Source organism: Pelophylax lessonae (assembly GCF_965119305.1).
Source record: "Pelophylax lessonae genome assembly, chromosome: 1".
In the NCBI taxonomy this organism is placed as follows: Eukaryota; Metazoa; Chordata; class Amphibia; order Anura; family Ranidae; genus Pelophylax; species Pelophylax lessonae.
In genome coordinates this window covers 446,908,746-446,980,834 of record NC_138768.1, presented here as the reverse complement: position 1 = coordinate 446,980,834, position 72,089 = coordinate 446,908,746, and the positions used below count along the sequence as shown (strand labels likewise).

Below are 72,089 nucleotides of genomic sequence, written 5' to 3'. Positions count from 1 at the left end.
ATGTAAAAAGCATCAAGGACAATCACTCCGGTATTTGGATCAGGATGGCTTGAGCGGTTGCGGTATACAGGCAGTAAGCGTCGCCGGCGCCATGACGTAATCACGTATCCCGGAAGTGACGACGGATCGGCATCAAAGTGTCCCCGCGACCAGGAAGTACGGACTGCCACCACTTACTGCCTGTATACCGCAACCGCTCAAGCCATCCTGATCCAAATACCGGAGTGATTGTCCTTGATGCTTTTTACATTACTACCTTTGTGAGTACCTTTCCTTTGGTTCTTTTAAATAAATCTCAAGATTCTGCACTTAGAGTGGCGCCTGTGTTTTCCTTCCAGTTGGCTCCAAGCATCTTCTACTTGTCACCAGAGCTGCCTACGGAGTGCTTTTTTGGTATTTTTTATGGACCTCTTATACGGATTTATGATTATGAACTGTCCCCTTGTTTGACATTGTTCATTTGTTTGATCCCCTGTTTTTGCTAGTGACACTCGTGAAGTCCCTAGTATTACTTCTTCTTTCCCGTTGTATGCCAGTTGTTATTAAACCTCACAGATCAGGGTAAAGAGCCAATCAAAGTGGCTCTTTACCATGTGATCAGTTGTGTCCAATCACAGCTGATCACAGTGTAAACAGGGTTTGCCATTTATTGGCAGTCCTCTCCTCACACAGACAGTGCATAAGGAGAGGAGAGCCAGTAAGTGGCAATCCACACAGGTGACATCTATACTGATAATCAGGGCACTGATCGTTAGTGTCCTGATGAGTGCAGCCCCATCAGTGCTGCATATCAGTGCCCATCAGGGCAGCCTATCAATGCCCATCAGTGCAGCCTCATCAGCGCACATCAGTGAAGGAGAAAAATTACTTATGTACAACATTTGTTTAAAAAGATACTAAGAAAGCCTTTTCTGCCTATTTCATTTGTTTAGAAAAAATATAGAAACCCAGTGGTGATTAAATAGTACCAAAAGTATGTTCTATCTGTCTCAAAAAAAAAATGCTAAAAATTTTGTATGGGTACAGTGTTGCAGGACCACACAATTGTCATCCAAAGTGTGACAGCGCTGAAATATGAAAAATGGCCTGGGCAAGAAGGGGGTAAAAATGCCCAGTAGGCAAGTGGTTAAAAAAAAAAGTCAATCATATGGTACATATAAAGAGCTACAGTATGTTTCTAGGTGAAATGAAATGAAAACAGAATATAGAGATACAGTAGAAAATTTGATTCATATGGCAAGTTAAAGACTTTCATTCCCACTTTGAAACTGAAGGTTTCTTTTGCTTAGTAAGTAAGGAAAAAGCTCTTCTGACTTTCATCATCTAATTATGTGCAAAAATGCCGTTGTTAATTTTCTTGTACATGATTGGGTATTCTTTGCAAAGTGAATTTTCACAACATTCAGTAATTTCAGTGTTAACTTACTAAAAGCAAATGGGCTGTTCACTTTGCAAGTCAATTTCTTAGACAGCACAGGCATGTTAAAACTGTTCAAATCAGTATAAAGGTTCTGAAAATAGCATTTTGTGGAGGTCAGCAGTTGGAGCCCCATATTTCGTACATGCCAGGTTTACCAAAAAGCCCAACTCTAGCCAAAACTTTTAGTTTGGTTTTGAATAGAGTGAGAAGGGTTTAGAGCCTCTGTCAGGTTTTTTATTGCCATCTATGTACCTATTGGAATGATTTACTAATATAGGAATCTGTTAAATGCAGATAAAATCAAAATTACATTTCTAGTAGAGTGGTGAGGGGTTAAAACTGACAATGTTTTCATTACTGACTTTTTTCTTACCTTTATGATGATGACTACACCAGCTTTACAGGTGTCACAGAGACAAGAAATTGGAGAATATCTCCCCAAAAGCATCACAGAAATAAACAACATGTATACATTTTAACGCCTCTCCACTCTATACAAAACTGAAAGAAAGTTTGACTGGAGTTTGTCTTTAACACTTTTACTTCTGGGGGGAAACAGCAGTACATACAGAAGGAAATTCAGCTAGTTTCTGCTAAACCTGCTAATTCTTGGTCCGTGTTTACCCTGCTTAAGAGATCTTTCATCTGTCAGATGAGAGAGAGGCAGGAATGGTGTCTGACATCATTGACCAAATATGGATGTGGCTAAATTGCTGGATGATGTTATTATTGATTGACTGAGTGAGGAAATCTGTACTGGTTGGGAGGTGTACTAGTAAGGAAATCTGTACTGGTAAGGAGTTGTACTGGTGAGGAAATCTGAACTGATTGAGAGGTGTACTGGGGAGGAAATCTGTACTGGTTGGGTGTTGTACTGGGGGGGGGGATATGTACTGGTTGGGAGGTGTACTGGTGAGAAAATCTGTACTGGTAAGGAGTTGTACTGGTGAGGAAATCTGTACTAGTTGGGAGGTGTACTGGTAAGAAAATCTGTACTGGTTGGGAGCTGTACTGGGGGGAAAATCTGTACTGGTTGGGAGTTTTACTGGGGAGGAAATCTGTACCGGTTGGGAGTTGTACTGGGGAGGAAATCTGTACTGGTTGGGAGTTGTACTGGTGAGGAAATCTGTACTGGTTGGGAGATGTACTAGTAAGGAAATCTGTACTGGTAAGGAGTTGTACTTGTGAGAAAATCTGAACTGATTGGAAGGTGTACTGGGGAGGAAATCTGTACTGGTTGGCAGTTGTACTGGGGAGGAAATCTGTACTGGTTGGGAGTTGTACTGGGGAGGAAATCTGTACTGGTTGGGTGTTGTACTGGGGGGGGGATATTTACTGGTTGGGAGTTATACTGGGGAGGAAATCTGTACTGGTTGGGAGTTGTACTGTTGAGGAAATCTGTACTGGTTGGGAGTTTTACTGGGGAGGAAATCTGTACTGGTTGGGAGTTGTACTGGGGAGGAAATCTGTACTGGTTGGGAGTTGTACTGGTGAGGAAATCTGTACTGGTTGGGAGGTGTACTAGTAAGGAAATCTGTACTGGTAAGGAGTTGTACTTGTGAGGAAATCTGAACTGATTGGAAGGTGTACTGGGGAGGAAATCTGTACTGGTTGGCAGTTGTACTGGGGAGGAAATCTGTACTGGTTGGGAGTTGTACTGGGGAGGAAATCTGTACTGGTTGGGTGTTGTACTGGGGGGGGGGATATTTACTGGTTGGGAGTTATACTGGGGAGGAAATCTGTACTGGTTGGGAGTTGTACTGTTGAGGAAATCTGTACTGGTTGGGAGTTTTACTGGGGAGGAAATCTGTACTGGTTGGGAGTTGTACTGGGGAGGAAATCTGTACTGGTTGGGAGTTGTACTGGTGAGGAAATCTGTACTGGTTGGGAGGTGTACTAGTAAGGAAATCTGTACTGGTAAGGAGTTGTACTTGTGAGGAAATCTGAACTGATTGGAAGGTGTACTGGGGAGGAAATCTGTACTGGTTGGCAGTTGTACTGGGGAGGAAATCTGTACTGGTTGGGAGTTGTACTGGGGAGGAAATCTGTACTGGTTGGGTGTTGTACTGGGGGGGGGGGGGATATTTACTGGTTGGGAGTTATACTGGGGAGGAAATCTGTACTGGTTGGGAGTTGTACTGTTGAGGAAATCTGTACTGGTTGGGAGTTTTACTGGGGAGGAAATCTGTACTGGTTGGAAGTTGTTCCGGGGGATGAAATCTGTACTGGTGGGAGTTATACTGGGGAAGGGGGGATACAGTATCTCACAAAAGTGAGTACACCCCTCACATTTTTGTAAATATTTAATTACAAATTTTCATGTGACAACACTGAAGGAATGACACTTTGCTACAATGTAAAGTAGTAAGTGTACAGCTTGTATAACAGTGTACATTTTCTGTCCCCTCAAAATAACTCAACACACAGGCAATAATGTCTAAACCATTGGCAAAAAAAAGTGAGTACACCCCTATGTGAAAATGTCCATATTGAGCCCAAAGTGTCAATATTTTGTGTGGCCACCATTATTTTCCAGCACTGCCTTAACCCTGTTGGGCATGGAGTTCACCAGAGCTTCACAGGTTGACACTGGAGTCCTCTTCCACTCCTCCATGATGACATCACGGAGCTGGTGGATGTTAGAGACCTTGCGCTCCTCCACCTTCCGTTTGAGGATTCCCTACAGATGCTCAATAGGGTTTAGGTCTGGAGACATGCTTGGCCAGTCCATCACCTTTACCCTCAACTTCTTTAGCAAGGAAGTGGTCGTCTTGGAGGTGTGTTTGAGGTCCTTATCATGTTGGAATCTTGCCCTACAGCCCAGACTCTGAAGAAAGGGGATCATGCTCTCCTTCAGTATGCCACAGTACATGTTGGCATTCATGGTTCCCATAATGAACTGTAGCTCCCCAGTGCTGGTAGCACAGATGCAGCCCCAGTCCATGGCACTCCCACCACCATGCTTGACTGTAGGCAAGACACACTTGTCTTTATACTCCTCACCTGGTTGCCGCCACACACGCTTGACACCATCTGAACCAAATACATTTATCTTGCTCTCTTCAGACCACAGGACATGGTTCCAGCAATCCATGTCCTTAGTCTGCTTGTCTTTAGCAAACTGTGGGCTTTCTTGTGCATCAGCTTTAGAAGAGGCTTCCTTCTGGGATGACAGCCATGCAGACCAATTTGATGCAGTGTGCGGTGTATGGTCTGAGCACTGACAGGCTGACCCACCATCCCTTCAACCTCTGCAGCAATGCTGGCAGCACTCATACGACTATTTCCCAAACATAACTTCTGGATATGACTCTGAGCATGTGCACTCAACTTCTTTGGGCGACAATGGAGTGGCCTGTTCTGAGTGAAACCTGTCCTGTTAAACTGCTGTATAGTCTTGGCCACCATGCTGCAGCTCAGTTTTAGGGTCTTGGCAATCTTCTAATAGCCTAGGCCATCTTTATGTAGAGCAACAATTCTTTTTTTTTCAGATCCCCAGAGAGTTCTTTGCCATGAAGTGCCATGTTGAACTTCCGGTGACCAGTATGAGAGTGAGAGCGATAACACCAAATTTAACACACCTAAGACCTTATAACACTAACGAGTCACATGACACCAGGGAGGGAAAATGGTTAATTGGGCCCAATATGGACATTTTTACTTAGGGGTGTACTCACTTTTGTTGCCAGTGGTTTAGACATTAATGGCTGTGTGTTAAGTTATTTTGAGGGGACAATCAATTTACATTGTTATACAAGCTGTACACTCACTACTTTACATTGTAGCAAAGTGTCATTTATTCAGTGTTGTCACATGAAAAAATATAATAAAATATTTACAAAAATGTGAAGGGTGTACTCACTTTTGTGAGATACTGTATGTACTGATTGGGAGTTGTACTGGGGAGGAAATCTGTACTGGTTGGGAGTTGTACTGGGGGGGGGAAATCTGTACTGGTTGGGAGTTGTACTGGGGGGGAAATCTGTACTGAGTGGGAGTTGTACTGGGGGGGAAATCTGTACTGGTTGGGAGTTGTACTGGGGGGGAAATCTGTACTGAGTGGGAGTTGTACTGGGGGGGAAATCTGTACTGAGTGGGAGCTGTACTAAGGGGAGGAAATCTGTATTGTGTGAGATTTGTACAAAGGGACAGAATCTTCAGACAGCATAAGTTCAGGGCCACTCACCCACCCCTGCATGCCTGTCAAATTAGGATGAGCGGGCTGTGAGTGTACATCCACTGCATCCCCACAGTCTAATAAAGGCAGGCTGCACACAGTTTCAGGTGTCTCTAGCTTCATAAACAAGGCTATCATTCAAACATTAGGGCCACAGCACCCATGTAAATGAGGAAAGAAAACTATTATGTTTTAAAGTGTTACTAAACCCAGGACCCTGCATTCACCATATCTGGTATCCCACAGTACACAGAACATGGAAATGCAATCATTGTATTAAATATAAACTGCTAAACACCTTTTCTTATCAGAAGTGTATGGGAGTCTTGTAACTTCTATCGGTGTCTTGCCAAGCACCTGTTAAAGCTTGTAGGAGGAGTTTTCATTCTCCTCTGACTGTCCTATGAGGCTGCATGACCCCTGACCCTCTGGCTAGACAGTGATGATTGGCCCTATGCTGATCACATGCACCTCCCAAAAGAAAAAGAAAACTCTCTAGCAATACACACCAAACTGAGCATGTGCAGAGTGACACCAAAGGTCTGTTCTGTCAGCAGGTGGATTGGGGACAGTAAAAGAAGGGGAGGATCAGAAAAGACAGGATCAAAAAGCCTTTTTACACAATCGGAGAATTAACCCCATAGGTTCCACAGTGAGTATAACAAACAGACTTTACTGCCTATATAGATTGATTTTACGGTTGTGAATTTAGTAACACTTTCAAAGCATTTTATATAACATTTGAATTCGTCAATAAACTCACATAAACTCCAAAGATGCTGGATCCAAATAAACTCACATAAACTCCAAAGATGCTGGATCCAAATAAATTAGATTAAGTGATGAGATTTGTTACACAAAATATCACATATTCTTTAATATATTGAAGCAGTGGTCACTTGGCAGGCTATAGTTTCTGTAATAAAGCATTGCTCATTATACACAGCTAGAAACACAAAGAGAAATATTTATAAAATAAGTAATGGCTGAGAGCAGAAATGTCTATATTTTGCACATTTTTTCCAAAGTGTGTGTATTTGTTTCTGGATGAGTATTATTTATAATTTTAGGCCTTACGCACACTGGATATTTGACCATCTCTCCTAGATGCCTTTCCTCCTAACAGCAGCGTTTTGGTAAAAAAAAAAAAAAAAAATGCTTGAAACTTGTAAACGAGTGTAACATGTTTAGGCCCATCAGGCACTTGGGCATTAATTAATTTCATTAGCCATTATAATAATTTATTCTGGCCATTGAAATGAATTAGCACTCAAACACTAAAGGCACCTAGAGCTAACATGCTTTAAGACCTAGTTAGGCGTGTCAGTTTTTTCTGCCAAAAACGCTGCTGCTCTTGGATGCTCTGGCAGTGGGGTTTTTTTTTTTCTGCCTCTAAACATCTGTGTGTGCATGGACACATGGGCTAAAACACAGGGGCGTTGAGAGGAAGAAATACAAAAAATGCCAGACACCCCTAAAAGCAGCATTAAAAACATCCAGTGTGCATTAGTCTACAAGACTCTGGTCCGACCGAATCTTGAGTATGGCACCAGTCCTCAGGAAGGATGTGCTGGAACTTGAGAGAGTCCAGAGAATGGCAACAAAGCTAATGAAGGGACTGGAGGATCTCAGCTATGGGGAAACACTACAAGTATTGAACTTATTCTCTCTGGAGGGGAGACGCTTGAGAGGGGATATGACAGCGATGTAAAAATACCGTACTGGTGACCCTAGCATATGGTAAAAAAAAATTCAGTGAAAGGGAATTTAAAAAGACACTGAGATTGGAAGAGAAACAATTAAACCTTAAACTGGGTAGAGGGTTCTTTATTGTCAGAGCGCTAAGGATGTGGAATTCTCTTCTACAAGCAGTGGTATCATCAGGGAGCATTGATAGTTTAAAAACAACTATTAGATGGGCAACTTAATGAGCACAACATGCAGGGATATACAATGTACTCTTGACATTGACATAAATACATACACCCACACACACACCACAGGTGTCTTTCTTCAACCTTTTTAACTATGTAACTATGAGGCATTCACTGTAAATAGTTAGTTCCCATAAATGTCTCTCTCAGATTCAACACATTGCAGTTGCATTTCATTTTTACATAAGCACTGGAGGTGAACAGATCTAAGCCTTCCCAAATATTTTGCTGATCATTTGAGAACATTAAAACAGAATACTGTTTGACTAATGGTTGAAAACCTGTGGTATACTGTATCTTGCTTTCTTGGAAAATCATTACTGCATTGATTTCCTATAAAGAAAAAAATGTTCAGGTTGCGAAAACACTGCAGTTTCACTATTCCTAATTATTACAACTGGGAACAATGTATTGTGCTCCACTAAGTATGTTAGAATAGTTGTGCAATGATGTCATGTGTGTCATGTGTGCTTTGCTAATAATATTTAACAGTACAGTAAGAAAATGATTAATATAATGATCTTTACTAAAACATGTCTAATAAATACAAGCCGGGTAGTAATGTAATAATTAACTGACAATTTACCATTGACAGGTTTGCTATTGAGGGCAGAGAAAGGAGACATCTATCAATAGAGTCTCATGCCATCCAGATGAGTGCGGTGCTAAAATTCTGCAACATATCTGACAGCCAAGAAGGGGTGTTTTTCTCATCCAGCCAGCATCAGAGGGATGGCATGGAAACAGGTGAGCTGGTTAGCACAGTGGTGTAGTGGTTAGCACTTTCACCTAGCAGCAAGAGGGTCGCTGGTTCAAATCCCAACCACAACACTACCTGCCTGGAGTTTGCATGTTCTCCCTGTGTCTGCGTGGGCTTCCTCTGGGTACTCCGGTTTCCTCCCACACTCCAAAGACATGCTGGTAGGTTAATTGGATCCTGTATAAAATTGGCCCTACTATGTATAAATGTGAGTTAGGGACCTTAGATTGTAAGCTCCTTGAGGGCAGGGACTGACATGAATGTGCAATGTATATGTAAAGCACAATTGTAAATTGACAGCGCTATATAAGAACCTGAAATAAAATAAATAAAATAGTACCTTGTCAGCCCTTTCTAGAGTACCTTATGCTGGCAAGTTTTCACCGGCAGGGTTGCAAGTGTGTCCTGGCTCTAATCCTGTCACAGGCATGGACAGTTCAAATCATGCATATACTGTAGATCCAGAGATCATCCTAAATTAAACTTGCACTTCAAATTAATTAGTAGAACCAGGATCTACATTTACAAACAAATCTTTACTTTAAAGGTAAGGTCTGGTTCGACACCAACCTACCCCCTAACCCTTCCTGGTAGTCAGCGAGGCTATACATAAGTTACAATGACCAGTATGGAAGCTGAGAAAGAGGTGAGGCCCATCCTTACCTTTACAGTCATCATCTGCCTATACCTCTGCTTCAGGGATCTCCAAACTGCGGCATGGGGGCTGGATGTGCCCCTTTGCTTGCCTTTATCTGGCCCTTGGAGCACTACCCCTCCTACTAACACCAATGATAGCAAACCATTCCTCTCACTGACAGTATCAATGGGACACTGTTCCTTCCACTGACACCAATGATGGGACACTATTCAAAAAAGGCACTATTCCTCCAATTAAAACCAATGATGAGGTATTTCTTGCTTCCACTGACCACAGTCTGGCCCACTAAAAAACCTGAAGGACAGTAAACTGGCCCTTAACTTAGAAAGTTTGGAGACCCCTGCTCTGCTTTTACTAATCATTTTGACGTTTTTATACCTAAGATAACCTCTGCTCATGTAGTATTCATCATAAACTCAGTTTGAATAACCCAGGTTTGCTATAAAACATGTTTCGCTTGTCCTGAATTCCTGATTTCATTCTAATATTTGGCCCTCTTTGGCCAAATCATAGCTTGAGAAGATGCAGTACAAATATGTGTTAGAAACATCTATTTGATTTAAAAACACTAGTGGCAGCTACTCAGTGCACCTCAAGAAAGAAAATTAAAGACACTCACCAAACTTTTCTAAAAACCGGCCTGAAAGGTCTATTGAGCCAACTGGCCCAACAAGTGCTTTTCAGAAAAAAAAAAAAAAACACATGCAGTACATCCCTAAAATACATGCACATTGACCTGTTTTTTTTTTTTTTTCTTTTTAAAATGGTAAAAGTGCAGAATAATACCTGTGGGTCCTATCAGAAATCCATGGCTGCTAACTTCCTGTACTAGGCTGTCAACCATGCTCATGCAGCACTGAAAGTCAAAGCAACGTTGTCAGCCCAACCTACACTACAAAACATATATCCCCCATGTGTTATGAAGAGGAGCCCACAGAGGTTTTATCAATAACAGCCTGAAATCGCAGTCTTGTGACAGCCTGAGATCACAGGAGATGGGTTCATTGACACTAGGAGCCATTCAACCCAGAAGTGGACTGGCAGCAAAACGTTGGAGTGGTATGTCTATGGGAGACAGCTCAGAAGACAAAGTGAGTATTGCAGATTAAGCTGCCTTTTAATACTGCTAGGCAGTTTTATTTTAGAATATTTTTTGAAGCTGGAGTTCTGCTTTACCTTATTTTATTATTGATTTTAAAGAAAATTCTTTACAAAAAGAAATGTTAACAAACAAATAAGTTAGACATTAAAAAGAGAGAGTACAATATCTATAATACAAAAAAGAAACACATACAGTACTTGTTGATAATTTCCATTATCCTGATCTTTTCCTAACTCCATCTCTTTATAACCCATTACCAAACACATTCAATCCACAAAACTCCAATATACTTCACTACTAATTTCATCTCAGCATCTAAGCTCTCTCTTGATGTTTAAACGTTTTTCATAAATAGACAGCAATTCAGAATCTATGATGTAAAGATGTAAAGAAAAAGGAAAAAAACATTTTTTAAAGAATTTAACCATTGGTCTATCTCAGTGATGGCAAACCTTGGCACCCCAGATGTTTTAGAACGACATTTCCAATGATGCCCAACTACAATGCAGAGAGCATGAGCATCACGGGAAATGTCATTCTAAAACATCTGGGGTGCCAAGGTTTGCCATCACTGGTCTGTCTAATCAAGGTTCATGGCCCATTGGTCTACAGTACATAATCATTATATGAAAACATGTTATAGTCAGCATAAAAAAAATCACACCCTTAAATATAACGATCTGTTCTATTGTCTGCCTAGGAGACATGCAGTAAAAGCATCGCTGGTTGGAGATGAACACATTTAACCGTAAAAAAAAAAAAAGAAGTTAAGAGTCAGCAGCTACAAATCCTCAGTAATCCAGGGCTGTTCTCGCCCAGGCTAGTTCTCCACTAGCCTTTGGGTTCCCGGAGCTGGCATCTTAACTATGGGCAGCTGGCTGTGTTGCTTGTGGCTTCATAGCTGGCTGCCCACTGCGCATGCGTAATCCACGCTGTGCTTTGTGATTGGTCCCACAGTCTGAAGAGAAGAACTTCTGCTTGGATTGTGTAGAAGTGGGAGCGCATACCTGTCAAAACTAGATACCCGCTCCCGCCCCCCCCCCCCCCCCCAGAAAAAGATTATCTGCAAGAGGGAGAGAAGGAATTAAAACGGAACTTCCCCTTTTTGGTGAAGCTCTGCTTTAACCAGTTCTGGACCAGAAGGATTTTCCCCCTTAATGACCAGGCCATTTTATGCGATTCAGCACTGCTTTACTTTAACAGAAAATTGCACTGTCATGCGATACTGTACCAAAACAAAACTGATGCCCTTTTTTCCCACAAATAAAGCCTTCTTTTGGTGGTATTTGATCACCTCTGCGATTTTTATATTTTGCACCTAAAACAAAAATAGCGACAATTTCGGAAAAAAAAAAAAAAAAATTCACATTCTGCTATATAACATCCCCCCCCCCCCCAAAAAAAAATTTTTTAAAAAAAATCTAAATTTTTCATCCTTTTAGGCCAATTTTGTATTCCGCTACATATTTTTGGTTAAAAAAAATTGCAATAGCAGAATGGTTCAAGAGAATCAATAAGATTGCTGACATGGAAGAGCTGATACATTCGGCCAACGACACCCCGACCAAATTCTTTGAAACATGGGCAAACTGGTTACACTTTCGCTTGTCCACACATTACGCCGACCTAATGGATGAGGTCCCCCCTCATCAAGACTTAAAGCTTGATACGTCTACTCTTCCACTGGTACCTTCGGTCTTACCCTGAATTTTAAGATCCCAAAATTTCTGCCTAGTTGGGATTCTCCCTCCCTAAACAAGGGCTGCTATGGGAGTTTTCCAACAACCCTACTCAATAACTTTTTCACGATTACAGGCGTACCCCGTTTTAAGTACACTCACTTTACGTACACTCGCGAGTACGGACACAGTCTGGTCAGCTTGGCATGGCATTACTCCCAGTTTTTAACATTGGCGTCTATGGGAAATCTTGGTCAGCTTGACATGGCACTACTCCCAAACCATAAGTGACAGGGATACCAAACTTAGGGAGCAATGTGAGGGGACCCAGGACTACAACATATCCTATTTGTGGCCAGCCAGCTTGCCTAGGAAATTAAAAAAGGTATTGCTTCACTTTAAGTACATTTTCGTTTTATATACATGCTCTGGTCCCATTGGGTACTTAAAAGCGGGGTATGCCTGTACCTGACATTACGCACCTACTATCATTTCCTTGATTTTCTTCCTCCTCCCCGCCTCAACCCCCACCCCCTATCCCACATCATACCTTTCGCACGCTCCTACCTCCCGCTACCCCTAGACGATAAGCAACTGGAATCTACCTCTCTGTTACGCCAATTATTGAGAGACCAGATTTAGTTCTTACTCCAAATTTGCTTGACTCAAGTTTGAGACTATTGTTCTTCCTCATTTACAATATTTTCACTCCCTTCTGATAACTGTTATTCCTTGTTTATGTGATAAATTGTACTAACCCAGAAAAATATGTCATATATCTTGCTCATTGTCACTATTTGAAGTTCATTTGTATGTTTACCTCTTTTTTCTCAATAAAAATCTTTTATGGAAAAAAAAAAGAAAAAAAAAAAATTTGCAATAAGCGTATTTTGATTGGTTTGCGCAAAGGTTATCGCGTCCACAAACTAGGGGAAAGATTTATATCATTTTTATTTATTTATTTTTTTTACTAGTAATGGTGGCGATCTGCGATTTTGCGGCGGACAGATTGGACCCCTAACTGACATTTCAACACTTTTGGGGGGACCAGTGACATTACTACAGTAATCTGTGCTAAAAATTTGTACTGTTACTGTGATAATGACACTGGCAGGGAAGGGGTTAACCTAGGGATGATCAAAGGGTTAAATTTGAGCCTAGGGGAGTGTTTTCTAACTGTGGGGGGAGGGACTTGTGAAATGATCATAGAGACCTGATCATTTCAGAGAGAACAACAACTGACCGTCCTTCTCAGCGGGGAGCGATCGCGGGTGCCCGGCGGCAATATCGGTCACCATTCCCGTGGATTGGCATCCCCGCTGCTTAGTGGTGCTCGCCCCCAGCACCACTCCCGTGACCGACTTACCTCTACGCCGCTTCACGCAGCTGAGCCAGCCTGCTGCAGTAAATATGCGGCGGGTGGTCGGCAAGTGGTTAAAATACCTATTTTTTTAAATTCTATCCTTCCTTTATATATACAGTAGGGATCGAAAGTTTGGGCACCCCAGGTAAAAATTTCTATTAATGTGCATAAAGAAGGAAAGATGGAAAAATCTCCAAAAGGCATCAAATTACAAATTAGACATTCTTATTATATGTCAACAAAAGTTAGATTTTATTTCCATCACTGACACTTTCAAAATTACAGAAAACAAAAAAATGGTGTTTGCAAAAGTTTGAGCACCCTGCAGAATTTATAGCATGCACTGCTTCCTTTGCAAGGCTGAGACCTGCCAGTATCATGGATTGTTCTCAACCATCGTCTGGGAAGACCAGGTGATGTCAATCTCAAAGGTTTTAAATGCCCAGACTCATCTGACCTTGCCACAACAATCAGCACCATGGGATCTTCTAAGCAGTTGTCTAGAAAACTGAAACTGAAAATAGTTGACGCTCACAAAGCTGGAGAAGGCTATAAGAAGATAGCAAAGCGTTTTCAGATGTCAATATCCTCTGTTTGGAATGTAATTAAGAAATGGCAGTCATAAGGAACAGTGGAAGTTAACGCAAGATCTGGAAGACCAAGAAAAATATCAGACAGAACAGCTCGCAGGATTGTGAGAAAAACAATTCAAAACCCACGTTTGACTGCACGATCCCTCCAGAAAGATCTGGCAGACACGGGAGTTGTGGTACACTATTCCACTATAAAGAAATACTTGTACAAATATGGTCTTCATGGAAGAGTCATCAGAAGAAAACCTCTTCTACGGCCTCACCACAAAAATCAGCCTGATGCATTTTGGAAACAAGGTCTGTGGACCGATGAAGTTAAAATTGAACTTTTTGGTCGGAATGAGCAAAGGTACGTTTGGAGAAGAAGGGGCACAGAATTTAATGAATAGAACCTCTGTCCAACTGTTAAGCATGGTGGTGGATCAATCATGCTTTGGGATTGTATTACAGCCAGTGGCACAGGGAACATCTCACCAGTAGATGGAAAAATTGATTCAATAAAATTTCAGCAAATTTTGGATGGTAACTTGATGCCATCTGTGAAAGGGCGGAAGTTAAAGAGAAGATGGCTTCTACAAATGGATAATGATCCTAAACACACCTCGAAATCCATGGGGGATTACATCAAGAGGCGTAAACTGAAGGTTTTGCCATGGCCTTCACAATCTCCTGACCTCAACATAATTGAAAATCTATGGATAGACCTTAACCACTTAAGCCCCGGAGGATTTGGCTGCTAAAAGACCAGGGGTTTTTTTGCGATTTTTTACTGCGTGACTTTAACGGACAATTGCGCGGTCGTGCGACGCTGTACCTAAACGAATTTGACGTCCTTTTTTTCCCACAAACAGAGCTTTCTTTTGGTGGTATTTGATCACCTGTGCGATTTTTTGATCATGCGCTATAAACAAAAAAAGAGCGTCGATTTTGCAAAAATAACAATATTTTTCACATTTTTTTATATGAAATTCCCCCAAAAAAATGTAAAAATCAAAATTTTTTAACATTTTCGGCCAATTTGTTTTATGCTACATATGTTTGGTAAAAAAAATCGCAAAAAGCGTATTTTGATTGGTTTGCGCAAAAGTTATCGCGTTTACTAACAAAGGGAAAGATTTTTGTCATTTTTGGTGTTTTTTTTTTTTAATGCGTAATGGCGGCGATCTGCGATTTTTTTTTGGTACTGCGACATTGCGGCGGACAGATCGGACCCTTGACTGACATTTTTGACACTTTTGGGGTACCAGTGACATTACTGCAGTAATCAGTGCTATACATATGCACTGTTACTGCAAAAATGACACTGGCAGGGAAGGGGTTAACTTTATTGGACAGGGAGGGCATGATTCTAACTGTGCAGGGACATTGCTATTGGTGTAAAAACAAAGATCAACGGTCCTACATAGTAGAAACGTCTGATCTTCATTTTTACACCAGGGAGAATGACGGGCGGCTTGTTTACATAAGCCGCTCCGCCTTTCTCCCTTCACCGGAGCAATCGTAGTGTGACCGGCGGACATCGAGTCCGCCGGTCACACGCACTGACTTGTCTGTGAACAAGCCGCGGCGGGCGCGCGCCTCGGCGGGCGCGCGCCCCCGCCCGCAATTGGCTCGCAAGTCAGTGACAGGCGAGTGACGTATCCATACGTCACTCTGCCTGGCCGGGGCTGACCGCCGCAGTATATAGTCGTGCGGCGGTCGGCAACCGGTTAAAAGAGCAGTGCGTGACAGACAGTCCAAATCTCAAAGAACTGGAAGACATAAATGTGTAAATGATAGAAATAAAATCTAACTTTTGTTGACATATTATAAGAATGTCTAATCTGTAATTTGATGCCTTTTGGAGATTTTTCCACCTTTCCTTGGCTTCTTTATGCACGTTAATACAAATTTTTACCTGGGGTGCCCAAACTTTTGATCCCCACTGTATATAATATACTGTACAGTAGGGATGGGCCAAACACCCCCCTGTTCGGTTCGCACCAGAACACCGCGAACAGGGGAAAAGTTTGTTTGAATATTCTAACTCCATTAAAGTCTATGGGACTTGAACCTGAAAAATCAAAAGTCCTTATTTTAAAGGCTTAAATGCAAGTTATTGCCCAAAAATAAGTGTATGGGGGTCCGGGTACTGCCCTGGGGGACATGTACCAATGAAAAATATTTTTTTAAAAGGATCATTTTTCAAGGAGCAGTGATTTTAATGATGTTTAAAGTGAAACAATAAAAATGAAAAATTACTTTAAATATCGTGCCTGGGGGACCCCTTAATGTGCCTGCAAAGTGGCGCATTTGTATGATGTATAGATCTTGTTACAGCAATACTGACATTTCTAAAGGAAAAAAATGTCATTTAAATTTGCTTGCCGCTGTAATGTATTGTCAGCTCCCCGCAATACAGTTAAAAAAAAGAAAAAAATGGCATAGGGTCTGGTATGGATTTGGATATGATATGTAAAAATTATAGAAAAAATATGCGCAGGGTGCAGGAACGAACCCTGCTGTTAAAAATTCGATACAAATTTGAAATTGCATGTGCTTGTCATATAGGTGCAGAAAAATTGGGCTTGGGTGTTGGTGGTGCCTGAACACCGCAACCCCTCGCAGTTACTCTTGCTGGGCGCAGGAACAGGCCCTGCTGTTAAAAATTTGATGCAAATTTGAAATCGCATGTACTTGTCATAAAGGTGTCGAAAAATTGGGCCTTGGGTGTTGGTGGTGCCTGAACACCGCAAACCCTCGCAGTTACTCTTGCTGGGTGCAGGAACGGGCCAATTTGAAATTGGCAAAGTGTTTTATGTGTTCTTATCAGTGATCTAGTTGTTGTTTTTTTCTATCAGTGATCTAGTGGGGGCGCTGTGCTGTCATCTGACCTGTCCAAAGTTGGGTGTCGGCTATGCAAACCTGCTGGAGTGATGGGGACTTGGAAGGTTAGTATCGGCAAGAACTGAAACTGAAATTGGGCCTTTGGTTGTGGTGGTGCCTGAACACCGTAACCCCTCACAGTTACCCTTGCTGGGCGCAGTAACGGGACCTGCTGGTAAGAATTCCATACAAATTTGAAATCGCATGTGCTTGTCATACAGGTGCCAAAAATTGGGCCTTTGGTGTTAGTGGTGCCTGAACACCGTAACCCCTCACAGTTACCCTTGCTGGGCGCAGTAATGGGACCTGCTGGTAAGAATTCCATACAAATTTGAAATCGCATGTACTTGTCATACAGGTGCCAAAAATTGGGCCTTTGCTGTTGGTGGTGCCTGAACACCGTAACCCCTCACAGTTACCTTTGCTGGGAGCAGGGATCAGGGACAGGGCCTGCTGTTAAAAATGACATACAAAATTTAAATTGTACGCACCTGTTATACAAGTGCAGAAAAATTAGGCCTTGGGGGTTGGTGGCGACCTAAACCAAAAACATTGTCCGAAGCAAGCAGAATCAAGTTTGAGGAATAAGATAGGCAGCATATGCAGTCTTCAAGGGATGGCAAACAAATTCATACAGTTACATCAGCATCAGGGGCTTGATAGCTGCTGTTGATCCAGGACAGATTCATTTTGATAAAAGTCAGCTGGTCAACAGAGTCTGTGGACAGACGCACTTTTATCCATCACAAAACCTCCAGAAGCACTGAACGTCCATTCGCAAAGCACACTAGAAGCAGGACAGGCCAGTAGCTCCATTGCATATTGAGCAAGTTCTGGCCAGTGGTCCATCCTCAAGATAAATAAAACAAAATAGTGTAGCGCTAAATCATGTAAACATATCACATGTGAATGCAATAAATAATACAAAAAATATAATATACAAAGTGTATAACATATACCAAAGTCTATAAAAAAGCAATGAGCAGATAATGGTATGTGATAAAGGTCCAAGAGAATCCAAAAGTGGAAAAAAGTCCCAATAAACAATATGTGCAAAATCATCCAAAAAAAGGGGCTGGTTTAAAAAACAACTCCTCTTGTGACAACCACGGGAAAGTGAGTGGGGGACACCACAGTGCAGAAATATGTGAGGCTGCTTACCAGAACGATATGGCCAATAAAATTAATGAAATGGCCTCACACACATATATGTTGGAATAACCTCCAGAATCACCCAAGGCACATCAGGAAGTCCGGTCCTCACAGTACATTCAAATGGCCAAACAGATGCGGGTATGTGTAGAAAATATCATAGAGATCATAGCGTAATCCCGTAAAACATCCAACAAAGTTTATTAAAATACTACTTACAAAGTATCCAGAAAAGACAAGCATAGAAAATAGGGCTGTAGATCAGATTGCGGTGTCCCGCGTCCTCACTGCAGATGAGATGCAAAGGCCTGCACGGAAGGGGGCGTGTTGACGTTTCGTCTGGTACCGCCGGCGCGTTCCGTCATCAGTTGACATTGTCTGGGCGTGGTAACCAGACGCAACAAGCACGCCTCTTATCCCCCCAAGCAGCAAAAGAGCGACATAATGATGAGAGGGCGGAGGTATGAATGTCGCGTAAGGTATGGGCGGAAGCGCAGGATTATCTGGCTCCCGGAAGTAGATATGCTAAAAAAATATACAAAATACTTATTAGACAAATGATTTACAATACGGACGAAAGTGAAAAAAAGAGGAGAATTACCGGCGCGGTCTAGGCACCGAGGATAATTGGAAAAAAATGGCTAAAAGAATATATAAAATTGTGTGTATACTAAATATAGTATATTAAATATATCAGGCCAAGCATATAATTGAAAAAGAGAAAAAATGCCATCTAGTGGTCAAACATAGAAATAGCATATTGTATGTTTTTTATATATTGAAGCCAGAAGTGCTGTGCTGATAACATTGAATCACAGACATATGATATATATATATATATATATATATATATATATATATATATATATATATATATATACATTACAAATAACAGTAGGAATTCTTAAAAAAGAGAGAAAATAGGTTTGAAAAATCAAATAAAAACATAAAATAAAGATCATATATTTTTACATATTTAAGTCTAAAAATGTGTAAAAAGAAGGGAACGGTTAATTAACTATTATTAATGAAACAATTAACGTCCCATTCAACGTTTAAACCATGCGGCACATACGTCTTAAGGGAATAGATCCACCGTGTTTCCATACGCGAGATTTCCCTTTTAACATTTGATCCTCTCCAATGCGGAGTAAATCTGTCTATGGCCACAAACAGTGTATTATTTGGATTTTTGTGGTGACAGAGATCGTAGTGCTTGGATACACTGTGTCCAGGGAATCCCTTTTTGATGTTCCCTATATGTTCTCCTAAATGGACCTGCATTTTTCTCATAGTTCGACCCACGTATTGTTTACCACATTTGAATTGCAATAGGTAAACAACATTGGTGGTCGAACATGTGATGAAAGAGTTAATGTTGTATTCTCCGCCAGTAGCAGTTGATCTAAATTTTTCTATTTTTCTGCCTTTAAATGAATTGAGGGAACATGTATTGCACTTCTGGCATGGGTAGTACCCATTGAGGTCAGCAAAAAAGATAGGTCGAGAAGGTTTCTCTATGACATTTTGGGCAATCTTATGCCTTAAGGAGGGAACTACCCTAAAAATGACATTAGGATGGTCAGAAAGGACAGGGCCTAAAATTCGGTCATTTTTAAAAAACTGACCAATGTTTCTTGATAATATTTTTAATCAAGAAATGTTGGGTTGAAAAGGAAGTGACAAAAGAATTTTTGAAAGAATTATTGTTTTTCTTCCTAGAACTAGGGACCAATAAAAATCATCCAAATGGGTACAGTTTCTGCGTAACCGCAGAAACTGTCTCTTGGGAACCGCTTTAAGCCAAGACTCATGATGACAACTGTCTTTAGGGATAAAGCAGTTTCTGTACGTTTTTTTAAAAAACGTGGTAGTAATGATTTGATCATCCTGAACCGCCAAGTTTAGATCAAGGAAAGTGACCTGGGTCGTACTACTTACACAATCTAGTTTGATTCCTCTGTTATTATCATTCAGGCCATGTATAAAGGATTCAAGAGATGTTTGGTCTCCCTCCCAAAGGAGGAGGATGTCATCAATATACCGCTGCCACAGAATTAACTGGGGCGGACGGTCATGAAAGATGACATCCTCCTCCCATTTGGCCATGAATGGGTTTGCTAGACTGGGGGCAAATTTAGCCCCCATAGCAACACCATGGTTTTGAAGGTAGTAGGTGTTATTAAACCAAAAGAAATTGTGGGTCATTGCAAACCTAATAATCTCTAACAAAAAATCCCTTTGTTCATGTAATAAAGGACTCCATAGTTCTAGAAAATGTTGTACTGCTTCTAATCCCCGTTAATGAGATATTATGGTGTACAAAGATGCCACATATGCTGTAGCAATAATATATCCCTCTTTCCAAGGTGTTTCCTGGATAATATTAAGGACATGAGTAGTGTCCTTTAAATAGGATGGTATCTTGGCCACCAAAGGTTGTAAAAATTCATCTGCGTATTTCCCTATGCGGGAGCAAAGGGAATCGATCTCACTTATTATTGGGCGTCCGGGGGGTTTGACGGGATTCTTATGAACCTTTGGCAAAAAATAAATGATAGGTAATTGAGCGGCCGATGGGATAAGATATGATTTTTCTTTTTTATTTAGAATTCCCTCTCCATAAGCTCTGTCTATCACTAATTGAAGTTCTTTTTTATATTTTAAAGTAGGGTTGGATTTAAGGATCTTATATGTGTATCTGTCATCCAAAATGTTTCTCATCTCTGAGATGTAATTAACCTTGTCTAAGACAACTATACCGCCCCCTTTGTCAGCGGGGTGGATCACGATGTCTTTATTTTCGCATAACCTTTGAAGGCTAATGTGGAGAACATCGTTATTGGGAGTTTTTTTTATTTTAATTTTTATCACTGAGTATGAGGTCCCTAAAAACTTGAACCGAAGGTGCCATTTTCCAGGGGGGTTAAACAAGGAGGCGTTGGTTAAAGCAGTGTGTGAAAATCTTTGCTCACTATTGGCAAGGGTACAAGTAGGATTTAAGATAATGTATCTTTGTATGTTCAATTTTCTGATGTACTTTTGCACATACATAAACATATCAAATTTACTTAATGTTTTAGGAGGTGCAAATTTTAGCCCACGCTAAAGTACAGCCTTTTCCTCATCAGAAAAACTGCTTTAGACAATTTAAAGATGCCATTATCTTTTAGACTCTCGTTCTTTTTTGCCCTTGCCCGCCTCCCCCCTCTGGTCCCTCTCTTTGTTCTACATATCTTTTGTTGTTCCTGTTGACCCTGAGAAAATCCCCTTGATGGGAATTTCCTCCTTGCGGATAACCTCGAGATGGATAATGGGGACGCAGGGTGCCATTGGCTGGATAATAATCCTCCTGTGGTCCTCTATCATCTCCCCATCCTCCATCTGGGGCTCTGAGGGGATGGCGGGTGATAATTCTCCCATCGGAAAAAGAGGGGGAGTCCCACCCATCATTCTCCAAAGGGGTATACCTATTATAAGTGGGGACATCAAAGTGATTTGGTGTTCGATAACCTGAATTTACTTCCCGGGGGGATGATGACCCCAAAAGGTTCCACCCCTATTGTTATGTTGATTCCTAGGGGGTAAAGGGGGAGGAGCTTGAAATCTATTTCCTCCTTTATTTTGGGGGTTATGTCTATTTTAAGGAGGTTTATGTCCCTCTCTTCCCTTACCCACATGATGGGGCCCTGGGGGAGGTTGGGACGGAATCTCCATCAAATCTCCCTCAAATCTCCCTGAGGGTTATTTCCTTCTGGAGGATTACCATTTCTTAATATCTGCCATTTAAAGACAGTATTATTTTTATAGTCATTTAAATCTCTATTAAACTTCCGTTTCTTCTTATTTTTTGTTCTAATGTTTCTTTTTCCAAATGTTTTTTTAGGGCCTCGGATCTTTTTTATATTCGTCATTCTCTTTGGAATCAGACAGAGAGTTTTTTAGGGTCTCTATCTCCTCATCGATTTTGACTAGTTTATTCTTTTTCCTACTTATAAGGAATTGAACAAATCTGACCCAGCTTCGTTAAAATAGTGGAACCAGCCTTTTAAGTCTGGTTCATCACTTTGGGGATTGACCTCCCACCTGAGGCTTCGGGGAACCATCTTATCGGCTACATAGCTTTCTAAGAACGCTATGTCCCAGTTTGTATGAACTTCTGAGGTCATACGTTTTTGAGTCGCATAAAGCGACTGCAAATATTGTCTGATTGAACTGAATTACCATCAAAAACATCCTCTACATTGAGGACCTGTTGGCTCCTAAAGTCAAAAATATCCATAATATAAAAATATAATGAATATAACTAGTGAAGGAAAGCTGCAGAAATATCGTCAGTAAAAAGCCAAACAAAAAAAAGAGGGGGGAATTTCTGCGCTAAAAAATGAATAATGTGAATAAATTATGATAAATGACATAAAGCTGCTAACACTAGATCAACAGACAGTGATCCCAAAACATAAATAAAACAAAATAGCGTAGCGCTAAATCATGTAAACATATCACTTGTGAATGCAATAAATAATACAAAAAATATAATATACAAAGTGTATAAGATATACCAAAGTCTATCCATCCTCAAGACCCAGTAACCCATTGGATGCTCACTTGGAAAGGTCTCCAAGTCTGCTCTTGCCCCTAGATAATCATGCACCTTATGATGGAGATGCTGTCAAGAGTTGCTTAAACCTAACAGCCCTGGATGCTGCTGAGGACTAAAGAACTGTTTCTGAGGCATCGTTCAGCCAAAGGAGGAGCGGTGGAGAAGGCAGCCGGCTGACCGATGCCTTTAAACACATCCAGAGAATGTTAACCTCCTAGTGTCTGTTACACAAATTTTTTTCAAGGCCTCCTCAAGATGTTTAATCCTCTGCTCCCTCTGCATAGGCAAGATGAGCTCTGCAACTTTACCCTTGTAACGTGAATCAGGAATGGATGCCAACCAGTAATTATCCCTCTCCTTGATATCACGAATCCTCGGGTCCTTTCGCAGACTTTGCAGAATCAGGGAGCCCATGCAACGTAAGTTTGAGCAGGCATGAGCTTCTGAGTCCTCTGGGTCACTAAGAATGACATTGTCAGCAGGAGCAACCTCTCCCCAACCACGTACAACTCCTGGGGTTTCTGGGGAATCAAAACCATCCCTTGAAGACTGCTGTATCGTATCCTCTTCCTCTACATCCATGCTGCCGAAATCCTCATCCTCCTTTTCCTCTTCCTCCTGTGTGTTTTGTGGCCCTGCAGGCATGATATTTGCATAAAGGGGGCCTTGTAAAGAAAAGAAGTCCTCCTCTTCCTCCCGCTGTTCTGCCTCAAGTGCCCTGTCCATGATTCCATGAAGCATGTTCTCCAGCAGGTAGACTAGAGGGTAGTGTCAGTGATGCATGCATTGTCCTGGCTCACCATCCTTGTGGCCTCCTCAAATGGTGACAGGACGGTGCATGCATCCTTTATCAAAAGCCACTGGCGTGGCGAAAAAAAGCCAAGCTCCCCTGAGCCTGTCCTTGTGCCATACTCACACAGGTACTCATTGATGGCCCTCTGCTGCATGTGCAGCTGCTGCAGCATTGCCAATGTTGAGTTCCACCTGGTGGGCATGTCACAGATGAGGCGGTTGGTGGGCATGTTGAATTCCGTTGAATGTCAGATAAGGGAGCACTGGCACTGTATGAACGCCGGAAATGGCCACAGACTTTTCTGCCCTGCCTCAGGAGATCTTGGAAGCCCGGGTATCTGGGGAAGAAACGTTGCACCACCAGATTCAGGACATGTGCCAAGCATGGAACATGTTTCAAGTGTCCCTGTCGGAGGGCAGAGAGAAGGTTGGTGCCATTGTTGCATACAACCATTCCTGGCTGAAGCTGTCATGGCATCAACCATCTCTGAGGCTGCCCCTGCAGAGCTGACAGAATCTCTGCCCTGATGTGACACCTATGCCCTAGACAGACCAGCTGAAGCACGATGTGACATCTTTTAGCCTGACTGCTTGCGTAGCCCCTTGAAAGCTTAGGGAGCACTGCTGCTTCAGAGGACAATTGAGCAGAAGAGAACATGGAGGAAGAAGAAGAGGAGGAGGTGGTGGAGTAGCCAGATGTGGCAGAACCAGCACCAGCTTTTTAGAGAGAGAGAGAGAGAGAGAGAGAGAGATGGAGAGAGAGGGAGAGAGAGAGAGAGAATAAATAAATAAAAATGAGAAATCTTTTTGCAACTTTTTTTACCAAAAATATGTAGCAGAAAACAAATTGGCCTAAAATGTTAAAACATTTTGGTTTGTAAATTTTTTTGGGGAAAAATATTGTTTTTTTTCAAAATTGTCGTGAATTTTTTCAAAAATTAAAAATCGCACAGGTGATCAAATACCTCCAAAAGAAAGCTCTATTCGTGGGGAAAAAAAAGGATGTAAATTTTATTTGGGTACAGTGTCGCATGACCACGCAATTGTCGGTTAAATTAACGCAGTGCCGAATCGCAAAATATGGCCTGATCAGGAAGGGGGTAAAATCTTCCCGGCCTTAAAGTGGTTAAAAATACGCTCATTGGGATTTTTTTTGTCAAAGACATGTAGCTAAATACATTTTGGCCTAAATATATGACAAAAATTGAATATATTGTATATTTTTTTACTGTCAAAGTAGAAAATGTACATTGTTTGCTCTTTTTTTATTAATATCGCAAAAAATAAAAAGTGCAGAGGTAATCAAATACCACCAAAAGAAAGCTCTGTTTGTGGGAAAAAAAAAGGACGAATTTAATTTGGGTACAGCATTGCATGACCGCGCAATTGTGAGTTAAAGTCGCGCAGTGCCAAGTTGAAAAAAGTGGCCTGGTCATTAAGCAGCCAAATCCTCCGGGGCTAAAGTGGTTAAATTTTTATTTTTTTTTTTATAACTTTATGGCTGTCACAAGGGGGTTTGCATTATGCAGGTGGCAGGTTCTCTTAATGGAGACACTGGGGGTTTATTGAACCCCAATATCTCCCTTGCCCTCCAGAAAAGCTAATCTCACACTGAATAGCAATATAGCAATAGCAGAAAATAAGCACAGAGTGTGCACGTGCAACACTATACTTAGTGGTGTAACACTCAATATCTCAGGGTGTGAACCCTTACTGTTGAAACTAAGGGAAATAAAAGGGATAATAATGGCGCCCAATGGTTCTAATAAAGGAAGTAGTCTGTGGTGCTCAGCCCACAGGTCCAACTTATTAAAGGGTCTTCAGAGATTGGGTAACCCCAGAGTCTGTGCCACGGATATGGGATTGGAGAGTGTACTGCAGCTAACTAACACAGTATATGAAGGTCTGGAAAGAGCCACAAACAGAGCCCAGTGCCCAAAGGTCATGTTCCAGGCAGATAATTGTCTAGTGCAGCTAGATCTAGGTTTGGCCTCCAAAGCTTTTGATGAGGATATGCCAATCCAGTAGCCACATAAGGGATCAGCTCAGAAAGCAGGTAGATGACGTCTTGAGTTGACTGTAGAAATAAATAATGTTAGTAAAATAAAAAAAATGGCTATTAAAAGAGTCATACTGAGTGGGAGAGGGTTGTACCAGCGTGGTCACTTTTTTTTTTTTTTTTTGCAAGTGTCCAAATAGTCCTATAGGCGCAAAATGATCTAGTTTATAGGTTTTCCTTTCTGTTGTCCACAAACTACAGTATGCAGCAAAGGCTGACCTCTCCAGAATTATAGATAAAATGAGTTTACATTCTGTTACCTGGCTTAAAAAGGAAAAAGCTTTAGTTTTATGTTATGAATAAAGACTTTTTCAGAAATTCTCATAACTAATAGCTAAAGTGTAAAAAATATTGCCTTGTGAATCCCAGTCATGTTATAAAATTGATGAAAGTTTAGCACCTTTATAGGCATGAATGAAGTTTCTTTATACTCTGGGCTTGGTTCCACTTTAAATGCCAACATATTTAAAAAAGGCAAAAAAATATGAAAATTGTCAGTTCTTGTGCATGAATGATGTAATCATGGGATTATTTGGCAAGGTAACTCCATCAAATGCTTTTGCCTTAGTCTGTAATGGAATAATTTAAGTTATTTTGGCTCCAACCAAGGAAACACATATGAAAATCGTTATCAAATCTCATTACATCAGATTTTTTGGCAGCAGAGAGAGTGACCTCATCAAATGTTATATTTGTGTGATACAAACCATGCAGTATGTTGAAGGTCAACATGTTTGACGGATCGTAATATAGTTGATGAATCTTTCATTGTTTCCAAGTTTTCAACATTTTATTAAAGTGCTTGCGCTAGCAAATTTCTTGGCACTTGTTAGTCTTTACCCATTTTTATATAGCCAAATTAAACACCTTCATATTTTTTTTAAGTTTTATTGCAGAATATGGAATGTTTGTTTGACAACAAGAAGTTACCAGTATAGAGGATGTACATGATACAAGGATGCATATGTTTTTTAGATAGTGTTCAGCTTATCAAATAATGACCAGTTGATTCAGTTCTGTTTATTTGGCTATTGCCATCTACTAACCTAATATGTAGAGTAGACTATAAAATATACTGATGGCAATATCTGGCTGTAAAAAGTTGATTTGTGATCAGATAAGAAAGGGAAATGACATTGTTTCTGATGCCAGATCTGATCTCCAACATGGAAATTGTCTGCTATTCATTTGTTTCCACTGGATGCCCCAGTTTCCACTAAGACAAAAAATGTATTATTGGGTTGCAATGACATCTCTTAAAAAGTCTTATGTCTACAGTGCCTTGAAAAAGTATTCATACCCCTTACAATTTTCCACATTTTTGTCATGTTACAACCAAAAATGTAAATGTATTTTTTTGGGAATGTATTTAGCTGATGTAAGTTTTAGGTCTTCTGCTGCCACCCTAACCCTTTAGTTTACAAGTGGCGAATCCCATTTGAACATTGCTTATGCATATCAAGTGAGTTTAGAGTTTAAAAAAGTAACGCGCAACCCTTTAGTCTAGGTTCACATATGTGTGGGTATTTGTGCGCACATTTGCTCTGGAACAGCAGCCCATTCAAATGAAATATAGGGAACAAAAGTTCCTGAACCTTTTTTAAAAATGCATCGCATGGTACCTCATGGTGCTGCAGCAGCATGTTTTACCTGCAGGTCAGGAACCAGGTCCATCATGCACGATTTTCCCAACCCATACATTTGTGAACATAGTCTTAGAGGCCAAGACCCCCAAATCAGTCAGAAAATGTTACAGACCCTATATATGTGGTAGTCACATTTGGAATTTGGAGGGCCTTTAATTATGTTTAAAACTCAATTGAACCTTTAGTTTACATCAGCTAAATATATTCCAGGTACATCAAAACAAAAGGTGTGCTCAGCCTCTTAGTTCATTGTCTTTCCAAAGCTGCGACAGCCTGAATTGGAATGTTTGTCTTATGCTAGTGACTGATCAGGGATAGAGAGAACCGCTCCGGTGAGAAAACAATCCCACAAACATCCAACACAGGTGCAGGCAAGGATCCGCAATCCAGACAATAGAGGTTTGAGAAGGAAAAAGAGCCTCACTTCAGGTTGTAGATGAGAAACAATAAAATCCATTTATTGATATCAAAAATAGGACAATAAAAACATTTGAAGCATATCCATAATAGCCAGAGACATGGGGAAAAAGATGCACAGCGGTTAACGCGTTTCACGGAAAACGTCCGCTTAGTCGTATGCTAGCCTCTGCAGAATGGGAACTTTGCTCTCTCTAGAAAAGCAGTTGTCTCTCTGCAGTGGTCCAACATGCCCCCTACTGAGTCAGAACTATAGCTCTGCAATAAGCAAAGCTTAAAGTGGTTCTAAAGCCTTAAGGTTTTTCACCTTAATGCATTCTATACATTACCTTCTGTGCTGCAGCTCCCCCCCCCGACCCCCCCTTTTTCTTACCAGATCCAATACAGCGATGTGCATGAACACAGTGGCTCCAGCCACTGTATCTCTCCGCATTGGACAGATTGGCTCCTGCTTCTGTCAATCAAATCCTGTGACACGGGAGCGAGGCCAGGTTCAGCTGTCTGTGTTAATAGACGAAGCAGCATGAGCGAGCCTGCACGGGTGCCCCCAGGGAAAGCGGCTTTCAGTGGAGGCACCTGATGAAGAGGAGGGGGCTAGAGCACCAGCGGGGGACCACAGAAGAAGAGGATCTGGGCTGCTCTGTGTACAATGATTGCACAGAGCAGGTAAGTATAGGCATGTTTGTTATTTTTATCTTTAAAAAAAGGGTTTACAACCACTTTAGGCTCCCTGCTGGAGAGATTTGCCTCTGACTCAGCAGGGAGCATACCGTATTGGACCTCTGTAAAGGGAACACTGCTTCCCCATGGAGAGCAAGTGTCCACTCTGCAGAGTGCTGGCAGGGCAGTGTTGAACACTTAGGCCCCTTTCACACTTGTGCGACTTGTCCTGCGACTTGGGACTGCAAAGTCGCATGACACCTCGTACTCCATTATTTCCAACGAGTACTGTTCATATCTGTGTGACTTCAAGTCACAGCAACTTCAAAGTAGCCCCTGCATTACTTTGGTCCGACTTTGATGCGTTTTGAGTTCCATAGACCTCAAGATTACACAGGCATTGCTTCAAGTCCAGTCAAAATCGCTGCAAAATCGCTCACCTTTTAGGTCGAACAACTGTGAAAGGAGCCTTACCGTGTATCCATCATCTTACATTGGACTTGTTTATGTGTTGTATAGTATCTTTGTACTGACACCTAGTGGTAATCTATAATAACTACAACCTGCAATGTAATGTTTGTAAAATGGTACCTTCCAATTACCTATTTTTAGACTTAACTTAATTTGGTCCTTAGCCAGATCCCTCGCTTCTTCTTTATGTTCTTTAGTCCAGCATTCATAGTGGACAGGGTGTAGAAAATCATTGCCCATTTACACTTTGATATGACTGCTGAACATATATGTATTGCATTTTACAAGTAAAACTACATTGGATTAAACTGCCATGTCTCATTAGAGTTGAGCTGTCCGCCAAGAAGCGCTGAATCAACAGGTGATCATACTAGCCACAAGGACCGAGGTCTAACGGAGGTATGTCATGTATTAGGCGGTGCGGGAAACAAAACACACAGGGGGGAATTCAATAAAGCTGATGCGCCACTATCTGGTGTGGTAATCCATTTTAATGTATTGTGCAAAATTCATAAAGTATGTGACATTTGTGGTTCTGACAGCGACTTGTGCACCAAATTCAGGTAGTTCTGAATTGCACCACTTTTACATTATGACGTAATGTGTTTGCCAGATTCAAAATAAAATACCTAGAGTTCATATCTTTTGAAGGTGTAGCTAATTAGGACCAGTTCTATTTTGGTGTATAGAAAGAGACTGGCACATACAGATTTTGCAAAAGTGTCTCGCTTGCATTCCAGTGGCGTAAAATGCACCAAATTTAAGTACAAGTTTTAGAAAGGTACATGAATTTGGTCTACGCTGCACCAATTTTAGAACACATAAAGAGACACTTTTGCAAAATCTATATGTGCCAGTCTTTACTACATTTTTAACCACTTTATGACCACCCCATGCAGATATACTGCTTCAGGGCAGCAGCTCTGTGCTGGATTACGTATCTGATACGTGATCAGCGCTTCTGAGAAGAAGGTGCGTCACCCTGGCTGTGCAATGATTTGTTACAGCACAAACCGATCAGTGGGTGTCAGCCAATGATTGAACGCCGACACACGCTGATCAGCTTCATCACTCAGCGAATGGAGCTCTGTGTTGTTAATCACACAGAGCTCAGAACACTGACAGGCGATGTTGCTGTTTTTTTATTCCCTGCATAGCAGGAAAAAAAAACAGCAAGAATGCTTAGTAAAACCAGCACATAACACACACACAGTAAACATTGTTAGGCACACATTAAACCCCTTGATCATCAGATTATAAATTTATTACCGTGTTATGAAATATGTTGACTTATGTATCTATTGCAGAAATGATCTCAGAGAACCAACATATAACCCCCTGAGGAAGACTTAAAAGTTGGAACGCGTTGGGGGACCTTCATGTATTATTATAGATAAGAACAATATTTGATTCCTGAACTGTACATACAGCACCATGTTTACATGTTGCTATGTACCTTTTCAATGTGTATAATTTTTGGAGCACATTTGAGCTTTTTAATTTATCAATTTTAATAAAGTTTTCTATAACTTTTTCTACATACAGTATCTCACAAAAGTCTTTCTTTTCATGTGACAACACTGAAGAAATTATGCTTTGCTACAATATAAAGTAGTGAGTGTATAGCTTGTATAACAGTGTAAATTTACTGCCCCCTCAAAATAACTCAACACACAGCCATTAAGGTCTAAACCGCTAGCAACAAAAGTGAAAATGTCCAAATTGGGCCCAAAGTGTCAATATTTTGTGTGGCCACCATTATTTTGCAGCACTGCCTTAACCCTCTTGGGCATGGAGTTCACCATAGCTTCACAAGTTGTCACTGGTGTCCTCTTCCACTCCTCCATGATGACATCACAGAGCTGGTGGGTGTAATGTAATGTAATGGCGTAAAATTGTGCATTTCACCTCCGCACTACCTGTCACAGTTTTGGAGGCCCTAAAATTTCAAGATAGCACAAACCCCCCCCCCCCCCCCAAATGACCCCATTTTGCAAAGTAGACACCCCAAGCTATTTGCTAAGAGGCATAGTGAGTCCATGCAATATTTTATATTTTGCCACAAGTTTCGGCAAAATTACATTTTTTTTTTTTAATACAAAGTTGTCACTAAAAGATAAATTGCTCACACATGCCATGGGTATATGTGAAATAACACCCCAAAATACATTCTGCTGCTTCTCCTGAGTACAGGGATACCACATGTGTGAGACTTTTTGGGAGCCTAGTTGTGTACGAGACCCTGAAAATCAATCACCATTTTCAGGTTTTCTAATGGTGTAAATTGTGCATTTCACCTCCCCACTACCTGTCAGTTTCGGAGGCTCTAAAATTTCAAAATAGCCAAAACCTCCTGCCAATTGACCCCATTTTGGAAAGTAGACACCCCAAGCTTTTTGCTGAGAGGCATGGTGAGTCCATGGAATATTTTATATTTTGCCACAATTTCTGTGAAATATATTATTTTTTTTGTTTTTGTTTTTTTACACAAAATTGTCACTAAATTATATATTTCTCACACATGCCATGGGTATATGTAAAATGACACCCCAAAATAAATTCTGCTGCTTCTCCTGAGTACAGGGATACCCCATGTGTGAGACTTTTTTGCAGTCTAGCCGAGTACAGGAACCCGAAAATCAATCACCACTTTCAGGCTTTCCAAGGGCGTAAATTGGTGATTTCACTCCTGACTACCTATCACAGTTTCGAAGGCCATGAAATGCCAAGACAGCACAGCCCCCCCCCCCCCCAAATGACCCCTTTTCGGAAAGTAGACACCCTAAGCTATTTGCAAAGAGGCATGTTGAGTGTTTTGCAGATCTCACTTTTTGTCACAAAGTTTTGGAAATTGAAAAAAGAGGAAAAAAAATGCATTTTCCTGTTTTTTTCTTCATTTTCCAAAAAAAAATGAGAGCTGCAAAATACTCATCATGCCTCTCAGCAAATAGCTTGGAGTGTCTACTTTGCAAAATGGGGTCATTTGGGGGGGGGGGGGTTTGTGCCATCTTGGCAATTCATGGCCTTCAAAAGTGTGATAGGTAGTAAGGAGTGAGATCAACAATTTACGCCCTTAGAAAGCCTGAAGGTAGGGATTGGTTTTCGGGGTCCTGTACGTGGCTAGACTGCCAAAAAGTCTCACACATGGGGTATCCCTTTACTCAGGAGAAGCAGCAGAATGTATTTTGGGGTGTCATTTCACATATACCCATGGCATGTGTGAGCAATATATCATTTAGTGACAACTTTCTGTAAAAAAAACAAACAAACAAAAAAAAAAGAAAATCTCAGAGCCTCTGAAACTGTGATGGGTAGTGCAGAGGTAAAATACACAATTTACGCCATTAGAAAACCTGAACGTGGGGATTGATTTTCGGGGTCCCGTACACAGCTAGGCTCCCCAAAAGTCTCACACATGTGGTATCCCTGTACTCACAAGAAGCAGCAGAATGTATTTTGGGGTGTCATTTCACATATATTGCTCATGCATGCCATGGGTATATCATTTAGTGACAACTTTGTGTAAAAAAAAAACAAAAAAAAAAAAAAAACAAATTGTCATTTTCCTGAAACTTAGGGCAAAATGTAAAATACTCCATGGACTCAATATGCCTCTCAGCAAATAGATTTGGGTGTCTACTTTCCAAAAAGGGGTCATTTGGGGGTTGTTTGAACAGTCCTGGCATTTTATGCTCAATCTTAGCGACACATCACCCACTCTTCTAACCACTTGAAGACCAAGCCTTTTCTGTGACTTTTTGTTTACATGAAAAAATATATTTTTTTTACAAGAAAATTACTTTGAACCCCCAAACATTATATATTTTTTTAAAGCAGAGGCCCTACAGAACAAAATGGTGGATGTTGAATTTTTTTTGTCATACGGTATTTGCGCACACATTTTCCAAACGCAATTTTTGTGTAAAAAAAACACTTTTTTTATATTTAATGCAGAAATACACGATATAATTCCTAATTGTTTGATAAAATTTAAAATATGATCTTATGCCGAGTACATAGACACCAAACATGACATGCTTTAAAAATTGCGCACGCCCGTGCAGCGGCAACAAACTACGTAAGGTTTTAAAAGCCTTTAAAAGTCTTTACAGGTTACCACTTTAGACTTACAGAGGAGGTCTACTGCAAGAATTACTGCACTCGACCTGGCGTTCGCGGCAATACCTCACATGCATGGTGCAATTGCGGTTTACATATGACACTAGACCAATGCTTGTGTGCGCATTTGCGCGCAAGCACGGGGGGACAGGAGGGCTTGATTTTTTATTTTTTTTATTTTGCTTTTTTATGTTATGTTGACACCTTTTCTTTCATTTTTTTTTTTAATCATTTTTATTGTTATCACAGTGAATTTAAATTTCCCCTATGATAGCAATCTGTAGTGACAGGTACTCTTTTTTTAAATTGGGGTCTTTTAGACTCTAGATCTCTCCTCCGACCTTAACGCATCTGACCACACCAAAATTGTTGTGATTAAATGCTTTCCCAACTTCTCAATGGCGCTGTTTATTTCTGGCAAAACAGAAGTCATGAAATACTCGTAGCTTTCGATATCTTAGGCCATAGAGATGATTGGAGCTATTCTCATCTCCAATCAGCTCTATGGTTAGATAACTGAACCACCGACTGCACTCTCGGGTTAACCGGTGGGACAGGAGAGCCCGAGAAAAACCGTGGAAGGCGGCGGAAGGAGGGGGGGAGTCCCCTCCCACTGCATGTAAAAGCAGTCTAGTGGCCAATTATCTGCTAGGGTTGCTTTTATATGTAAGCCGACCGCTGGCTCTAACAAACGATACCAAGATGATGCCTAAATCTGCAGGCATCATCCTGGTATAACCACTCAAAGTCCAGCAACGTACCAGTACATTGCTGGTCCTTGTTTGGCATATAGTGTAGATTTTTTTTTTTTTTTTTTCATGCAGCCTGTGGGCTGAACAAAAAAAAAAAAAGAGAACCTAACAGAAATCACCACAGGAATATTTTGTAGTATTACACACCATTAACCGCCCAAACAGCCAAACCCACTGATTTAATGGTGGGTATACATGACAATATTCCACGCATACCTAAAGGTATTTTAACTGCAGTGGTGAAATCAGCCTACCACAGCTGCTGCCATCAGAGGTATCCATATATGCTGTGCGCAAACGCTGTTTGTGTCAGAATATATAAAATCAATGTGGCAGCCGACGGGTACCTGCAAGAGAAACAGGTTAACAAAAGAATGAAAAACAAACAAAGTACAGTAAAAGTACAGTAGGAAGTGTAGAAGAACATAAAAATAACTTAGACGACAACTATTTTTGGCTTTTTTACTTTATGTTTTAATGTATTTTCTTTTTTTTCTTCAACGTTAGAGTTCCAGGTTCCAGGTTAGGGTCTCTCAAAATGACGATAGCCATCGAACATCTTTTGAGACCCTGTGTAAATGTGCCCTAAACTGTGCCGTGCTGTACCCTATGCTAATAATCCACTAGTGTGTGGTAGCGACGGAAACAGTCACCGTGGCAAAGACCAGGTCGGTCAGGCCAGTCGGGACAATAATTTCGGGTGTCACGCCTAAATCCTCGCTTGCTGCAGACACAGCATTTTTTTTGGGGGGTATCTTTGGGTAGGGGTACTCTGGAAGAATTCCGGAAAATGCCTCTCATGCAGCCGGCTCACTGCATCTGGTTGGGGAATTTGGGCAGGAGCACCAGCTGGATACAGAAGGGCTCTGATTATCTCTTCTTGGACTTGAAAGAAGGATAATGTTCCGGCAGACGCTTTGTATAAGACAAAAGCATTGTAAATAGACAATTGAAATAGGTATACAGACACTTTTTTGTACCATCATCTGGCCTTACGGGCAATTAAGTACGGTCCCATCATCTGGTCGTTGAAGTCCACCCCTCCCATTTTACGGTTATATTCGTGGACACAGAGGGGCTTCTCAACAACAACACCGGTGACCGTAGTAATTTTGACTGCCATGTCTGAGTGAATGGAGGACAGAACTAAAATGTTCCGTTTGTCCCTCCACTTCACTGCAAGCAATTCATCGCACCTCAAGCAGGCTCTCTCCCCCGAGCTCAGTGGGGCATTTACTAGCCGTTGGGGGAAGCCCCGGTGATTAGATTGCACGGTGCCACAAGCACCAATTTACAATTGAAAGAGGTGTCTAAAAAGTGGCACGCTTGAATAAAAATTGTCCACGTACAAGTGGTACCCATTTCCGAAGAAGGGTGACACCAAGTCCCAAACTATCTTGCTGCTGCTCCCTATGTAGTCTGGGCAGTCGGGGGGCTCCACAGAGCTAACTTTTCCCTCGCAGACACGGAAACTAACTGTATAGCCTGTGGCCCTGTCACACAGCTTGTACAACTTTACCTCGTATTTGGCACGCTTGCTGGGGAGATACTGTTTGATAGCACGGCGGCCAGTAAACTTAATCAGGGACTCGTCAACGCAGACATCTTGTTGGGGGGTAAACAAGGCTGCAATCCGCTGATTGAAGTGGTCTATGAGGGGCCGAATTTTGTGGAGCCGCTCATATTCAGGGTCTCTCCGAGGACAACAGAGTTCATTGTTGCTGAAATGCATGAACCAAAATATTTGTTCGTTTCGAGCCCTGGACATAGCAGCAGAGAACATGTGCATTTGATGAATTGGGTCAGTGGACCAATATAACCGCAATTCATTCTTTTTTGTAATGCCCGTGTTGAAGAATAGGCCCAGAAAGATTTTAAAATTGGAATCGTTACAGGATTCCAGCCGAATGGTCTGGCAAGGGGTGAATTTGGGTTGGCGGCGATGAATTGTTGTGCGTATAAATTTGATTGATCCACAATAGATCTGAAAAGATCTTCAGTGAAAAAAAGCTCAAAAAAGTTAATGGGATTAAAACCAGCTGTTTCCACTTGGATTCTGGGTTGGGCAGTGAATGGGGGAAGTACTAGCGCTGTGGAATCTGTGGGCTGCCAATTTGGATATGTCAGCGCATCAGGGAAGGCACTATGGTCTACGAATATGCAGTGGCTGCGGGCCACTACTCGTGCTAGCCACCGCACCAGCTTCAACTGCACTCGTGGGACTCGCCACGTCACTAAGTGTTACTGCAGTGCTGGTTGTACTAGGTCCAGGGTGTACTAGGCCGCTCATGCTTGCCAGATCACGAGAAGTGTGAGCGGCAATAGTACTGGCACTCTGCTGCATACGAGAAACATCCGGTTCTTGCATCTCAGCAACTCCAGATTGGGGTTGGGTACGCCTGACCTTAGCAGGGACCCCTCTGTCGCCGGAGCTATCTGTTAGGGAGCCGCTGCTGTCATCAGGTTTGTATACTGACCCTGATTCTGCCAGTGAGGCTTCCCCATCGCTCTCATCTGACATGGTCAGTATACTGTAAGCCTCTGCACTACTGTACCAACGTTTGGACATTTTAGTAACTAAATTTACCGGTACAGTAGTGTGACCAACAGGTAAAAAAGCACCTGGTTGTCAAGGACTATTTGGTCGCTACAAAAAAAACTGCTAGTGCTAGCAGAGATCAGGCCTGACTCTGCTAATGCAGCGGTTTTGTGTGATTTGTGTTTTCTGGAAGTGACAGTAATCTATTGATTACTACACTTGCCTGGGTAGGGTGGGCTGGGCGGAGGGGCTAAACGCAGGTGCTGGCAGGAATCAGTGCTGATTGTGAAAACACTGCGTTTTGGGAACACTAAACTATGGGGTTGCTAGTATAGTTCTGATCAGATATTGATCTGTTCAAACACTACACTAATAATGGAGGTGTGTGTGTGTGTATGTGTGTTAGTGTACTTGGCTCTAACTGACGCTAAATAACGGTGGTGTAGTGGGACCCTGATGCTAACTAGCCTAAGTTGTGTCACCCGTGACACTAATACAGTGATCGGTAATCACTGTATATAGTGAACACTGTGACAGGGCAGTGAAGGGGTTAACTGGGGAGATCAAGGGGTTAAACCTTTATAGGGGATAGATGGTGGGTTGCCTAAACCTATTTGGGCTTAGCGCAAATTAGGTTCACAAGTGACACTAATACAGTGATCAGTAGTTATCTGATATACTGTATATATTAGTGCACAGAGTGATAGGGAGTGAAGGGGTAAACTGGGGGTGATCAAGGGGTTAAAACTTTATTAGGGGATAGATGGCGGGTGCCCTAACCCTATTTGGGCCTAACGCAAGCGCAAATTAGGGTCACAAGTGACACTAAAACAGTGATCAGTAAAAGATCTGTATACCACTGTATATAGTGTTCACTGTGAGGGGTTTGGGGGTGATCAAGGGGTTAAATGTGCCTATGTGAGGTAGTGTCAGTGTAGTGTTTGGTGGAACTCAAGTTTTTGATGTCTCTCTTTCTTCTCCTGGAACCGAAAGGGCTCCAGAAGGGAAAGTTACATCACTTCCCCTGCCTGTGTTTACATTACACAGGCAGGGGACATGATGCCATTGGCTGGAACCGATCATCAGATCCAGACCAAAAATCATTGGTCTGTATCTGGTGACTGATCGGTTCTCTGCCGAATCAGACCAGGATCGGCTCGTAGGTCTATGTCGCTGGACGGTATCGAGCCACTTTGCCGCAGTACCAGCTCAGTAAGCGGCCGGCAAGTGGTTAAAGCATTCTATGTTTGGTATCTGTTTACTCAGCATATCATGATATTTTACTAAAAATTGGGTATTACATTGTGTTTGTGGAAACAAAAATTAATTTAACCGATTCAATACTGGGCACTTTTACCTTCTTCCTGCCCAGGCTAATTTTCAGCACTGTCGCACTTTGAATGACAATTGTGCAGAAAAAAGTTTTTTTTGTTTGTTACAAAATTTTGGAAATGGATAATTTTTCTCTTTCACGGATGTGCGCTGATGAGGCTGCACTGACAGGTACTGGTGAGGAGGAACTACTATGCAGCACTACTGGGCACTGATAGAACAGGTGGGCATCACTGGTGGGCACTAGCAGGCATTGCTGATGGGACTGCACTGATAATCAGTGCAGATGCCCCTTGTCAGGAAGGCCTCTTATCGGCTCCCCTCTACTCACATGCTGTCAGCGCGAGTAGTAGTGATGTCCAGTTCATGAACAAATCATTCTTTTGAATCAATTATTTTCAGTGAACTGGATGAATCGATTCATCTGGCTGAACTGATTAATTTGAAACAGTTCACTATTGACTCAATAGGACACAGGTCTGGTAATGTGATCCTAGAGAGAGTGAGAGAGCTCAGCCACTCCTTGCAACCAATCAGCCGGCTCACAGTACACTGACAATCAAGAACTGGATACAAACTTACAACAGTTCTGAGTCAAGAGTACACCAGTAAACTGGGTCAAAGGCCTCATGCACACAGGGCGTTAGAAAAAAAAGAGCTGCAGAGCCACTACCAACGCCAGGAAAAAGCAGCTGTAAAAAAGTGCTTTTTTTTTTTTTCTAAAGATAAAAAAGTGCTTTTAATAGCTTTTCCCATTGGCGTTAATGCACGTTTGGCCACGTTGGCTTTTAGCAAAATTTTCTGCCTCCATTCAAAATCAATGGTGGCCTATAACCCGTCTTTGATTTCAGCCCATTGATTTGAATGGAAGTCGCACCACAAGTCGGATCAGGATGATCCGACTTGTGGTGTGCCTTGAACTCTTAGGATCTAAAGGGGGAAAAAAATGGTGTGGGGGTCCCCCCCAGGTTCCAAACTAGCCCCTTTAAATCTGGTATGGATTTTGACGGAGGCCCCATGCCGAAAAAACGGCGTGGGGTCCCCCCAGAATCCATACCAGAACCTTATCTGAGCATGCAGCCCGGCAGGTCAGGAAAGGGGAGGGGACGAGTAAGTGGCCCCACCCCCTCCTGGACCATACCAGGCCGCACGCCCTCAACATGGGGGGAGGTGGGTACTTTGGAGCAGGGGGAGCTCTGCACCCCCCCACCCCAAAGCACCTTGTCCACATGTTGATGAGGACAAGGGCCTCTTCCCAACAACCCTGGGCAGTGGTTGTGGGGGTCTGCGGGCAGGGGGCTTATCGGAATCTGGACACCCCCTGTAACCCCCCAGATCCTGGACCCCCTCTGTATGTGAATGAGTAGGGGTACATTGTACCCCTACCCATTCACCCCAAAAAAGGCAGTGTAGTGTAAATAATGACAAGAGACAGTTTTGAGAAGTCCTTTATTAAAAATCTTAGCTTTTAACAGCGTTGGAATCACCGACTTAGACAAACCTCTATCCATCAGCACCTGGCGTTAAACAGCCAAGCCGTCAAAGCCAGCGACTGTAAAGCAGGGTGAAAGATTGGTCCTTGGGACTGCAGATCCTTCCCGAGAGGAAGTTTCCAAGGAACGTCGGCGACCAGCCGCACCAGATCAGCATACCAAGCCTGGCAAGACCAGTCCAGGGCCACTAAGATGACCGGAATCCCTTCTGCCTTGATCCTGCGTAGAAGTCTTGGCAGAAGCTTGAGAGGAGGGAAGGAGTAAATCAAACGATACTGACCTCATCCGTGGCGTCCGCCAGAGGATCCCGTGACTGAGCCACAAACCTCTGCACCTTTCTGTTGAGCTGGGACGCCAATAGATCCACCTCGGAGATGCCCAACCAGAGACACAACTGATGAAACACCTCAGGATGAAGGGACGACTCCCCTTGGTCCAACGCCTGCCGACTGAGATAGTCCACCTGCCAGTTTTCCACCCCGGCAATGTGTACGGCGGAGAGGACTGGAACGAACCACTCTGCCCACCTTAGAATGCAGGCTACCTCCGGAGCCGGCCGGACACATCTTGTGCCCCCCTGGTGATTGACTTAAAAAGCCACAGCCGTGGCATTGTCAGATTGAACAAACTGGACTCCCTGAAGAAAATCTGTCCAATGTTCCAGACACAGTTTGATTGCTCGGAGAACCAAGACACTGATTGGTAGTCTGGACTCTTCCAGTGTCCAGACGCCTGAGCAGAAATTTTGCAAGAACGCCTCCCCAATCAGATAGACTGGCATCCATGGCGACCACTGTCCAATACAAGGGGAGGAAGGATTTGCCCAGCCGAAGCGCAGAAGAATGAAGCCACCTTATCATGGACTCTTTCGTTCCCCGGCACAGCCGGATCTGATTGTCCAGAGACTGTGAATTCTTGTCCCATTTGGCAAGAATCTCCCTTGCAGGGACCTCATATGGAACTGCACAAACCGCCTCGAAGGTAGACACAATCAGACCCAGCACCTCCATGCAAATCAAGAGGGATTACCATCTGTTGGACAGGAGAAGACGAATTGCAGCCTGCAGTTTATGGAGTTTGTCCAGAAGAAGGAGCACTCTGGCTAAGGCCGAGTCCACAGTCAGACCCAGATAGTCCAGCTTTGTGGATGGAACCAGAGCAGACATCTGAAAATTCAGAATCCAGCCAAACACCGTCAAGCTCGCATGGTGATCACCAGGTTTTCCACCAGAGCATTAGGAGACTCCGCCCGCAGAAGGAGGTCGTTCAAGTAGCACAGTACCACATTCCCCCTATGGCGTAACAATGCTAGCACCGGGACCAACACTTTCATGAAGACTCGAGGAGCAGAAATGAGACCAAAGGGTAACACCACAAACTGATAATGCTCCTCTCCCACGGCAAAGCGGAGGAAGCGCTAGAGACCGACACATATTGGAATGTGAAGATAAGCGTCCTCGATGTCGATGAAGGCAAGAAAAATCTTCCTGTTGCAGGGAAGCCACCACTGTGCGAATGGACTCCATTCTAAACTTCTGCACCCGCACATAGCAGTTCAGCGCCAGAGATCCAGAATTGGACGCACCTTGCATTCCTTCCTGGGGACTATAAACAGGTTTGAGTAAAAACCCCTGAAAATGTTCCGAAGTTGGAACCGGGACCATCACCTTTTAAAGTAAAAGGTCTTGAACCGCCCTAAAAAGAGCCTGCAAGCGGACTGGGAACAGTCGCACGTTGGAAGGAAGAACCGTACCGGAGGGTCGAACGAAACTCGATCTTGTACCCAAACCGAATGACCTCGTGGACCCACCTGACTTGTACCAGGGGAGTCAAGGAACCAGCGAAGACGTCCCCCCACCCCAGACACGGGTGAGGGCGCACTTTTATGCTGAAGGGGCCTTGTCCGCGGGTCTGGAGAAGCCCACTCCTGACTTGCCAGACATAGTTCACTTGGATCCTCCAGAGGAGACCCCGAAGGGTTCCGATCCCTTGTCAGTCAACCCTGAGGGACGAAAAAAATTCTTATAAGCTGAGAAGGAAGGCCCACGTCTACAACAAGCCCACGTCTACTTGCCTTTAGCAGCCTGTGGAAGAAAGGTACTCTTCCCCCCTGTGAGACCTTTAAACACTTGCCGACCGCCCGCTGCAGATATACTGGCTGGCTGTGCGAACCGCCGTACCTGTACGGCGGTTCGCGGGAGTGCTACTGGGAGCATGCACGCGCCCGCCCCTATTAGGCAGCAGGGAAGCCGATCCACGGGGGCGATTTCTGCCAGGCACCTGTGATCGCTCCCTGTGAAGAGAGAATGACGGTCTGTTGTTGTAAACGCAGCAGACCGTTGTTCTCTCTAGAATGAACACAGAGCGCCTGTGATCCTCCTATTAAGGATCACAGGTCTCTGTTGATTCCACAAGTCCCTCCCCCATACAGTTAGAAAACACTCCCCTAGGCTCACACTTAACCCTTTGATCGCCCCTGGGTTAACCCCTTCCCTGCCAGTGTCATTATTTCAGTAACAGTGCATATTTTTAGCACTGATTACTGTAGTAATGTCACTGGTCCCCCCAAAAAGTGTCAAAAATGTCAGTTAGGGGTCTGATCTGTCCGCCGCAACGTCACAGTCCCACTAAAAAGCCATTACTAGTAAAAAAATGTTAAAAATAAAAATAACATAAATCGTTCCCCTAGTTTGTAGACGCAATAACTTTTGCGCAAACCAATCAAAATACGCTTATTGGTATTTTTTACCAAAATATGTGGCAGAATACAAATTGGCCTGAAAGGATGAAAAAATGTGATTTTTATTTTTTTTTGTGGGGGATGTTATATAGCAGAAAGTTGAAAATATTGTTTTTTTCTCAGAATTGTCGCTCTTTTTTTGTTTAGACTTTTTTTTCTGCCTAGTGTCCTACTCCTGTAGGGGGGCAGTATAACCCAATGGTTAATATCAGGAGCTGTGTCTGTCAAAGAACAAAAGAGAAATGTAACGTTTGGGGGTTCTAATTATTTTTTTTGCACAATAAAAGCAAACCTTTTACATATATGAATATGAGAGAAATGTCTGAACTGGCCCAGACTGGAAATGGTTAAATTGTATAGAAGACATTTAGAAAGGCTGCCAGCGAAGTGGAATTTGCAGGTGTGGACAGAAATGTCAGCTAACACTCTCTCTCACTACAGCTTCCTTTCAATTACAAGCTCCATTTTAGCTTCATGCAGTAATTCAAAAATTACAACTTTATAGAGCACACGCCTTATAGTTACAGCCATTGAAAGCCCTTTTCCTTTACACTGCAAACAACACGCAGATTTGGGCGTGCCATATGCAAATGTTGTCACGTGACCCAAGACAGCAAATCACACGGAGCGGTTATTTAACAAACGTTACGCCAATTGAAGCGTTGTCGGCCATCTTGGTCTCGGGAGAAGAACAACTGACTAATTTGCGCTCTTTTAAATTGTTTTAATCACACAAGCGGGAGGCCTGCAACAGCCTCGTCCATCGTACTACTAAAACGGGGAGGTGTAAAAAGCTCCGGTAATTTCTTAGCGTGAAAGAGCAGCTGCAAAGCCTAAGAACGTTCCTGAAGGAACACACCAAGGCGGGAGTGAGCGGGCAACGATGGTGCAATCCTGTTCTGCCTACGGCTGTAAGAACCGCTATGACAAAGATAAACCTATCTCCTTTCACAAGTGAGTATCGAGCGAACGGCGTCAGCCGTATCTGTTAGGGCTAACCGTTGGAACTAGTGTTGGTCCCCGCAAAGATAGAACCGCGCATGCGCAGTTCCACGAAGCCGCTCCTTCTAGGGGAGCGCGAAAGCTGGTGACGAGGAGGAATGCGCGAGGCCGAGCTCCCGCGCGCTCCCGCTTATTCTAATACTGTATTTGTGACCTCCCACCCCTAACCCTGATCTCTCTAGGTTAGTCTGAGTAACTCGGCACTGCTATGAGAGCAATTAACAGTTCACATGGCTGCTTTCACCTGCAGGAATACAGAAACCCAAAAGTAAGGCATATTGTTTCACATTCTACCACATGGTGTACTTTAACCCTGGAGGATTTGGCTGCTCAATGACCAGGTTTGCGACTCGCCACTGCGTGATTTTAACGGACAATTGTGCGACGCCGTACCCTAACAAAATTTACGTCCTTTTTTCCCACAAATAGAGCTTTCTTTTGGTGGTATTTGATCACCTGTGCGATTTTTATTTTTTGTGCTATAAACAAAAAAAGAGCGACAATTTTGAAAAATAACAATATGTTTTTTATATGAAATTCCCCCCCAAAAAAATTTAAAAATCAAACTTTAACATTTTAGGCCAATTTGTATTCTACTACATATTTTTGGTAAAAAAAAAATCGCAATAAGCGTATTTTGGTTGGTTTGCGCAAAAGTTATTGCGTTTACTAACTACAGTAAAGATATTTATGTCTTTTTTATTGTTGTTTTTTTTTTTTTTTGTGGGACTGCAACATTGCGGCGGACAGATCGGACCCCTAACTGACATTTTTGACACTTTTGGGGGGACCAGTGACATTACTACAGTAATCAGTGCTATAAATATGCACTGTTACTGTAATAATGACACTGGCAGGGAAGGGGTTAACTGTATTGGTGATCAAGGGGTTAAATGTGTCCCTATGGGCGTGATTCTAACTGTCAGGGGGCGTGGCTTGTGAAATAATCACAGACACATGCGATTCTATATAGCCGGATCGCATAGCCTCTGTGATCACTTCAGGGAGAATGACAGACGAGGACGGGAGACGAGGAATGAACAAGCGAGGACGGGAGTGCGCCGCCGGCAGCGCGCGCGCTCGCCCCCTAGAGTCTCCTGAGGCAGCGATGTAGTACTATGTCACTTTGCCCTGGAGCGCCTGCCTGCCACAGTAAAACTGCGGTGGGCATGGCTGAAGTGGTTAATGGCAAAGATGATGTTATGCAGAGTAAATTGACACCTAACATGTCACGCATTAAAATTGCATCTGCCGTGGAATGGCAACAAACCACAGTCCCTTAAAATTCTCCATAACCACTTGGCGCATGCCAGCAGTACATATACTGCGGCAGTTCGGTTCTGTCCCGCGATACGACGTATCTGTGCGTCACTCCGCGGGACCGCGTTTGGGGGCGTGCATGCATGCCTATTTGCCACAGGGGAAGCTGATCGCTACCCGTAGAGACAAAACGGCGGTCTGTCGTTGTAAACGTGGCAGACCGCTGTTCTGTCAGCATTGAACACAGGGCTCCTGTGTTCCTCCTATGGAATGAACATGGAGATCTGTGTACCTAAATAAGACTGTCCCCCCCCACATTTAGAAAGCACCCCTCTAGGGACACATTTAACCTTTTGATCGCCCCTGGTGTTAACTCCTTCCCTGTCAGTGTCATTAGTACAGTAACAGTGCATATTTTTAGCACTGATTACTGTAGTAATGTCACTGGTCCCCCCAAAAGTGTCAAAAATGTCAGTTAGGTGTCAGTTCCGTCCGCCGCAATGTCGCAGTCCCGCTAAAAATCGCTGATTGCCGCCATTACTAGTAAAAAAAATAAATAAAAATGATATAAATCTTTCCCCTAGTTTGTTGACGCAATAACTTTTGCGCAAACCAATCAATATACACTTATTGGGATTTTTTTTTTACCAAAAAATATGTAGCAGAATACAAATTGGCCTAAAATGATGAACAAATTATATTTTCATTTTTTTTTTATTGGGAATGTTTTAGATATATATACACACACACACACACACACTTCCGCTTTTGCGCATATATATATATATCAGAAAGTGAAAAATATTTTTTTGTTTATAGTGCAAAAAATAAAAATGGCACAGTTGATGAAATACCCCCAAAAGAAAGCTCTATTTGTGGGGAAAAAAGGACAAAATTTGTATTTGGGTACAGCTTCACACGACCATGCAATTGTCTGTTAAAGTAACGCAGTGTCGAATCACAAAAAATGGCCTTTTCATTAAGGGGGTAAAACCTTTCCGGTCCAGAAGTGGTTAAACGCCTTTACAGGTTACAATTTTAGAGTTGCACAGGAGGTCTGGTGCTAGAATTATTGCTCTCGCTCTGACGTTTACAACAATACCTCATGTGTGGTGCGAGCACTGTTTACATATGCGTGTGGGAGTAACTTATGCATTCGCATTTGCGCGTAAGCCCAGTGGGACGGGGGCTCTTTAAAAAAATTTTTTTATTATTTATACAAAATTTTTATGCTTTTTTTGTAGTAACTTTATTGCTTTTACAAGGGATGAACAACATCCCTTGTGACAGCATGGGCCGTGACAGGTCCTCTTTATGGAGATATTTGGGGTCTCTCCCAGTCTACACCTGTGGCCCAAAAAAAAAAACCTTAGTATCCAGCTTCCGCACTGCAGATGGTGACTTCACAATCCTAGCAAGATCCTGGAAACACAAAGTATCCCATGTCCTGCAAGAATCCGCTTTAGTGCTCATGTACATAGGTGTATTGGAGAAATGTACCATTAAAATATGGCTGGATTTTGGCATCCAGGAACCACAAGTGTTGAGTAAAGCTGTCTGTACAATTGAATTACGGCTGTATGCGGGTATACATAGCTATGAGCGTACACCCATGAATGCAGAGAGCATGCCTCCAGGCAGGACCGCCTTCAGGGGGGTACAGCCCATAGAAGCATAAGGGGCCCAGGCATCCCAAAGGGCCTGGTTCCCCTGGATGCCCCGGGCCCCATGTTGGCACCGCCCCTTCGTTTTTTTTCCTCACCCACTAGTCCCGACTCCCGTTGGTTCCACCCGCCCTTTTGCACTGGCTCTTGACTCCCAGCCAGTGGCGTGGTGTAGCGTGCGGGGGGGTGGCATCAGCCGGTGTGCTGTAGGGGCGCAGAAATGAGTGTCTGAATGTATACTGACCACACCCCAGAAATATAATTTCCTTCTTGTGTGACTGGCTCACTGATTTTCCAGAAGTCTGCCTAAGATACAAGTCAGATTTCAGGCATGCCCAGCAGCAAAAATTATACTCCAAATGGGAACACATCTAAAGGGATGCAGGCTCAGCAGCTTTCATCAATAGTGCTCTGCAGGTGCACAGCTGATTGAGAACTATGAAACCACTCCAATTAGACCCATTCAGCACAGAGGAACAAACAGGGTTTTTGTCAGAATAAAGGTAGAAATCTTCAACAAAGGTTGTTCGAATCCTTGCAGTGTACATAGATCACGCTTTAAAGCGGAGTTCTGGGCAGAGAAACGTTTTTTGGATGAACATACCCCCGGGACAGTCAGGGCTAGCACATTCCACAATGGCTAGCCTCTGATCTGTCCCGGTTCGCACTTACCTTTTAGAAGAAATACTTACTTAGAAATTTTCTTCCACAGCGTTTCCATCTCGGTTGTGGGCAGCTGAAGCCGGCGCGGTCCTCTTCTCCGTCTTCTTCCGCGTCTTCGTGTCCCAGAATGCACTGCACCGGCCCCTCTCGTCACTTCCGGTGCGGTCGCCCGGAAATGACGAGCGGGGCCGGTGCGGCGCATTGATTCCTGGGAGCTATGACGTTTAGCTCCCAGGAATCATCGCGAGGCAGGAAGTGACGGGGTGAGCCTCGGCGCTGGAGGAGGAAGCTGTCATAGGTGAGTATTTACGATCGTCAATAAAAAGGTGAGTAAACAAAAAAAAAAAAAAAATAACTATCCAATTCCTTTTCAGGTGCGGCATACCTAGCGGAGGGGCACAAAAAAAAAAAATCTTTTTTGTGCCCGGAACTCCGCTTTAATGTATAAGTTCACCTTCGGGAACATGTTCCTGGATCTACTTGTTTTTATGGTGGAACATGTAACCTGTTCGTGCAGTGGCTCGGTGATCTGAGCCTGTATATGACAGCAGTACAGGAAGAAGTTACCCATACCAGCTGTCACTTTTTTGAAAAAGGGTTGCCATGCGGGGCTCTGTCCACACAGCCGCGTCATTCATTCACAGAGATTTGTGAATGAATCAACTACAGGTAGGGATGGGCTCAGGCATGTTCAGGTCCTAATTCCAACCCAGATAAGCAATTCCGCCAGGAAGCCATCGCTACACACCGCCAATCATAGGCAATGAGACATTTCCTGGCCCGGAGCTGCACATACACTTGTCATGACTAGGATGCTCATGATTGGCGGTGTGCAGTGGCGACTTCCTGGCTAGATTGCTCAGGTGGGTTGGGACTAGGATCCCTAACTACAAGTACTGACATTCTTTGCGGATGTTGGCTTGCAGCTCTCAATGAACTACCACGGCGCTGTTGATCGCTGTGGTAGTTCATTGATTCTTCCTGTCAGTGTAACTGCTTGCCCATATGATGTACAGGCAGACAGATTATACGAACAAAAATGATAGGGGGAGAGGTAAATGGCGCTGCCTATTATAGATGTAAATAACAGATATAGTATACAGTAAGTAAGAGATGAAGCCCAACAATAGGTATGATCACAGTAAAATCCGGCACTATATAAAAACACAGTGTAAAAAAAAAAAAAAAAAAAAAACTTGGTAATCAATAATAAATATCAAAAATATATAAACATCAATTGGTATAAAAAACATAAATAAATATATATAGTGTGCAGTAAGACTATATAAAGTGACTGTGTGCTGTGTGTGACTGTGTGCTGTGTGTGCTGGTGAGGTGGTGGTGAAGAACGCCATAGAGAGGGGAAAAAACAATAGTTCAAAACTTGTTGGGGTGCTACAGTGACCGTGCAAAAAGGGGTATCAAAAAATGGACGAAATAAGTCCCCCCAAAAAATGCGTGTTGAGGTAGACTAAAACAAAGTAAATAAGTATAGAGTGCTGAATAGAAATCAATCAACAAATAAGTGAATAATTGTTGTAAAAAAGTTGGTGCGATTAACCAAAAATCGCATCAGCAAATTTGCAGAAAAATTTATAAAACAATGCACATTGTACATAAAGGTGTTGGAGAAACACTACGATTAGTAAATAAGCCCAAACTGGGGGTGAAAGTAAAAAGTGAAAAGAAAGGGAGGTAGATTCAAGGTGCTAGATGAAAAAATATATATAAACCTTTCTCCAGGCAACTAATTGTTGCAAAAAATTAATTAATAAATACGTTATATAAAAAGTATGGTAGATAATAAATGCGATTTGTAATCCAAAATCGCATGAGTACAAAAAACAATGGATTTAAATCGCACAGGCAAAAGGTGCTCAAAATAAAATGACTAGTTTGCACATAAGTTGAAATGCAATCATTGCATGCAGTAATGTCCTAAAATAGTCCAAATCGCACATAAAGTGTTCTAGTGCAGAGGTAAACCGGTGTAGCTCCGTGTTGAATCACAGCCAAAAAAGTGACTTTAGTGCAGGTAATCGAAATTTTCCAAGTGTAGCCAGTGTGGTGGATACTCCAAATAGGTATATGGGAAAAAAGGGCTCGTATAGTGTAGTACCGTCAGGATTAAACATGTAATTTCTATTGAAAAGTACTCGCATACAAACGAGGGTTAAAAGCAGTGTACAAGTCAATGGATGCTGATGATGACGGCAAGACGAAACGCGTAGATCGTCACTACATCACATCCGCCTTTGTGGAACGCATTTCCGGTCGTGTGGAGCGCATCGCGTCCCGGAAGTGCGCCTACGATACTACAGCATTGACTTGTACACTGCTTTTTTTTTTTTTTTCAAATTTTTTATTGAAATATTCAAAAGACAACAAAAACAAATGTCACATACGGTAACATTAGAAAATGCAGTTTGACAGAAACAGAACCGACTGTAGGTCAGTGAGAAAAGCATTATCCAACAAAAAGAAAAAACTTAGACAATCAGCATTTCAAAAAGAGAGACCGTAAATGGGGAACTTATGTAATCACTTAAGCGTGTAAGCCAACAAAGTGCGTACACAATGCACATCAGCACAGAAACAGAGTTGTGGGTCAGAGCATCCACATAAAGATGAGCATCGAGGTATGTATGACTCGGAGTTCAGTGCGTGAGGTAAATACATAGAAAAAAACCTTTCTCACCGGGAAAACAAAATGATGAGTAAAAGTCACACAGGGGTAAAATGACGTTATATAGTGCATGTGAAAGGGAGAGAGGGGAAACACGGGGGGGGGGGGGAAAGGAAGGGTGGGAACGGGGGGGGGGTAAAGTGGCAGGAAATAAAACAGCGGGTAAGGGGGACAGAAAAAGGAGGGGAGTACGGGAGGTTCCGGGTGGATCCCGTGCGGTCTGCCAAGTTTGCAGTGTTCGAGGTTCAGGCGGCATCCTGTAGGGCTCTGCCTTCATCCAAAAGGATGAACATATTCCAACATCCCCAAGTCGCCGTGTATTGTTCCCTCCTGCCCTGCGAGGTCATCACCAGGTCCTCAAAATCATTAATTTGTTTAACTCTGGACAGCCAAATCGGTATCGAAGGAGGGGTCGTAGATTTCCAACACAAGCCAATGCACCCCTTAGCTGCGTTGAGGAGGTGGCGCAGGACCGATTTCTTATAACGCTGCGGGGGGATGGTCGTACAGTGCAGCAAAAAGAAAGCAGGGTCGTCCTGGAGGACAACATCGGTCACATTTTGGGATATTTTCAGTACTTCAGACCAGAAACTCTGCAGCCGGGGACAGCTCCAAAACATATGGAGCATGGTACCTCTGTCTCCCAGGCAACGCCAGCATCTGTCCGATGCCTCAGGAAAGAAGCTGGCTATCCGAGCTGGGGTGTAATACCAATGCGTCATCAATTTGTAATTGGTCTCCTGGAGACGCGTGCAGATCGAGGAGCGCAAAGAGAACCGAATAATACTTGTGCGCTGGGTCGCCGTGAAGGTCCTCTGTAGTTCCCCCTCCCAATTCAAAAGTCCCGGGAGGACAATGTCCCCCGGGGGCTCCGAAAGTATGGAATAGAGCTGGGATAGGGCATGAGGCAGGGGAGTGTCCCCCGAAATAAGAATCTCGAGAGGCGTCAATGGTCTCTCGAACAGGAAGCGCAACCCCAGCCCTCTGAGAAAATGTAGCAACTGTAGCGCCTGCCACCTGGTGAGAACAAACGGGCCAGCTGTCAACTGCATTAGGGAAGGCCAAAGCGCAGCAGTCCCAAGTGTTCTTGTACACTGCTTTTAACCCTCGTTTGTATGTGAGTACTTTTCAATAAAAATTATATGTTTATACATACCAGCCAGACTGTCCAGACGAGCCGAGGGATAGGAGACCACACATAGTACAGATTACAGGCCTGATACCCCTGTAGGGGTGATTAATTCTGGTAAGTGCGGTCCTGGGAGTGTGGGGAGCACCGTTGACCCACCACACTGGCCACACTTGGAAAGTTTCGATTACCTGCACTAAAATCACTTTTTTGGCTGTGATTCAACACGGAGCTACACCGGTTTACCTCTGCACTAGAACACTTTATGTGCAATTTGGACTATTTTAGGACATTACTGCATGCAATGATTGCATTTCAACTTATCTGCAAGCTAGTCATTTTATTTTGAGCACCTTTTGCCTGTGCGATTTAAAACCATGTTTTTTTGTACCCATGCGATTTTTGCATTACAAATCGCATTTATTATCTACTTTTTATATAACGTATTTATTAATTTTTTGCAACAATTAGTTGCCTGGAGAAAGATAGATATATATATAATAATATAATACATATATATAATTTTTTTTTTTTTTTTCGATTACATGCACTAAAGTCACTTTTTTGGCTGTGATTCAACACGGAGCTACACCGGTTTACCTCTGCACTAGAACACTTTTTATGTGCGATTTGGACTATTTTAGGACATTACTGCATGCAATGATTGCATTTCAACTTATGTGCAAACTAGTCATTTTATTTTGAGCACCTTTTGCCTGTGCGATTTAAATCCATTGTTTTTTGTACTCATGCGATTTTGGATTACAAATCGCATTTATTATCTACCGTACTTTTTATATAACGTATTTATTAATTAATTTTTTGCAACAATTAGTTGCCTGGAGAAAGGTTTATATATATTTTTTCATCTAGCACCTTGAATCTACCTCCCTTTCTTTTCACTTTTAACTTTCACCCCCAGTTTGGGCTTATTTACTTATCGTAGTGTTTCTCCAACACCTTTATGTACAATGTGCATTGTTTTATCATTTTTCTGCAAATTTGCTAATGCGATTTTTGGTTAATCGCACCAACTTTTTTACAACAGTTATTTGCTATTTGTTGATTGATTTCTATTCAGCACTCTATACTTATTCACTTTGTTTTAGTCTACCTCAACATGTTTTTTTTGGGGGGACTTATTTCGTCCATTTTTTTGATACCCCTTTTTGCACGGTCACTGTAGCACTCCAACAAATTTTGAACTATTGTTTTTTCCCCTCTCTATGGTGTTCTTCACCCCCACCTCACCAGCACTTGACACACAGTCACTTTATATAGTCTTACTGCACACTATATATATTTTATTTATAGGTTCATGATGTGTATATGTTTTTGATACCTATTTGATGTTTATATATCTTTTGATATTTATTATTGATTACCAAGTTTTTTTTTTTTACACTGTGATCATACCTATTGTTGGGCTTCATCCCTTACTTGTACTATTATGTTATTTACATATATAATAGGCAGGACCAGTTACCTCTCCCCCTATCATTTTTTACCTTACTATACATCTTTGGATATAGTTAGGAGGTAGGCCGTAGCCTTTATTTGTATAATTTTCCGTTATCCTAAGCGCGGATTATCCTCTAATTTTTTCAGATTATACGAACAGTCAGCAGGAGACCAGGCTTCTAAAAAAATATATACTTAAAAAAATAAATAAATAAAAAAAGATAGTAAATGGTAAATTTTTTCACCTGTTAAAAAATGTACATTTATTATTTCACCTTTAAAAAAAAAATTAACTTATCTTTTAAAGCGATAGTAAACTCTTCTTTGAAAAAAAAAGTTTTCTCCTGCATAGTAATATCATAATGTGCTAGTTTGTATCGCATATTCGCACATTATGAAAGACTTAAGCCTAGTACACACCATTAGTGTTTTTTTTTTTTTTTCGGGGAAAAAAAAACTGACAGCTCCACTCGGAGCCGCTGTATTAACAATCCAACATTAGTACAGCAATCTCCCTCACTGAGCTGTTGTGTTCTGACAGGGGGACAGATGCCCCCAACGAGAACACTCCGGTCAGCGCTCGCAGCCATTGACAGTGAGCATTGATCAGGAGTCGGTCGCTGGTTTTCCAGCTGAACAGCCATCTTCTGCCGCACTGGTTGCCGTACACACAGGCTGAATGTTGGCCCGGTTTTTATAGAACTGGCTGATGTTGCCAGACATTCGGCCTGTGTGTACCAGGCTTTACCTTGAAACAAAACCCTCCAGCGGCGCTCTCTCACCGCTAAAGTGACTTCCATCTTCACCTGGTCTTCCTTCCGGGTTCACGCGCTGCAGCTGCTTGACTGACTGACCCCTGATGACGTCACTCCCGCACATACGGGCGGGGGTTTTGGCCGCAGGAAACAGCACTGAAGGAATGACACAGGTATGCTGTTCCCTCAGAGCACATGCGCTGGTGACATCACCGGCTGCAGACACAGTCAGGGCCGCTGTTAGAAATCACGGGGCCCCGTACAGCCTACCTAAGCGGGCCCCCCGACTCGCCCACCTCAGCGGGCCCCACCCCGACCCCGCCCACCTCAGCGGGCCCCACCCTGACCCCACCCACCTCAACAAAATGCAGCCTTGGTCCTCAAGTGATATTTATTTTTCTCCTGCCTGTTATAAATTTGATTAGACTAGTGTTCAAAGACACCTGAGATCATCCCTTTTTAATGAGAATGCTGCCGATGACTTTAAGGCATACTGTAGATTTTCTTTAAAGCATAGGTTGACCCTAACCACCCGATTTTGTGTGGAACATGTAACATGTTCCAAATCCTGCAGCCGCCTCTCCCCCCCGTCATTGTAGTTCTCAAAGAACTACAATGGTGCTGTGGAGCACCGTGGTATTTCTTTGATTTTTTCCTGTCAGTGTATCTGCAAGCCCATACGGGATGTACAGGTACACAGATATACTGACGATCTGAAGAAGACCTACATGGCACCAGGGATCTGCTGATTGCTGGTGCAATGCTTTACAGGCTCCAAAAGAAAAAAAAATAAATGCACATTTTTTTAACTGCAAAAAAATGTGCATTTATTATTTTTTTTAAAAGGTGAACTTATCCTTGAAGCCTTAAAGTACATCTATGATGCCTTTAAATCAGCTGAAGCATGCAATTATAATTATTTAAAATCTTTATGAGCTATTTCACACTAGCATTGCTCTTTGAAGAGTGATCTGCATTCAGATCTCTCTTCAGAGAGCATTTGGCTGGTGGGAGGAGGCATTGTATCACCTCTTCAGCACCTGTTAACCACTTCAAAATCCTGATAACAGTTGAATAGGATCGTGGCCAGTAGGCAACATGGTGGGTGGTCCAATGGGGACAATTTTTGCTGCGCAAAAAGCTTTGCAGTTGTGACATATGTACTTTCCATCCCGCTACCTTTCCAGCATAAAGGCTCTTTGAAACATCTGCTTAGCAAGGGATCCATGAGTGGATTCCCTGCTGAACTGGAGCTTCTCGGCATAGATGGCAGTGTTAAAACCTCTGTGCTAGTTCAGTCTATGCCTGCGTATACCACACAGTGGATAGGGGTGGACTGGTGATGGCTCTATGGATGGACAGATGTAAATGGAAATGTGTCCATTTACATCAGGCTATGTTTAATCTGTCATGCTTAGGTCTGGAAAAATAGACAAGGGTGAAGTCCTTTTCCATTTTTTTTTTCGGAAACTGGACATATCCAGAGGTAGGTGGATGTAAACAGACAGCAGTCCTTATCTATTTTTCCAAACCTAAACATGACAGATCAAACATAGCCTGATGTAAATGGACACATTTCCATTTACATCTGTCCATTCATAGAGCCATCACCAGTCCACCCCTATCCACTGTGTGGTGTATGTGGATTTCTGTAGACCTACATAGAGGTCTGCACAAAAAAATTGACTGGCAGATCTAAGTGGAATGCTTAGGCAAATAATTCTTATGGGGAGTTGTTGGAGGTCTTAAAATCACAGCTCAGCCATTTACTGCCCTCCTAACAGAAATGTAAGCAAGCATCTCATACTTATGATTACCATCATTATAATGATCAGAGCACAGCAGCTGCTCTGTTCCTCTGTCACAGTGTCACTGTTGGTTGCTGATTCTGTTATGGCTGTACTGTCTTACAATCTGCAACACAGTACAGCCATAAAGTTAACAAAATCAGCACCCAGCAGCAATGTGACACTGTGACAGAGCAGCTGCTGTGATCTGATCGTCATAATGATGGTAAGCACACAGTGGAGAGTCGGGGAGTGTACCTTCCTTCCTTGGTAGTCAGTGTCAGTGTGTGAGGCTGTGCACCTCCCCCAGCCATCGGATTAAGCCTGCAGTGCCCTCTCAGCCTCCAGCCTGCCTCACATCAGTCTCTTCCTCTGTCCGTGGAACTTACTGAGGGAGCAGTGTAGAAAAATATCACTCCGCCAGTGAAAACATAGGCAGTGGATGGCCGTGACCGGAACTATATGGCAGCACATAAGCTTGTCTGCCTGCGCCCCGAAAAAGGAAAAGAAGTCCCTCCTCTTCTCAGTGCTGACATCTCCTGGGCCCCTAATGTTAACCCTAGGGGGCCCAGGAAATTACCCTCAACAAAAAAACAAACAAATTGAAGAAGGTATGGTTTATAAAAAAACGTTTTATTTATTTAGGAGAAACAACTGTAAAGCTGCCTGGGCCCCCCTGCTGGACTGATAGAGCCCGGGCCCGGTACAACAGGGCTGGTTGTACTGCCCTATCAGCGGCCCTGGACACAGTGACCATATAAACGGTGCATGTGTAGGAGATAATCATTTTACCTACAGGTAATCTTTATGATAAGCTTAGCTTAGGTAGAAAAGAATAAAAAGAGTTTACTACCACTTTTAAAGGTTTTTACCAAAACAAAAACCTGCCTATGCTCGACCAAAGTTTTAATATTGCCCTTGCTATAGGTGTAGGTCGTTTACACACCTCATGAAGCCTGAGTGGAAAACAGATGTTGCTAGGGATATTGTTAACGTTCATCCAAACAGTGAACTGTAAGGCCCCTTTCACACATGCTGTCCGTTTTGTCCGTTTTTCATCCATCCGTTGACGGATGAAAAACGGACATCAATGCATCTCTATGTAAAAATGGATGACAACTGATGATCATCAGTTAACATCCGTTTTCATCCACTTCCATCAATGTTCGTTTTTTTGAACGGATGAATGCCCTATTTTTCATCTGTCAAAAAAACGGATCGGACGAAAAACGGATGACAACGGATGAAAAACTGATGTCAACTGATGACAACGGATGAAAAACTGATGTCAACTGATGACAACGGATGAAAAACGGACGACAACGGATGAAAAACGAATAACAACTGACGAAAAACGGATGAAAAATGGATGAAAAACTGATACATTTGACGTGACTGAACTGATGAACTGAACGGACCGTATGTGTGAAAGGGGCCTTAATCACAAACAGATGGCTTCTCCTGCAGTCATCAGCTAGTGTTCTGCTTGTTCAACTGGCTCCTTGCTTAAAAGTGAAAGCCATTGAATATTTTCACAGCCTCCCTGCCACCGATGGCAGCCCCCATGGTTCCCGGCCTCTCTTGCTGCTACTGGGAGCCCGGGGCCACAACCGCCAGCTTTAGTGCATGGAGAGTGGTGTAAAAGCGAGGTATGGCAATGCCTTGATCTCACATGTAAGCAAAGAAACCAGAAGCGTTGATGATTTAGTCACTTCTGGTTTCAGATCCATCCATCCATCAAATGTTAGCTCTGGGTATGCACACGTTTGTAAACCACGGACGCACCACACACTTGACATATCACCACAAACGTCAGAGGGAGTAATAATTCTAGCTTAAGAGCTCCTGCTTAACTCTAAACTGATGAGCTGTAAAGGTTTTTAAAGCATCACCTATGGAGGTTTTTGGGTATTAATAGTTTTTTGCTGTATCACGGGCGCATGCAGTTGTAAGACTTGGCATGTTTAGTATCTATTTACTTGATGCAAGCCCATCTTTTATATTTTACAAAAAATGGGTGTTATATTATGTGTGATTTCACAGACATCCATTTTACGCTGAACATTTGTGTTTTATTAAGCAGTTGTGCAGATATTATGTGACATAAAAAATTGCAACTATCATCTTTTTATTCTACAGTGCCTCTGCTTTCAGAAAATAATTTAATGTTCTGGGGGATTAAAGTGGAGTTCCACCCATTTTTGGAACTTTAGATCTTTGTAATCCCCTTTTAAAATGGCTTTTACCAATGGAAACTTTTTTTTTTTTTTTTGCTAGTAAATACCTTAATTTTGGCTTTATTCCTCCTCTCCTCACTTCCTGGTCCGATCGGCGATGACGTCATTCGGCGATCCGCAGTGTCTGCTGGGATGTATTCTACTTGCAGTAGCTGTATCTGTACTGAGCCGTGCCTGCCCCGCCTCCGCCCCGCCTCCACTCATTGAATTGCATTGTATGAATGTATTAAGGCTGTTCTCTGCCCAGCCTCCGCCCCGCCTCCTCTCTTTGAATTGCATTGTATGAATGTATTAAGGCTGTTCTCTGCCCAGCCTCCGCCCCGCCTCCTCTCATTGAGTTGTATTGAGAGGAGGCGGGGCGGAGGCTGGGCAGAGAACAGCCTTAATACATTCATACAATGCAATTCAATGAGAGGAGGCGGGGCGGAGGCTGGGCAGAGAACGGCCTTAATACATTCATACAATGCAATTCAATGAGAGGAGGCGGGGCGGAGGCGGGTCAGGCACGGCTCAGTACAGATACAGCTACTGCAAGTAGAATACATCCCAGCAGACACTGCGGATCGCCGAATGACGTCATCGCCGATCGGACCAGGAAGTGAGGAGAGGAGGAATAAAGCCAAAATTAAGGTATTTACTAGCAAAAAAAAAAAAAAAAAGTTTCCATTGGTAAAAGCCATTTTAAAGGGGATTACAAAGATCTATGTATTCCAACCTATTAAAAATGGGTGGAACTCCGCTTTAAGTCATTTATTGGAAAAAATTAAGATTTTTACATGTATGCATAATTGAAAACTTTGCTCTAGAGCCGAAACTGGCTAATCACTTGCCGACCATTAAGTTTACATATACGGTGGCAAGGCGGCTCTCCTGCGCCAGATTACGTACTAAACACGTGATCCAGCACTTCTGAGTAGGGGGTGCGCGCTGCTGGCGACCCGGCTGTGCTGTAATTATACACATCAGATGCTGATCAGCGGGGGGCTGGCCAATGGATGACTGCCGGCACCCACCGATCGCCAGGAAGACACACAGGACAGAGCTCTTTCTTGTCAGCGGGGAAGTAATACATTTTCTTTCCCTGCAAAGCAGGGAGGAAAATCCATTCCTTCTCTTAGTAAAAGCACCTAACACAGTACACCAAAACACTGGTTAGGCACACATTTAACCCTTTTGATCACCCTAGATGTTTAACCCCTTCCAAACCAGTGTCATTAGTACAATGACAGTGCCTATTGTTAGCACTAATTACTGTATTAGTGTCACTGGTTCCTAAAAAGTGACAGTGTCCGATTGTCCGCCACAATATCACAGTCCCACTATAAGTCGCTGATTGCTGCCATTACTAGTATAATAAAATAAATAACAGTTCCAGTATACATCCCATAGTTTGTAGCCGCTATAACTTTTGCGCAAACCAATCAATATACGCTTATTGGGGGGGGGGGGGTTACAAAAAATATGTAGCAGAATACATATTAGACTAAATTCATGAAGATATTCGATTTTTTTCAAAAAAAAAATTTTATTGGATATGCTTTATAGCGGAAAGTAAAAAAATCCATTTTTTTTTTTTCAAAAAATTATCGGCCTTTTTTTGTTTATAGCACGAAAAATAAAAAAAAAGTGGTGATCAAATACCACCAAAAGAAAGCTCTTATTTGTGGGGAAAAATACATCAATGTTATTTGGGTACAGAGTTGCATGACTGCACAATTGTCAGGTAAAGTAAAGTAACACAGTGCTGTATCGCAAAAAATGGCCTGGTCATTAAGGGGATAATTCTTCTGGAGGTCAAGTGGTTAAAGACCATTCAGTGACTCAATTCCCTATGCTCCCCCAATGTTAGTTCCTTTTCTGTCCTAGTCCCGGCACAAAATTTACACAGGGTTAATGGCAACTTAGTGACCGTATTTGGGCCCGTTGATTGACTACCAGATGTGAGAACTTCGTCATGGGAGGTCTCATGCCCATCCCATACCAAAAAACTTTGGTTATTTCATTTGGAAAAAATCAGTATCGTCTTCATCATACACCAAGGTACAGAATGCATTTCTTACAAAAAGAGAGCACGACTCTAAACCTTAATCCAGGGAAAACAGATGTTTCCTGTTTTGTGTTGCACGCTGTAACTTATTAAATCATACTGAATTTTTGCTGTGTTCGAATTTTTATTTATAGTGCATTTATTCTCTACCTCCTCCATAGGTTTCCACTAACAAGACCTCTCCTGTGTAAGAAATGGGAAGCTGCGGTTAGAAGGGCAGACTTTAAGCCTACTAAATATAGTAGTATCTGCTCTGACCATTTTACACCAGACTCCTTTAAAAGAGCCTGTAATAATAAACTTCTGAAGGACAACGCAGTGCCAACTGTGTTCTCTTACACAGAGAAGCCAACAGTAAGTTCCACTTTTGCACGCTCATAACTAATTTGTCTTATTTATCTCAGTTGGTTATTAGAGAGAATATTCTTTATTAGAGTTTGAGGACTCCTTCAGATCTATGCATTGTGGTAATACGGTGTAAAATACTTAGTTACTTTGTGCACATACAGTGGTAAGTTGCAGTGCCATGCACACTGGATCAAAACACTGAGTGCAGGGCATCTTGCTCAGAAGAGAGGGCCATGACACCCTGCTTTCACAATCTTTCTTCCACCTACTGAGCTGAGTGATGCCAGGTGTCATCAACCCAGAATCTTATAGACTATAAGATGTCCTCAGGCTTCTGGGTTGATGACACCTGGCATCACTCAGTGAACAGACGTAGATTGCCTGGGGGACATTTAAAAAAAAAAAAATTAACACGTTAATGTGCGTTCATTTATGCATCACAACACAGTGTAGAAAATTGAGGCATATCCATGCCTCAATCTTGCATGTAGACAAGGAAACTGGAAGCAATGATGATTTCATCACTTCCGGTTTCAGATCCATAATTTCCTGGCTGGTACATATTTGATTTTTTACAAATCAGGAGTGCTTTATTGAAAGCAGAGCAAATAGTCACAGAAACAAAATACAGTGCCATACATAATTGACAAGTAAGAGCAGGGCTTTAGGACCCAACCATACAATGCCATGGAGCATACAGTCAGGTCCATAAATATTGGAACATCAACACAATTCTAATCTTTTTGGCTCTATACACCACCACAATGGATTTGAAATGAAACAGGCAAGATGTGCTTTAACTGCAGACTTTCAGCTTTAATTTGAGGGTGTTTACATCCAAATCAGGTGAAAGGTGTAGGAATTACAACAGTTTGTATATGTGCCTCCCACGTTTTAAGGGACAAAAGTAATGGGACAATAGGCTGCTCAGCTGTTCCATGGCCAGGTGTGTGTTATTCCCTCTTATCCCATTTAAAAGGAGAAGATAAAAGGTCCAGAGTTAATTTCAAGTGTGCTATTTGCATTTGGAATCTGCTGCTGTGAACTCTCAATATGAGATCCAAAGAGCTGTCACTGTCAGTGAAGCAAGCCATCATTAGGCTGAAAAAAAACAAAACAAACCCATCAGAGAGATAACAAAAACATTAGGTGTGGCCAAATCCACTGTTTGGAACATCCTTAAAAAGAAAGAACGCAGCGGTGAGCTCAGCAACACCAAAAGACCCGGAAGACCACGGAAAACAACTGTGGTAGATGACGAAGAATTCTTTCCCTGGTGAAGAAAACACCCTTCACAACAGTTGGCCAGATCAAGAACCCTCTCCAGGAGGTAGGTGTATGTGTGTCAAAGTCAACAATCAAGAGAAGACTTCACCAGAGTGAATATAGAGGGTTCACCACAAGATTTAAACCATTGGTGAGCCCCAAAAACAGGAAGGCCAGATTAGAGTTTGCCAAACAACATCTAAAAAAGCCTTCACAGTTCTGGAACAACATCCTATGGACAGATAAGACTAAGATCAACTTGTACCAGAGCGATGGGAAGAGAAGAGTATGGAGAAGGAAAGGAACTGCTCATGATCCAAAGCATACCACCTCTTCAGTGAAGCATGGTGGTGGTAGTGTCATGGTGTGGGCATGTATGGCTGCCAATGAAACTTGTTCTCTTGTATGTATTGATGATGTGACTGCTGACAAAAGCAGCAGGATGAATTCTGAAGCGTTTCGGGCAATATTATCTGCTCATATTCAGCCAAATGCTACAGAACTCATTGGACGGCACTTCACAGTGCAGATGGACAATGGCCCGAAGCATACTGCAAAAGCAACCAAAGAGTTTTTTTAAGGGAAAGAAGTGGAATTTTATGCAATGGCCAAGTCAATCACCTGATCTGAATCCGATTGAGCATGCATTTCACTTGCTGAAGACAAAACTGAAGGGAAAATGCCCCAAGAACAAGCAGGAACTGAAGACAGTTGCAGTAGAGGCCTGGCAGAGCATCACCAGGGATGAAACCCAGCATCTGGTGATGTCTATGCGTTCCAGACTTCAGGCTGTAATTGACTGCAAAGGATTTGCAACCAAGTATTAAAAGGTGAAAGTTTGATTTATGATTGTTAATCTTTCCCATTACTTTTGGTCCCTTAAAAAGTGGGAGGCACATATACAAACTGTTGTAATTCCTACACCGTTCATCTGATTTGGATGTAAATGCCCTCAAATTAAAGCTGAAAGTCTGCAGTTAAAGCACGTCTTGTTTGTTTCATTTCAAATCCATTGTGGTGGTGTATAGAGCCAAAAAGATTAGAATTGTGTCGATGTCCCAATATTTATGGACCAGACTGTAACAACACATTGGTGTCCCTATTGTGAATTTTTTTTTTACCTTGCTGTGGTTTCTAACTTGCCAAATGAAAGTCTTCTTAAGCGGTATAACTAAATAGCCAACTGTATTTTCTATTGTGGCTCTTTAAAATTTTTCTTGAAAATAGAAAAGGTTCGGGACTTTGTATGAGAGACATGACATGACAGTGCAAAAGAGGAGTAGACAAGATGTATAATACAAACATATAGAGTAGATGGTGTAAATTGGATGATAAAATCAGATAACTGACCCCAAACCAGATTCAAAAGAACCAACATGGCAATAAGACAATAGTAACTGAGTATAAATTGATATCATAACATCCATAGACTGACACGTTTCGTGGACTACATTCGCCACTTCTTCAGAGTCGATGTATGATCCATGTCTATAAAAAATATATAAATATAGGCGTATAGAAGCATTGCAAAAAATGATGGTAAATGGAGGGGGGGGGTTTAAGGAAGGGAACAAGTCCCCACATTTCCAGAACTTACATAATAGCTGAGGCAGTGACCATTACTGGAGGTGGGGGCCTGGACCCAAAACGCCTCCCACGGGAGCTGAGGGCGCACGAGGCGCAGCGGGCAGGGCGAAATATGTCACACACCAAGGAAGTGTAGGTAGAAGTGGTATGAGTGATGCTGAGTAGCCACATAAATATATCTATATAAGGTAAGTAAAAAATTAGGTATTGAGTAAAAGTATATTGTATAGAAGATGCATCATGCTACTTGCATAGTATAAAGGGTGGGAAGGTAAAGTGAGGGATGGAGAGACTAAAAATTCAATGGAAGTAAAATGTAAATAAGGATTGAGACAGTGACCCCAGGGCTAGAAAGAAAGGATACAGGTGACAAAATGGGGTGAACAAGGAATAAATGTAGTGAAAGGTGAATAGATGTGGTCAGGTGTAACCAATGACCATAGTGCCTGAAAAATAGCCACCGCAGTGTTAGCTGAAGGAAAAGAGGAATGTGCAAAAGGAAAAAAGTGATACATAAAAAACACATTGCCCAAAAGTAAGTACCAGATAGAAATACAAGTGTGCTCCAGATTCGCCAAAGTCTGCCAACCCTAAGACGCCCATCGTCACGTAGTTGCATAGATGAGGGCCCACAAGGACGGCAGGCATAATGCTAAACCGTCCAGCGGTCTCCCTCTTATGCCCAGGATGGAACAGCTGCCGTCGGCGTGTTGGCGCCAAATGACGTCACACGTCAATACGGAACGTGACGCCGATGTGCAGCGGCGCCGCCCACCCGATCCCCCGTGCTTGGGGGAGCGTAGGGAGAAGGGGAGGGCACTCGCAGCTCCCAGAGAGGGTAGGGAACTGCCACAACCAACCAGCCAGCAATGGCAGAGCAAGCTATGCAGTGTAATGATATAAACAGATAATTGGTGAACAAATAACTGTCCACTTGAATATCCAATGATTGCAAGTATATGTAATACATAATGTGTATATATATCAGGCTGTATAGATGTGACTAAATTACAAAGAGCCCCCAACTGGTCCGGAGGGCATCTAGATTGACATAGCATATTGGGCTAAAGGGGTATAAGCCATCGCATGCAGTCAATGCACAATGAGACAAACCTAAGTAAACCTGTCATTCAAAGTCATGTCTCTCCATCCCTAATTCAGCTACAAAAAAAGGGGGAAGGGCGGGACTTTAAATGAGGCATCCGGTGGGATTTGCCGTGCGCCTCATCCCTAAATTCAATTGAAAATAGAAAAGGTTCGGGACTTTGTATGAGAGACATGACAGTGACTCTGTCATGTCATGTCTCTCATACAAAGTCCTGAACCTTTTCTATTTTCAATTGAATTTAGGGATGGAGGCGCACGGCAAATCCCACCGGACACCTCATTTAAAGTCCCGCCCTTCCCCCCCTTTTTTGTTTTAAATTTTTTCTTTGTTTTTTATTGTGTTTTTAATACTTGGAAAATTGTGTTCTTTGTATAACTTTGAACCCTTTTTTAAAAAGGAAAGAAAAATAAACGTTATTTCTCTTTAGTTCATTGACGGACACAGCTCCTGATCTTCTTAACCATTGGGTTATACTGCCCCCTACAGGAGTAGGACACTAGGCAGGAAAAAGTCTGGCTACACCTATGGGCAGTTCCAGGGGGTATACTCCCACCCCCCCCCCCCCCGCCATAGGTACTCAGTTTTTTTTTTCCTGCCTAGTCAGGAGTAAGGACCCAGTTCCTTGCTGGGATCTCTGGTCCCGGCTAATTTTTTATTTAAGATAGATTTATTTTTCACCTGGTTTTTCCTGTGAGATATACAATCAACTGCTGGACTGGGCGACAGGCTGGATAATCCAGATCCAGTGGTCACTCAGCCTGGCCAGCGAGTGCGCGCAGAACTCAGCTCCGTGCTAGGTCGACCGTGACATATCCCCACCGGACGGGGGCTGACCTGCGAGTTAAATGAGGTCGCATACGACCAGGTCTCGGCCTGAGTCACAGTGTTCCTCCTGGCCGACAGCCTCCCCATTGCAAAGGCGAGGGGTTCAGTCTGGAGTGGTGCCCGCCTGGTTCCTGGTATGGTGAGTAGCTGTCTGCCCTTTCCCCCTGGAAGATTTTGGGGTGGATGTGGGCCCCTCCATGGGATGGTCGGACATCTGGGTTCCCCTCCTTCCCGTCAGGCACCCTCCTCATCTGTCCCTACATCCTACCCCCTCCACTTATGCTGGGGCTTTGTGGGTGGTCTGGTCCACCTCCTGGGGTAGGGGCAGGGTGGTATGCTGGGGATAAGGGCAGGGGGGTGCGCCGCCGGCGACTGGATGATCGGCTGTGCGGGGAGGGGGGCTGTACCTGGTGGGAGCTCCTGCCAGGGCCCCCTGTCCTGCCTTTGCCTGTCCTTGAGGCCTAGGGATCTCATTTTGGGTGCCTCTTGGTGCCGCTATTTTGTTGTAACCTTGTGCTGCAATGCACAGCAGCCATGTTTGTGTAGTTCGTTGGCTATTTTTCGGTGGTTTGCCATAAAAACAACAGCAGCGGCCATGTCTGTGGAGCCTTCTGGGTGTTTTTTTTTTTCAGCAGTGGGAGATCTTCCTCATCCCCTAGTGCTGTCTTCTGGATCCTTTTCATTTCCTGATCACCACTCGTGCAGTACAGATTCTCCTGGTGGCTGCAATGCCTGGTTTCTGCGGGGTGGTGAGTCTGGTGGGGTCTTCTCCCTCTGTGCTGAGGATTGATTGGTGCTCTGTGACTGGCAACCTGGCGGTGCTGCCAAAGCGGTGGGGGCTGTCCCTTAGTGTTTCTACACTTTTTTGTCGGGTCCCCCTGGTGACTCATGAAATCTTTGGAGCACATCTCCCCGCCTGAGGCTGCGGGGTCCCACCAGGTCCCAACCATCCATCAATACACTGACGGCGGTCCTGGGGTCTTTTGTGTCCTAGGTGCAGGTGGCTTTCGGACATCAGGCTGGCAAAAAAGCGCCCCCCCCCCCCCGCCGACTTCCCCTATCTCATCGGATCATGAATCTGATTCGGCCGCCGTGGACGTGGGTCACCCGGCTGGGTCTGTGACCAGGCGCCCTGAATCTTCAAAAACTGAGGAGGATTCCTCCACTTCTGCAACCATGCACAAAAAGGTGCTGATGGATGCACTGAATATCTCTGTGCGTGAGACCTTAAAGATGTAGGACGCAGCACAGCTGCGACGGAGGCGCGGGTTTCCTTTGGCACTCCCAAGCCATCCAGAGCGGCAAGTGCTCCCCTTCCCCTCCTGTTTTGACAGAATTGTCACAAAAGAGTGGGGACGTCCCCTTGGGGTCCCTAGGCGATTTGCTAGGCAATACCCCTATGAGGAGTACCTTCTTAAGAAGTGGACTGTTCCACTAGTGGTGGATCCTCCGGTTTCCAAATTAAACAAGGCAACCATGTTTCCGGTTGAAGAGTCCTCCGGCCTTTAAGGACCCGGCTGCTAGGAAGGCAGAGGCTGTCGCCCACAATATGTACACCCTGGATGGTTTACGACTGAGACGGATATTCACCATTGCCCTGGTGTCACAGACTCTGACTGAATGGGCTAAGCTATTGCGCCGTGTCCTGGGAGGGGGAGCACCCCCCCCCCTGCCTTTGATGAGCTGGTCCAGGGGCTGCAGTTTGTCTGTTATGCCTCTTTGCATGCGGCTCCCCTTGTGGCTCGGCTCTCTGTTTCAGCAGTGGTCCTTCAGAGTTTTTTTTTGGCTCAAGTGCGGACCAGACTTCTAAAAAGGCTTTGACTGATCTTCCTTTTCAAGGAGTTCGCCTGTTTGGTGCTACCCTAGATGACATCTTTAAAGGTCTCACAGGGGGAAAGAGTACCCTTTCTTCCACAGGCTACTAAGGGCAAGGACCCTCGTCATAGGTATGGGCCCTCCTCCTCGGCTCATAAGTTTTTTTTTTTTTTTTTTGTCCCTCAGGGTCGACTGACAAGGGATCAAAGCCTTTCAGGGCCTCCTCTAAAGGATCCAAGTGAACTTTTGTCTGGCCAGTCGAGAGCGAGCTTCTCTAGACCCACGGACAAGACCCCTTCAGCACCTATCTCTGGGGTGGGGGGACGTCTGTGCTGGTTCCTGGACCCGTGGACTTTCCTGGTACAAAACAAGTGGGTCCACAAAGTCATACGGTCCGGCTGCAAGATCGAGTTTTCTTCTTACCCTCCGAAAGGTTCTTTCCTTCCAACGTGCGACTGTCCCTGGTCCGCTTAAGGCTTTCTTTGACGCGGTGCAAGACCTTTTAGATCAACAAGATTGAGTTTTGTTCTTACCCTCCGGTAAGGTTCTTCCTACCAACGTGCGACTGTTCCCAGTCCACTTACAGGCTCTTTTTGGGGCAGTTCAAGATTTTTTACTTTAAAGGGTGATTGTCCCGGTTCCGACTTTGGAACGCTTTCAGGGGTTTTACTCCAACCTGTTTACAGTCCCCAGAAAGGGAGGCAAGGTGCATCCAATTCTGGACCTCAAGGCGCTGAACTACTTTGTGCTGGTGCAGAAGTTCAGAATGGAGTCCATTCGCACGGTGGTGACTTGCCTGCATTATTACGTCAGCTGGGGATCGCATTGCTGGGCTACTTGGATGACCTTCGACCTTCTGCGAGCAGGGTCTCCTACTGCGCTGGTGGAAAACCTGGAGATCACCATACAGGCCATGAAGGCGTTCCGCTGGATTGTCAGTCTTCAGAAGTCTGCCTTGGTTCTTTCCACGAAGCTAGACTATCTGGGCGTGACTCTGGACCCAGAGTGCTCCTTCCTCTGGAAAAACTCTGGTAGCAGCAGGCTGCAATTCATCTCCTGCTGTCCAGCAGATGGTCATCCCTCTGGACTTGCATGCGAGTGCTGGGCCTGATGGTGTCGACCTTGGAGGCTATGTCAGCCTGTCTGGGTGGGGAGGCATTCGATAGAAGTTCTGCTCAAGGGGTCTGGACCCTGGAAGAGTCCAGACTACCGATCAATGTCCTGGAGCACCGAGCGATCAGACTGTGCCTGGAACATTGGATGGATCGTCTCCAAGGATGTCCATTGCACACTCAATCAGGCAGTGCCACGGCTGTGGCTTATGTCAATCACCAAGGGGGCACAAGAAGTGTCCTGGCGGCTCTGAAGGTAGCTGGCATTCTCAAGTGGGCACAACGTTTAGTTCATTCCTGGAGTGGAAAACTGACAGGCTGATTACCTCAGTCGGCAGGCGTTGGACCAGAGGGAATGGTCTCTTTATCCGAAGGTGTTTCATCAGTTGTGTCTCCGGTGGGGCACCCCAAGGTGGATCTGTTGGCGTCTCAGCTCAACAGAAAGGTGCAGAGGTTCGTGGCACGGTCATGGGATCCTCTGGCGGACGCCACAGGCGTGCAGGTGGCCTTGTGAGTCAGTATCATCTGATTTACGCTTTTCCTCCTCTCAAGCTACTGCCAAGACTTCTACGCAGGATTGAGGCAGAAGGGATTCTGGTCATCTTAGTGGCTCCGGACTGGCCTCGCATGGCTTGGTATGATGATCTGGTGTGGATGGTTGCTGACGTTCCTTGGAAGCTGCCTCTCAGGGAGGATCTGCTGTCCCAAGGGCCAATCTTCCATTCTGCTTTACAGTCACTGGCTTTGATGGATTGGCTGTTGAAAGCCAAGTGCTGAAGGATGGGGGTTTTCCAGAATCGGTGATTCCAACGCTGTTAAAAGAAAAATAAGAACTTCCGCGCTATGGACTAAATGGATAGATAAGTGAATAATTAAGTGAAAAAAATGTGTATAAATAAATAAATAAAAAATATGTAGTAAATGTATAAAATATAAAATATATATAGATATATCTAAAAATAGGCTGCAGCCTCCCTGGATGATAGTCTGGAGACTATGCACTGGATATAAAAGGAATAGGGGTGATGGCGCTGCCTATATAATTTAGATATAATAAAAATGTAATAAGCTGTGATGCAAAGTGCCTTAAGCTAAAAACAATAATGTGTAATATTCAAACAATAATATATTCCATAAAAACTTCAATTAAGTGCAAGTGCAAGGTATAAAAGTGCCTGCAGAAAGATTGGAAAGTGACTGGTGCAATAATTGTATGAGCAATAAATAATATTTGACATGCAATATTAATGTGCTAAAAAATATGGTGCTATATAAAGTGAGCTGTTCCACTCATACCACGTGTTGATATGGGGAATAAAAAAGTGCCAACAGAGCAAAAATAGAAAAAAGTTATAATTTTAAAAAATACAGCTTGCAATGTCCAATAAGGAAAGATCCAGTAGAAAAGTCTATATCATGTGCGGTGACTTCAAAGGCAATAAAGGTGACAGCACTCGAAACAAACCGACACTCAGGTGAAAAGGTGACCCCGTGGTGGGTGGTAAGGTGCTGGGATATCCCAGCACCTTACCACCCACCACGGGGTCACCTTTTCACCTGAGTGTCGGTTTGTTTCGAGTGCTGTCACCTTTATTGCCTTTGAAGTCACCGCACATGATATAGACTTTTCTACTGGATCTTTCCTTATTGGACATTGCAAGCTGTATTTTTTAAAATTATAACTTTTTTCTATTTTTGCTCTGTTGGCACTTTTTTATTCCCCATATCAACACGTGGTATGAGTGGAACAGCTCACTTTATATAGCACCATATTTTTTAGCACATTAATATTGCATGTCAAATATTATTTATTGCTCATACAATTATTGCACCAGTCACTTTCCAATCTTTCTGCAGGCACTTTTATACCTTGCACTTGCACTTAATTGAAGTTTTTATGGAATATATTATTGTTTGAATATTACACATTATTGTTTTTAGCTTAAGGCACTTTGCATCACAGCTTATTACATTTTTATTATATCTAAATTATATAGGCAGCGCCATCACCCCTATTCCTTTTATATCCAACGCTGTTAAAAGCTAGGAAATCTACCTCTAGGAAGATCTACCATCGTACGTGGAAGACGTACATTGCGTGATGGGGGTTTCTTGGGGTTCATCCTCACTCCTCGGTGGCTCGGATCTTGACCTTCCCTCAACGGGGGGGGGGGGGGAGGGGTTGAACAGAAATTGGCCTTGAGTACCATCAAGGGCCAGGTGTTGGCTTTGGCTGTTTTTCTTCCAACGACCCTTGGCCACACACTCCCAGGTACATACCTTTCTTCAGGGTGTTCCTCCAGTGCGGTCTCCGTTGCCGTCTTGGGATCCCTATTTGGTGTTTTCGGTCCTCCAAAAGCCTCCCTTTGGGAGAATCCCTTGCTTATGCTGTCTCAGAAGGTGGCTTTTTTGGTGGCTATCACCTCTGCGTGCAGGGTGTGGGAATTGGCAGGGTTACCCTATCCTATCGTTCACCTTACTTGGTGATTCACAGAGATAAGGTGGTTCTTTGCCCCTGTCCATCGTTCCTTCCAAAGGTTGTCTCTGATTTGCATTTGAATGAAGACATTGCGTTGCCTTCCCTGTGTCCCAGGCCAAAACATCCGAAGGAAATTGCCTTGGATAGGGTTCGGGCAATTGGAGTGTATCTGGCAGCTATGGAGTCTTTTAGGAAGACAGACTCACTATTTGTGCTAATGGATGGGCCTCAAAAAGGGTTGTCCACTTCCTCCCCAACCATTTCCAGATGGATCAGACAGGCGATGATTCAGGCCTACTCCATCAAGGGTCCGGTTCCACCTTTCCCTGTCAAGGCGCACTCTACTCAGACGCTTAGTGCCTCCTGTGTCTTCCATCATCAGGCGTCAGTGACGCAGGTTTGCAAGGCGGCCACCTGGTCGTCAGTGCACACTTCCACAAGTTTCTATAAAGTGGTTATGTTGGAATCTGCAGATGCTTCTTATGGCTGCAAGGTTTTGCAGGCTGCTGTTTAGAGGACCTGGTCCTCTTTGAGGGTGTATTGATTTTGTCAGGTGGGCTCCAGTTGTTTTCGTTGAGCTTCTGTTGCCTGGTTGGCTACTCTTTTAGCCTTGGGAATTTTTTTGCTGTTCCCACCCCTCATGTTTAACACTGCTTTGGTACGTTCCAATGGTTAAGAAGATCAGGAGCTGTGTCCTTTAAATGAACGAAAGAGAAAATGGGATTTTTGTCTTACTGTAAAAACAATTTCTCTGATGTTCATTGACGGACACCGCACCCACCCCTCTGTGGAGTTGGATTTTCTTCTGACACTGCTTGTAACAAAACTGAGTACCTATAGCAGAGAGGGGGAGCATACCCCCTGGGACTGCCCATTGGCGTAGCCAGACTTCTTTTTCCTGCCTAGTGTCCTACTACTGTAGGGGGACAGTATAACCCAATGGTTAAGAAGATCAGGAGCTGTGTCTGTCAATGAACATCAGAGTAATGGATTTTACGGTAAGACAAAAATCCCCTTTTTATTTTTTATTTTATTGTAGAGTGGAAACTCTGTGAAAAGGGAGGAGCAAAGTACACCTCCACCTCCTTCTATTCCTGAGATGGACCCTGCCATTGGATTATTGCTACCTCCTCCATACACACCCAGTCATATAGCAGTGATTTGCGATCACAATTACACAGTGGAAGATACAGTTCATCAGAGAAGGAGGATACAGCAGTTGGAAGAGCAAGTTGACAAACTCCGGAAAAAGCTCAGAATTGCAAATCAGAGGTGCAGAAGACAAGAACGCAGCCTGCAAAAACTTGAAAGAGAAGTATCCGATTACAGAAATGGAGGTGGTATTGTGCTTCTCCCCAGCAATTATTTTGAACTTTATAACCAAAGTGAAACTGAAACAACTGAAGCCCAAACGATTATCATCTGATTCTTTAACTTGTTTATTTGATAAGAATATTAGATACATGTCTTGCAAATCCAAAAAAATGTAGCTCATCTTTTGCTTCTTAGAGGTTCTGATATGTTTTAGTAAACAGGCTTAGATCAACTCCAGTTTTGTAAGGAATACTTGATGGTATGTCAGCCTTTGTTCGTTCATTGATACATGGCAAACAATTATTATTTTTTTTTTTTTAACTTTTAATAAACATAATATGACATAAATAGGTATACCTCACTCTTGAACCCCTCAATTCAACCTCTTCTATAAAACTATTATTTTCCTTATCGGCTGTTAAGTAACTTAAATGTAGTTGAAATGTTCATTATGGAGTGTGCTTCCAAGGTTAGGGAGTAGGTAATTTAGCCAGCATGCTTCTGTTTACCAGCAGTCATATCTGGGGCAAATCTCAGAAAACAAAATTTTGTATATATGCTCATAAAGCACGATTGCCTAGCTTAATTTATACCCTTATTTACTTTGGGGTTAACCTATTTAAAAACTGGAAACTGTAATGCAAAAGTCCCATGTCCCACCATCCTTTACCCCCCAACTCTTCTCCAACTACTTTCAGAGTATTTGCGGAATAGGCTTTTGGCTTTGTTTTTTACACCTTCATTTCAAACATGACAGCTGGGTCATAAGTAGCTGCTTTGATACTCCTTAGCTGGTCATAGCTCAAAAACTGAACAAAAATTTGTGTCGATAGACAGGTTGTGCGCTTTTTGCATCATTTAGTGCGTTAGCTGCAACACACGATTTTTGTGTCACAGGTGAAAGTGCTTGATTCAACATGAGATGGATTTTTTTTTTTATAGAAAAGCTAAACAAATGAAGGCACAATCGTATATGGCATTTTCGATTTTTTTGATCAACAGAACGTTTGATCATTTTTCGACTCATCTATGGCTGGATTTTACTTCCCTTTTCAAATGTCCTTTTAAATCAAAAGAACAGTGTATGGTAAGGGTTTAATAACTGAATACCAAACTGTGGCATCACATTTCTAATTATTATGGCCAATAAATTAACAAGGATGTATCGCAAATTAATTTTTTTTTTTTTTTTGTTGCTAAAACAAAAGGTTCCACTTGGAAATTGTTGTACATGTAAAGTTTCACAACTGTTGTCTATTTCTAAAGTCCAAAATGTATGTATATTGTTTCAGGTGATCTATCTAAAGTTGGTATAGGTGCAAATTCCCATATCAAACATAAAAACGAATCCTTGCTTTCTCATAGGAATGAAATTGGACATGTTCTGTTTTTGTAAGTTCAGCATTAAAATGTAATTTGTTTATGGGATAAAAGTAAATTGTATGGTGGCTCTCCAGCATATTTCTAAAAGCATTTTCAGTTCTGTAGATTGACCTAAGCTTTTTTTCCCCCTTTTTTGTTGAACAAATAATAGCTAATTTGTTCAGATATTGACAATAAATCTAGCAGTGTAAAATACATATTTTGTTGTCTGTATCTTTCTTTATTCCACTTCCAGTAGTAGTAGTGGTGCCTGCCTCTTTCTGCCTTAAAAAAAAAAAAAATACAACATTTCTGTGAAAGTGGGACTGTCTCATTAGTGTTTTATTACCTATTGTGCAGAATTTGTGCAGTTAACCTCACAGACTAATAATATACACGGCAATGGTGTGTGTTTGTGTATTGAGTGTGGGGGGGGGGGTTATTGTACAAGACACATACAATGGCACTCTTTAAAAAAAAAAAATATTGCTTGTATAGAAACGCAAATCTTAAATTAATGTATTTTGCCATATACAAATGGAATAAATGTAAATGGAATAGAGTAAAATAAGTATTAAACACATCACCAGTTTTCAAGGTAAATATATTTCTATTGACATGAAATTTTCACCACACGTCGGTAACAACCCATGCAATCCATACATACAAAGAAACCAAAACAAATAATTTCAGAAAATAAGTTATGTGTAATAAAAATGGAAAGACACATAATACTTCTAATTTTAATACTATGTACAAAATCCTTTGCTGGTAATGACAGCTTCAAGACACCTCCTGTATGTATAGTCACATGCATTGCTCAGCTCTGATTTTGGCCCATTCTTCCACACAAACA

At 42.9% G+C, this 72,089-nt stretch overlaps 1 protein-coding gene across 1 annotated transcript; it reads left to right on the top strand.

Annotated features, from left to right (window-relative positions):
* Nucleotides 1-41,966: 41,966 nt before the first annotated feature.
* Nucleotides 41,967-70,414, top strand: THAP1 (THAP domain containing 1). Its single transcript, XM_082253672.1, has 3 exons — nucleotides 41,967-42,280; nucleotides 58,179-58,371; nucleotides 69,597-70,414. The coding sequence occupies exons 1-3, from the start codon at nucleotides 42,210-42,212 to the stop codon at nucleotides 69,981-69,983; spliced, it is 651 nt and encodes a 216-aa protein (XP_082109798.1). The 5' UTR covers nucleotides 41,967-42,209; the 3' UTR covers nucleotides 69,984-70,414.
* Nucleotides 70,415-72,089: the final 1,675 nt, after the last annotated feature.

What these genes read in the sequence shown, in the direction of transcription:
- THAP1 (XM_082253672.1), top strand. Translation starts at nt 42,210, where the DNA reads ATGGTGCAATCCTGTTCTGCCTACGGCTGTAAGAACCGCTATGACAAA. An exon ending in AAACCTATCTCCTTTCACAA is followed by an intron (nt 42,281 to 58,178) that starts GTGAGTATCGAG and finishes CCTCCTCCATAG; the next exon opens with GTTTCCACTAACAAGACCTC. An exon ending in CTTACACAGAGAAGCCAACA is followed by an intron (nt 58,372 to 69,596) that starts GTAAGTTCCACT and finishes ATTTTATTGTAG; the next exon opens with AGTGGAAACTCTGTGAAAAG.